The sequence below is a fragment of the Rhineura floridana genome, chromosome 6, assembly GCF_030035675.1.
Source record: "Rhineura floridana isolate rRhiFlo1 chromosome 6, rRhiFlo1.hap2, whole genome shotgun sequence".
Taxonomy (NCBI): Eukaryota; Metazoa; Chordata; class Lepidosauria; order Squamata; family Rhineuridae; genus Rhineura; species Rhineura floridana.
Window position 1 is genome coordinate 142,823,048 of NC_084485.1, and position 72,089 is coordinate 142,895,136.

General features: G+C 43.9%; 1 protein-coding gene across 1 annotated transcript; it reads right to left on the bottom strand.

Annotated features, from left to right (window-relative positions):
* Positions 1 to 32,781: 32,781 nt before the first annotated feature.
* On the bottom strand, positions 32,782 to 50,659 carry RGS1 (regulator of G protein signaling 1). Its single transcript, XM_061630568.1, has 5 exons — positions 50,492 to 50,659; positions 46,003 to 46,089; positions 43,692 to 43,753; positions 37,091 to 37,254; positions 32,782 to 35,117 (listed from the first exon to the last, which is right to left on the bottom strand). The coding sequence occupies exons 1-5, from the start codon at positions 50,590 to 50,592 to the stop codon at positions 34,932 to 34,934; spliced, it is 600 nt and encodes a 199-aa protein (XP_061486552.1). The 5' UTR covers positions 50,593 to 50,659; the 3' UTR covers positions 32,782 to 34,931.
* Between the last annotated feature and the right edge of the window lie 21,430 nt (positions 50,660 to 72,089).

Consider the following 72,089-nt stretch of genomic DNA (forward strand, 5'->3'; position numbering starts at 1 on the left):
AGTAAGTTGCCGGACACATTTTGAGAGCAATCTTCATCAGAGAAGCGGCAAATTTTAATGCATGGTAAAATCAGCCCTCAAGGAGGCAATTATAAAACCTATTTTAAAAAAGGCCTGCTTGGATCCCCAAGTCTTGAACAACTTTCGCCCCGTTTCAAATTTGCCATTTTTGGGGAAGATCATTGAGCGAGTGGTGGCTGGCCAGTTGTCAGCACACTTGGATGAAACGGATTATTTGGATCCATACCAATCGGGTTTCAGGACTGGACATGGTACTGAAACAGCCTTGGTCGCTTTGGTTGATGATATGAGGAGGGCATTAGATAGGGGAGAATCCACCTTTCTTGTCCTCCTGGATCTCTCGGCGGCTTTTGATACCGTCGACCACGGTATCTTGTTAGATCGCCTGGAAGGATTGGGAATAGGAGGCACTGTTTTGCAGTGGTTCTGTTCCTTTCTCCCTGACAGGCATCAACAGGTAGCATTGGGGGATGAGGTTTCAGACCCTTGGCCCCTCACATGTGGAGTGCCACAGGGCTCTATCCTCTCTCCCATGCTATTTAACATCTATGTAAAACCGCTGGGAGCTATCATCAGGAGTTTTGGGCTGTGATGTCACCAATATGCTGATGACACGCAGCTCTATCTCTCCTTTAAATCTTCACCAGAGATGGCTGTGGAGACCTTGTCCAAGTGCCTGGAATCTGTGAGTAGGGGATGGGAAGGAACAGGCTGAAGCTCAATCCTGATAAGACCGAGATGCTACTTGTGGGTGACAGGGGGAGGTTGGGTGCTGTTGACCTACAGTTTAATGGGGTAAGTTTACCCCTGAAAGATCAGGTCCACAGCCTCGGGGTGGTTCTGGATTCCAGGCTGTCCATGGAGGCTCAGATTTTGGCAGTGAGCCGGGCAGCTTGGTACCAATTACATCTCATACGGAGGCTACAACCCTACCTCCCTATTCATCAGCTCCCACTGGTGGTACACGCCCTGGTCACCTCTCGATTAGACTACTGCAATGCGCTCTACATGGGGTTACCCTTGAAAACGGTCCGGAAACTACAACTGGTGCAGAATGCGGCGGCGCGGTTGCTTACAAACAGCCGCCGCCGTGATCACATCACGCCAGTATTATTTCACCTACATTGGCTTCCAGTTGTTTTCCGGGCCCAATTCAAGGTGTTGGTATTAACCTTTAAATCCCTATACGGTCTCGGCCCAGTTTACCTGAAGGACCGCCTCCAGTACCACAAATTAAGCCGCCCAACCAGATCAGCCACACAGGGCCTTCTCTCAGTCCCCCCAACGAAAACAGCTAGGTTGGTAGGGACTAGAGAGAGGGCATTTTCAGTGGTGGCCCCCACTCTCTGGAACTCCCTCCCATTCGATCTTCGCCATGCCCCTTCCCTGGATACATTCCGCCGGGCCTTAAAAACTTGGCTCTTTGGACAGGCCTTTAGGATTTCCGGGGAGGGCTAACTTTTTTGGGATACTTATTATCTATTGATTGCCCTAACTGATCTCATGCTGCTGTGATTAATGACTTCATTGTATTTTATCTGTATTGTATTGTATTTTACTGAATTTTAGTTTGTACGTCGCCTAGAGTGGCTTCGGCCAGATAGGCGACACAAAAATTAAAATTTATTATTATTATTATTATTATTATTATAAAATGAATGCAAAATGCAAAAGCAAACCAGTAAATACCTAACTTAAGGTGGAAGATATGCATGAGATATAATATTAGCTGATCAATTCTGTGTCTGTAAAAATGAAAAGCCATGCATGAAGTGTCGTATGCCTTGTAGGATCCATATTTCAGGAATGTGGAAGGACAATATAAACACAATAAATTAGGGATGGGTCATCTATGTGCCCCTCCAGATGTTGTTGGACTCCAAATCTCATCAGCCCCAGCCAGTATGGTCAATGGTTAGGGATGATGGGAGTTGTAGTCCAGCGACATCTGGAAGGCCAAAGGTTCTCCATCTCTGTAATACGCAATATTAACTAGTGATATACCATCTAAATTATATCAGTAACAATTTGTTTCTTCCCTATTGTCCAAAAGTAGTAGGAATAAAGATTTCAAAACCACCATTTTAGTTAGAGAGCTAACAGCAACAGTGTCTCTGGAAGAAACATTCAAAATAATAGAATCATAGAATAATAGAGTTGGAACAGGCCTATAAGGCCATCAGTTCCAACCCCCTGCTCAATGCAAATCCAAATTAAAGCATTCCCGACAGATGGTTGTCCAGCCGCCTCTTGAATGCCTCCAGTGTCGGAGAGCCCACTACCTCTCTAGGTAATTGGTTCCATTAAGAACATAAGAACATAAGAAGAGCCTGCTGGATCAGGCCAGTGGCCCATCTAGTCCAGCATCCTGTTCTCACAGTGGCCAACCAGGTGCCTGGGGGAAGCCCGCAAGCAGGACCTGAGTGCAAGAACACTCTCTCCTCCTGAGGCTTCCGGCAACTGGTTTTCAGAAGCATGCTGCCTCTGACTAGGGTGGCAGAGCACAGCCATCACGGCTATTAGCCATTGATAGCCCTGTCCTCCATGAATTTATCTCATCTTCTTTTAAAGCCGTCCAAGCTGGTGGCCATTACTGCATCTTGTGGGAGCAAATTCCATAGTTTAACTATGCGCTGAGTAAAGAAGTACTTCCTTTTGTCCGTCCTGAATCTTCCAACATTCAGCTTCTTTGAATGTCCACGGGTTCTAGTATTATGAGAGAGGGAGAAAAACTTTTCTCTATCCATTTTCTCAATGCCATGCATAATTTTATACACTTCTATCATGTCTCCTCTGACCCGCCTTTTCTCTAAACTAAAAAGCCCCAAATGCTGCAACCTTTCCTCATAAGGGAGTCGCTCCATCCCCTTGATCATTCTGGTTGCCCTCTTCTGAACCTTTTCCAACTCTCTAATATCCTTTTTGAGATGAGGCGACCAGAACTGTACACAGTATTCCAAATGCGGCCGCACCATAGATTTATACAACGGCATTATGATATCAGCTGTTTTATTTTCAATACCTTTCCTAATTATCCCTAGCATGGAATTTGCCTTTTTCACAGCTGCCGCACACTGGGTCGACATTTTCATCATGCTGTCCACTACAACCCCGAGGTCTCTCTCCTGGTCGGTCACCGCCAGTTCAGACCCCATGAGCGTATATGTGAAATTAAGATTTTTTGCTCCAATATGCATAATTTTACACTTGTTTATATTGAATTGCATTTGCCATTTTTCCACCCATTTACTCAGTTTGGAGAGGTCTTTTTGGAGCTCTTCGCAATCCCATTTTGTTTTAACAACCCTGAACAATTTAGTGTTGTCAGCAAACTTGGCCACTTCACTGCTCACTCCTAATTCTAGGTCATTAATGAACAAGTTGAAAAGTACAGGTCCCAATACCGATCCTTGAGGGCCTCCACTTTCTACAGCCCTCCATTGGAAGAACTGTCCATTTATTCCTACTCTCTGCTTTCTGCTTCTTAACCAATTCCTTATCCACAAGAGGACCTCTCCTCTTATTCCATGACTGCTAAGCTTCCTCAGAAGTCTTTGGTGAGGTACCTTGTCAAACGCTTGTTGAAAGTCTAAGTACACTATGTCCGCTGCATCACCTCTATCTATATGCTTGTTGACACTCTCAAGGAATTCCAATGGTTACTGAGACAGGACTTTCCCTTGCAGAAGCCATGCTGGCTCTGCTTCAGCAAGGCTTGTTCTTCTATGTGCTTAGTTAATCTAGCTTTGATAATACTTTCTACCAGTTTTCCAGGGACAGAAGTTAAGCTAACTGGCCTGTAATTTCTGGGATCCCCCCTGGATCCCTTTTTGAAGATTGGCGTTACATTTGCCACTTTCCAGCCCTCAGGCACGGAGGAGGACCTGAGGGACAAGTTACATATTTTAGTTAGCAGATCAGCAATTTCACATTTGAGTTCTTTGAGAACTCTCGGGTGGATGCCATCTGGGCCCGGTGATTTGTCAGTTTTTATATTGTCTATTAAGCCTAGAACTTCCTCTCTCGTTACCACTATTGGTTTCAGTTCCTCAGAATCCCTTCCTGCAAATGTTAGTTCAGGCTCAGGGATCTGCCCTATATCTTCCACTGTGAAGACAGATGCAAAAAATTCATTTAGCTTCTCTGCAATCTCCTTATCGTTCTTTAGTACACCTTTGATTCCCTTATCATCCAAGGGTCCAATCACCTCCCTAGATGGTCTCCTGCTTTGAATGTATTTATAGATTTTTTTTGTTGGTTTTTATGTTCTTAGCAATGTGCTCCTCAAATTCTTTTTTAGCATCCTTTATTGTCTTCTTGCATTTCTTTTGCCAGAGTTTGTGTTCCTTTTTATTTTCTTCATTCGGACAAGACTTCCATTTTCTGAAGGAAGACTTTTTGCCTCTAAGAGCTTCCTTGACTTTGCTCGTTAACCATGCTGGCATCTTCTTGGCCCTGGCGGTACCTTTTCTGATCTGCGGTATGCACTCCAGTTGAGCTTCTAATATAGTGTTTTTAAACAACTTCCAAGCATTTTCGAGTGATGTGACCCTCTGGACTTTGTTTTTCAGCTTTCTTTTTACCAATCCCCTCATTTTTGTGAAGTTTCCTCTTTTGAAGTCAAATGTGACCATGTTGGCTTTTCTTGGCAATTGGCCATTTACATGTATGCTTAATTTAATAGCACTATGGTCACTGTTCCCAATCGGTTCAACAACACTGACTTCTCGCACCAGGTCCCGGTCCCCACTGAGGATTAAGTCCAGGGTTGCCGTCCTTCTGGTCGGTTCCATGACCAACTGGTCTAGGGCATAGTCATTTAGAATATCGAGAAATTTTGCTTCTTTGTCATGCCTGGAACACATATGCGGCCAGTCTATGTCCGGGTAGTTGAAGTCACCCATTACTACCACATTTCCTAGTTTGGATGCTTCTTCAATTTCATATCTCATCTCCAGGTCTCCCTGAGCATTTTGATCATTCCCAGTATTAAATCCCTCCTGGGGCATGGTATCACCACATACCAATGATTCTGTGGAGGAGTCCGCCTCTTTTGGGGTTTCGAGCTTGCTGGATTCAATGCCTTCTTTCACGTATAGAGTGACACTGCCACCAATACGTCCTTCCCTGTCCTTCCGATGTAGTTTATATCCAGGGATAACCGTATCCCACTGGTTTTCTCCATTCCACCAGGTCTCCATTATGCTCACTATATCAATGCTCTCCTCTAAGACCAAGCACTCCAGTTCTCCCATCTTGGTTCGCAGGCTCCTAGCATTAGCGTACAGGCACTTGTAAGCAGTGTCTCCCTTCAAGTGTCTTTGGCACTTGTGGTTAGGCCTGTGGTAATTTTGCTCTTCTGAATTTATATCCTGTGCCCCTGCTCTCACAATGCCTACTTCTAGGCCTACCCCTTTTAAAATCTCATCATTTCTTTGGTTTTTATCCCAGGGGGGAGGTTTATTCCGAACCAGACCTTCCTCAGCTCCTGTCGGGTTTCCCCCCTCAGTCAGTTTAAAAGCTGCTCTGCCAACTTTTTAATTTTAAATGCCAGCAGTCTGGTTCCATTCTGGTTCAAGTGGAGCCCGTCCCTTTTGTACAGGCCCGGCTTGTCCCAGAATGTTCCCCAGTGCCTAACAAATCCAAACATCTCCTCTCGACACCATCATCTCATCCACGCATTGAGACTACAAAGCTGTGCCTGTCTGGCTGGTCCTGCGCGTGGAACCGGTAGCATTTCAGAGAAAGCCACCTTGGAGGTCCTGGCTTTCAGCATCCTACCTAGCAACCTAAATTTTGCTTCCAGGACCTCACGGCTGCATTTCCCCATGTCATTGGTGCCAACGTGCACCGCAACCACTGACTCCTCCCCAGCACTGTCTACCAAACTATCTAAACGACGGGCGATATCCGCAACCTTTGCACCAGGCAGGCAAATCGCCTTGCAGTCTACAAGCCCATCACACATCCCACTGTCTATATTCCTAATGATCGAATCACCCAGTACAAGGATCCCTCGACCCCCCGGAGATATATCCTCGGCACTAGAGGATAGCTGCTCATCCCCCAAGGAATGGGTCCCTTCTAAGGAATCGTTTCCCTCTTCCTCGGCTGGATGCTCTCCTTCCCTGAGACCATCGTTCTCCATGATAGCAGGAGAGCTATTATCCTTGGAGTGGGACACAGCTATAGTGTCCATGAAGGCCTCATCCACACACCTCTCTGCCTCTCTCAGCTTTTCCAGGTCAGCCACCTTGGCCTCAAGGAAATGAAGTCATTCCCGGAGAGCCAGGAGCTCATTGCACCGAGAGCACACCCACAACTTCTGTCCAACAGGCAGATAGTCGTACATGCTGCAGGCAGTGCAAAACACTGGAAAGCCCCCACACCCCTGCTGGCTTCTTACCTGCATAGTTTTGTTTAAGGTTTATTATGTTAATGGGTTGGGGACTGTGGTTTAGTTGAGGTCAGGGAACAGACGGGCAGAGTGTGGGGCCCTGGCCTCCTCGCCTCGCTGCCAAACTCACTCTGCTGCTTAACTCGCCTTGACACTTTGTCAGCTGGGACCTTGACGCTTTGTCAGCCTGGGCTCCCTCTAGCTTGTGGAGCAGGCTCCCTCAGTACGGTGCTCTGAATTTATATGTGTGGCTCGTCCCTCCCATCTACTGCTGCCAGCCAGTGATGTGTTAATTGAGGCTGATGGCTCAACTATCAGCTGGGGCTTAACTCCTTAGGATTATGTCAGGCTTCCTTCCTTTGAAGGCAGGAAGGCAGGCTTCCTTCCTTAGCGAGGGGTTGGGGCTGTTTAAGGACTTTGACTAGTGGTACTAAGAAAGGTTAACTAGCTTTTACTCTATTTTTATTTTATTTGCTGACAACAACCACTTTTATCAGTGCAAGTTCCCCTGTAGTTTTAAGTGGTGCCTTGCACTCTGGCCTAGACAAACTAGACTAGCTTTTGGCTCCTTTTAATTTAAGCAGGGGGCTGTGACTTCCAGGCGAGTCTTTTTTGGTTTTTGTTTTCCCACCTAGAACAGCCTGACCTTTCTTTAACCTAGGGAAACAGAGCTTGTGGTTGTGTTTAAGGAAGGCTAAAGCTGCCCTATGGCTCTAACTAACAGTTAAGAAGTTTTTCCTGATGTCCAGTTGAAATCTAGCTTCCTGCAACTTGAGCCCATTATTCCGTGTCTTGCACTCTGGGACGATCGAGTAGAGATGCCGGCCCTCCTCTATGTGACAGCCTTTCATGTACTTGAAAAGTGCTATCATATTTCCCCTCAGTCTTCTCTTCTCCAGGCTAAACATGCCCAGTTCTTTCAGTCTCTCCTCATAGGGTGTTGTTTCAAGTGTCCTGATCATCCTTGTTGCCCTCCTCTGAACCTGTTCCAGTTTGTGTGCATCCTTCTTGAAGTGAGGAGACCAGAACTGGATGCAGTATTCAAGATGAGGCCTAACCAGTGGTGAATAGAGGGGAACCAGTACTTCACACAATTTGGAAAGTATACTTCTGTTAATGCATCCTAATACAGCATTTGCCTTTTTTGCAGCCACACCACACTGTTGGCTCATATTTAGCTTGTGATCAACGACAATTCCAAGATCCTTCTCACATCTCATATTGCTGAGCCAAGTATCCCTCATCTCATAACTGTGCATTTGGTTTCTTTTTCCTAAGTGTAAAACTTTGCATTTATCCCTGTTGAATGTCATTCTGTTGTTTTCAGCCCAGTGCTCCAGCCTATCAAGGTCCCTTTGAATTTTGTTTCTGTCTTCCGCGGTATTAGCTATGCCCCCCAATTTTGTATCATCTGCAAATTTGATAAGCATGCTTCATGTTTTCTTCTGAGCCAGCCTGCTACAACACATGTGTGGCTCACCCACTCTTCTCTTAACCCAAATTAAAAACTTTTAAAAGATAAGGTATAAAATAAATTTTAGCTATATAATTCCTTTTCTCCTGACATATATTACAAATCAAGGCTCATCCAGCATATTTTGCACACACACCCCAATCCACATGTCAACCAGACTAGGAGTTGAATCTTAGGTCCAGTCTGCACCATGCATAAAAGCAGCATTATGCCACTAAACAGCCATGCCTTCCCCCAAGGAATCTTGGAATGTATAGTTTGGTAAAGTCGCTGAGTGCTGTTAGCACTGAAGACCCCTGTTCCCCTCATCTTACAGAACTACAGTTCTCAGAGTGGTTTAACAATCAATCTGTCTTCCCAGGAACACTGGGACATGCAGCTCTCTGAGACCAACAGGGATCGCCTAACAACTCCCAACAGCTGTACAAATTACAATGGGGGGGGAAGCCATGACTTGTGGTTGGGATAATAGTGTATGGTGCAGATGGAGCCTTACTTCAAAACTCTAGATGAGACAATGTTCTCCACAGCACCTGAGGAGGGGAGGCTAGCTTAGCTGGCACAGGGTAGATCACACAATGCACAGACACATCTGCTTACTTTCTGTCAGTGGCTGTTTTGCATTTCCAGTGAAAAAAATTCTCCACACAAAATGCACCATAGGTTGCAGTAAAGTAATTCTTGTTAAATGACCACCTTCATTCCACTCTCAAATCCCCTGCGAAGCCATATCCAGCACTTGTGAGAGATTGCGTCTCATGAGAGCTGCTACTATGTAACGGTTGGACCCACTTTCAAACCCCTCTCAGTCATCAATGGGTGACCCTGGGCCATTCAGTGTCTCTCAACCTAAACCATCTCATAAAGTTGTTGCAATGATAAACTGGGAAGAGGAACCATGCACTCTTATCCTGAATCCCTTAGAGGAAGAGCTGGATAAAAATATATTCAATTTTTTTAAAAAAAAAATGGTGCTCCATTCACTTTCATGTAGACATGGCTTTCATGCTTCTAAAAATGAAACTGTAACTTTCCAATCAAGCAGGAAACTAGTACAGATCATGTGTTACTTGATTCTTGCTATCTCTTCCACCAATAATAGCAATACAACCTTTAATTTATCTCCAGCCTCTGTGCAATAAACCATTTGGGCAAGGAGGGCAATCATAAACACATTAGCTCCACCCCACTCTCCCAATTCATCCTCATTGCCTTTTGGAAATTAGAGAGAGAGTGGTGTGAAGTGAGGTTCCTCCTGTACTTGTGGAGGCTCCCCACATGATATACAGAACCCTAGCACATCAGGGTTCTGCATCATATGGAGATCCTACAAAAGCCAGAAGCAAGCTTCAGACAGCCATCCTCTAACTCGTGGAAGATAACAGGGTTGAAGGGCAGAGTTAGTGCACTTGCTCCCTGCTATCCCTGTCCTTGTGTTTATTCTCCAGTTTGTATAATTCCTGAATTAGGGCTAATGTCTGTCATGAGTGTCTTTCAAAGAACTCTGGGAATTGTAGATTTTAACAATGCTGAAGATGCCCTGTAGAAGATAATCTTCATTTAGCCACAACAATTCAGTCTGTAGCAAGGCATGCCCTCAGTTTAGACATTGTACAGATGCTTTGTGCAATACAGATGTTTTCTTTCACTACTGAAATATTGGCAAATATTCGGGAAAACAATATTTTATGGCAGAGTTGAATACTTGAAGGAGAGATTCATTGTCTTTCTCTTCTCCCCATTATTGCACCTCTCTGGCTCGCTGTCCTTTTTAAAATAAGAAATGCAGATGACCTGTTGTGCTGTCTGTTCTTAGACTCTTGAGATGGCACTGTGTAATTCCATTCTGTTCTGATACAGCATGTTCGGACCACTGTAAAACTAACATAGAATTTGAATATCAAAACAGCACTTTGGTGGACAGAGCAAACATGGAACGTTATTCCTAAAAGCGATATAGAAGGCTTTCCCACCTTATGCAAATGACTGTTCAGAGAATTTACCCTGAGGCAACCTGGTATTATGGAATGTCAGCTCCATATATTTTCCTTTGTTGCTCATGAAATGAAGATTGTATTCGCATGTGACAACAGTGCAAAATTAAAGAAGGAAACAAAGTCAACGGGCATCTTTCCTGTGCTCCACTTTGGAATGGGGAAGAGTTATACATCCTCAACTAGATTCAGATATTGTTTACTGTAATAATGCCATTTGCCTTTATACAAATTCAGGCATATGTAATTGAAACAAATCTGACACATTAATAGGATTTCGGGGGGTGGAGTTGGCAATGGTCAGGGATGCTAAGGAACCTGTGGCCCTCCAGATATTGCTGGACTACGAGTCCCATTGTTCCTGATGATTGGTCAAACTGGCTGGGGCTGATCGGAGTTGCAGCCCAACAACATCTGGAGTGCCCACGTTCCTCCATCTTTATTTTAGAGTGTGCTTATTATGGCTACAGCTGGCTGTGATTTAGGCACTTGAAAACCACTCTGGAGTGCAGAGGCCCTGCTTTTGCTCCATTGTGGCGGGTTGCTCAGCCACAGGAACATTTTTATCCAAACGTAACGATGGGTATCTCCGTCCCATTGCAGTGAAAATCACTTCATTACTTCTGCTTTGGGGAAATTGCTCATCGTTTCTTCTTTCACTTGTGGCCCATATTTTTCATGCTGTGGGCTGAAATGTCTTTTTTCGTTGTTGGTGTTAAGTATGAGGCCATGTCATGGGTATGTGTGTCACACACCTCCCCGCTACAGAGGAACAGCTTTGGTCATGTCTGAATGACTGAATATGTGGGAGTCAGCTTAGTAATAAATCACAGGGTGTCTTGAAACTTCACTAAATAAACCAAGGCTACTGTTTGTCTCTCTTTTACTTTACTTTCCCCTAAAGGAATAAATTTCAGCCATTCCATTACATGGAAGAAAATTAAAGGATGTACTTTGGCAGGGGGTAGCCTATGTGGGCCCTCCTGGCCTTTGGTTCTGCTGGGGATGATGAGAGTTGTAGTCCAACAACATCTGGAGGGCACCATGTCAGCAACCCCTGTATATGGGATGGGGGCAAACCTTTTGTCTCCTCCTGATGATGCATCATTCTAGGTTCTGTTTCTTAATTATACTGTAGCATGACAAAGTTGAACCTGGTTCTATCCCAATAGCCCTCTTCAGATGTTCTTTCTTCACCATCATGTAAGAGGGTTTTTTAAAGGGAATCATGCTCTATCTTGCACCTGCTGTCACAGTCTTCAGTGCTGTTGGTGCATTGAGGACTAAAGCTCTGCTGCGGGGAGCCTGATGATATTGGTGATTTGCAGACAGCAGGGGCAAAGGGTCAATGGAAGGAATTCAAGAAATTGCTGCTGTTTTTTCACACTGTGCTGATGTTTGGACCACAGCCGTTGGCCGGTCTCTGTCAGTGAATTTCATTACATATATTTGCATGCATATAACATCAAATAATGGTACTTGCAGGCTTCATAGCTTTGTATAGGCTTGCTATAGCAACCGATAGATGGCACCAGCCTGATGGTGACAAGCTGACAGAGAACCCTGTGAAGTTCTGGCTCTGCTGTTTATTCCTTAGCAGAGCACAACAGTGTTGCTAAGGAAGCTGGAATACCTTTGGGGTGAGTTGGGCTTTCAGGGATGACTCTTCCCCTCTTCTTGCTACCATTGTCATTCTTCTTAAGTGAAGGATTAAGGCAGGTCTGTGACACAAAGCAATTGTCACTGAGTCGGGACATTTCTGTACATCTTCTTTGCTTCGGTGTTTTATCCTTGCTCTCAGTAGAACCAACCCAATCAAGATATATATTCGTTTTTGTGTGTATTACTTTTACATGATACAATTTCTAAAACAAATGGTGTGTGAGTTTGTAATAAAATCCAGATGGCTTCCATGTCTTGCTTGGTATTCGTTGTGGACATTTATTTTGCACAGCAATGAAACAGTTGAAATGAAGTGAAGTCAATGAGTTAGTGGGATACAGTGATTGAGCAAGGGTGGGGAACTGTTCTCAGCCTGAGGGCTGCATACCCTGCTGGGCAAGATTCCAGGAGCCACATGCCAGTGGTGGTGGTGGGCAGATGCACAGATGGTGTGGAGAAACAAATGTAAATGTTACCTTTTTTACGCTAGCTTAGTTTCTAAACACACCTCACTAGTCTCCATTTGGCCAAGCAAAAGTGATGATCAGAGTTCAAGGCCACATTCCATTCAGGTAAAAGCACTTAAGGAAGGTACAGAGCAGGGCTGGTGAGGGGTGTGACCTGGGGAGGGTGAGTGTGGCTGAAGTGTGGTATGTAGTGTGAGGAGTGTTTTGAAGGCCATATAGAACCATTAGAGGTTTGGAGGGACGCAGTTGACCCTCAGGCCTGAGGCTCCCACCCCGGGGTAATTCTTGGCAGCTCATGATTAGAGTGTTAGGCTGGGGGAGGCCCAGGTTCTAATCCCTGCTCAGCCATGATGCTCACTGGATGACCTTGGGCTAGTCACTGCCTCTTAGCCTAACCTACCTCACAGGCTTATTGGGTGGGTAAAAATGAGGGTTTTTAAAAATCATTTAGCCACCTTGAGCTCTTTGAAGGTAATCAATTATCAATAATAAATCACAACCTAAAATTCAAGTGCACTAGAGAAGTCAGCATTTGGATTAACAAGCTGAAACTACATATTACATTACTCACATGATTTGCCCTTGGATGGTTTTTCTTTCTCAAATAGCTGTGAGGCTTCAGTCTGGATTGGTACACTGGGCACATTCACACCAGACATTTATTCCACTACTATTCCACTTTACACAGTCATGGCTTCCTTCAAAGAATCCTGGGAAGTGTGAAGAGTACTGAAAGCTGTTAGGAGACTCATGTTCCACTCACAGAGCTACAGTTCTCAGAGTTTTCTGGGAAGAGGAAATTGACTGTTAAACCACCTTGGCAAACTATAGGTCTGTAAGGAGAATTGGGGTGTCCTCACAACTCTCAGCACCCGTCACAAACTACACTTCCCATGATTCTTTGGGGGAAGCCATGACTGTTTAAAGTGGAATAAAAGTGGAATAAATGTCTGGTGTGAATGTGGCCACTGATGTGTGTGTGTGTGTGTATTGGGGAGGTTGTTAGGGGACTTTAACCTTTTAACTCTTTGTCCCTTGTACTCCTGTTCCAAATTGCATCCCCTATGCCTGCTATATGCATGATGAGGGGACAAAAACCTATTAGCTGGCCACATGTATCTTTGTGTGGGATCTCCTTTGGCAAAACACTGAGGTCAGTACCTTTCAATTCCCATTGTTCAAGTCTACCATTCTCTGCCACACCCTGGCAACCTTTCTGTGAGGAGCCTTTTTGTGATTTCTCAGCAACGGAATGCTCTTTGCATCCACTGGGAGACAGCATCTTCTGAATACAGCAGGTATCCCAGGGCTAAAAGTAAGTTCAAAGGCTGAGTCTTGACTGGGTCTGGACTTACTATGAAGTTATGTAAGACAGTCTGCTTCAGAAAGTTGATTCTAGGATGCAAGTAATGTATGTGCGCGCATGGGTGCATGCATGCATACAATGTCCCTGGTTCAGTTCCAATCTGTATGAGTAATTTTTAAAAGGAGGGCAGAACACTACATTAATGTGGAGGGGGCATGGATAGAGGGAGTGGTTTTGTGCTGCACCTGGCATCTTTGGGTAGCTGCCCAGGCCCCAGCACCCTGTCAGGGTCCATTTGCTAATGCATTACCTGACCCCCTTTGTTGTTGTTTCCTGGCCCAGCACTTTGAGCAGTGCCAGGCAACTGGATCTAGCTCACCCTTTTAATTCCCCACAATGTCTCTGACCTAGCATCGTTCTGGGGCATTGTGGAAAACACAGAGTGGTCAGATCCATCCATCCATTGATGTTTGGACAACCCACCAGAGACCACTTTGGCCAGAGACACTTAACACCCCCCACCCCAGAGCTGGGTTCTTAACTGGGACACAAGTCCACTTGCAGAAAAAACTGCTGGTAGGGGTCATTTGCAGAGAGACTAGGTGGTTGTGGGAAGAGTGAAAAGCGCCTTCTATCCAACCTTTCTTGTGATCTCAGCAAAATATCTTTGGGAACACACAGTTGCTTAGAACAGTGAGTTCCATTTGGAGCTCTAGTTAAAAATAGATAGCGATGGGGTGTGTGTGTTACTTTTTTTGGTTCCAGATGAAAAAATAACTTTGGCTGGCCCTGCTTCGAAGTAAACCTTACCTATCCATCATTTTAATTAGCAAATGTGGGAGAGCCAATCATCCCAAGAAAGACTGAATATATTTTTGCCAGTCAGGTCATAATACAAGCAATAAACGTGAATATTGGATATAGTTGATTACATACCCTTAATCTGTGCAGCCTTTATCTCTGAGGAAACACTCACAGGACCTTTTAAAAAGACAGTTGAATGATATGCCTTGCCAACATTTCTCTTGTATCTCCAAATGCTTCCCCTAGCAACCATTTTCCCTTTATAGAGCAACTGAGCTGAAAATAGGCTTGTTCCACTTGTGGAGTAAACAGGTAAATTTCCCAGGCATCTGCCAGATGTCAGGAAATTCAATCTGGAATCTGAACTAGGTTCAGAATAAGGAACCCATAGTTAGTCCCAGGCATAAGGCAATGGCATCATCTCTGGGTGCTAGGACCTGTAAAGCATTGGACCAGGAAACCTGTGGCCCTCGAGTAGTTGTTGGACTCCATTTACAGCCCAAGACAGCATGGCCGATGGTCGGGGTGATGGGAGTTGTAGTCCAGCAAATATCTGGAGGACTACAATTCACCCATCCCTGCACTAAACTCTGCTATGGTCTTCATACCACAAATTGAGACTTCCCCATTGCTTCCTATTTTGCACGGGAGGCAGGGGAGAAATGGCGCAGTCAGGAGTGTTCTAGTTACAACAAGAAGCATTTACAGTGTGCATTCTGAGGACAGTCAATGAATTCAAAACAGATTTTTAGGTAACTGACTCCCCAACTTTGACCAAAAATCCAACCAGGTTTTGTGACATTTATGGGCATCCGTGTTCTGAATACTTCTGTAATTCTGTCCTTGTTTATATCCTATTGTTTCTATCCTATCTGCCAAATTCCCTATGATAGTTTAAGGCTGCATTCAGACATGAGGCTTATTGTGTTAGTTTAATGGATTAAAATGCTAGTGCTTTTTTCCTGATTTCTAAAATCCCTTTCACACTGCAGTACCAGAACCATGGCTTTTTTGGCCAATATATAGGCATTTCGCGCAACTGTCTTTCACACTGCTGCGATGAACAGCACCTTGTTTTCATCCCTCACCTGTTATACAGATGTGCACTGTTGTTCCCCCATAATTCACTGCTTGAGTTAGCATCTGGACATGGGGGTGGGTAGGAAAAGGAGGAAGAGAATGCTGCTACCTGCACCTAAGCTGGAATACCAGTACAGTTTTCGTCAGGCAAAAAAATTGGCATGCACCTATATATTGCATGCTGGGATGCCTGTTACATGAGTGGCTGCAGCTAGTGCAAATCTCTTGTGATCTTCAGGGTTCCCAGGCTTGTAAACATATTACCTCTAGTGTTATTTATCATGAAAATTAGCACTAAGCTTCCACTATATTCCACTAGATTTCTAGAACAAGCTTTTACGTCACATGAAAGGTCAAATATAATGCGCAAATTGCCAGGTTAGAGATTGTTGGAAGAATGGAATAAAGTGCAATGTGAAAGCAGCCTAAGTCTATTTTTCCGCCTTATCCCTTGCTTTTCACCACTTGCCTTCCCAGACAAAAGCTTTAAGTTTGGTTAACTTTAGGCACTTCCAGATATTCTGATGATTAAGCATTCATCCTGACTTGTTTACAGGGAAATTGAACATTGACTGTTCAATGACCATTCACTCTGATTTGTTTGCAGGAAGACTAGATAATGTTGCATCAAAGCAAGTGTTATGCAATGTACCTTCCCATCACTTTCCTTTTCTCAAAAAGTCCTATCTTTTGGGGAAATGGGTTTCTTCCTCCCAATCAATTATAATTATGCAACATGAATTTGCTGGCATGCGATTGAATCACACCTGAAAATTGTGACAATCTGGAAGCTCCCCCCCTCTCTCTCTGCAGTGTCTTTTGGATTTAGGTGATTGGATTTACACACTAGCTCAGTGGTTCCCAACCTGGGGGCCGGGACCCCCAGGGGGGCCATGAAGTAATCCAGAGGGGGCCATGAATAGTTAAGAAATGAATTATTTATTATTTTTTTAAAAAAAGTCTTCACTCCCTCTACACTGTCTGCTTTCCACTGCCGCTGCAGATGACACCTCCCCCTTGCTCCAAGCGAGAGGGGAGGCCTTTTCCTGAAGTGCCAGAGCATCTTTCAGGCACACTAAGGGCAGACATCTGCCTATAAAATGCATGGCAGATGCCAAAGGAGGCTGAGGTTGGAGCTACCAGGAAGAAGAGGGGTTACTATCACTGATTCCCGTCTCCTTGCATTTCCGCTACTGGCAACGCCCTTGCTTAGAATGAGAGGAGAGGGGTTTTTGTGAAGCAAAAAGAAGCAAGCCTGCAAAGAAAGGCTGCTTTCCCCCTTCCTTCCTGGCAGCCAGCCTGCCTCCCTGGGGGGAGGGGGTCACAAAATATTTTCAGCTTATAAAGGGGATCCCATGCTCATAAAGGTTGGGAACCACTGCACTAGCTCTTAAACTGCAAGCTGGTGGCCATAATCCAAAATGAGTCCCAATTACATTGGGAGAATAGGGGAAAATGAAATAATGCTGAGCTAAAAGAATGAATGAATGTTTATTGTTACAGTCATAGACCAGCCAAACAATTACCAAATAAAATATTCCTTAATACATATTAAAAACAAAGAAAATGGAACATAAACAATTAGTCAATACAATCAAGTACAAAGCTAAATTGGGTCAAAAGAAACTAAAACTTCTATATGGATTAAAATTCCTGGGACATCAATTTTCTGCAAATTTCTAGCTCTGCCACAAAAAAGTTAGCAACCTTGCATGTAATAAAAGAATATTTATCTGCCAGTAGGTACTGGGAATAGCAGGATGTATCTCTACCTTGAAATTTCTGAATAAGGGGCAAGATAAAACGACCTCTTGGGGCATCATAAAATCTACAGTCTAATAGGACATGCTCGACAGTCTCAATGGCTCCCGAATCACAGGGGCAGAAACGTTCTGAAAAGGGGATTTTTCTATACCTGCCCTCTAAGAGAGCAGAGGGTAATACGTTTAATTTAGCCAGAGTGAATGCCCTTCTGAGTTTGGGCGTATATAGATGGAGTAAATGTTGAGCCATGGTGTATGGTTTCGGGTACAGATTAGAGACAAGCCGGTGTCCAGAAAGAGACACAAGGGACTGATAGTCTACATCTAAGATTCTCTGTCTAATAGTGTCCAGAGCTTTCATATAGCCCAGTGCCAAAATACTTGATGGAGAAAATCCCAGTAACGCAAGATGAATAGTGAGGGATTTCCTCCAACTTGATTGGAAGTTGTCTATTAGTACCAGGGGATTGAGACCTATTGGTTCAAAATTTAGCTTCAGCCAGTATCTGTATTTGAGGATCCATATGCGTGACTCAATAGTGGGCATGCATGTAACAAAACGAAGTTTAATGTTCGAAACACGGGGGGGGGGTACCTAATATACTTCTCAGAAATTTAGACTGAATTTTCTCAAAAGAGGAAAAGGTTCTATAGGTGCTTACTTGAGCCCCATAGAGCAATTTTGTGATAACCTTAGCAGAAAAGACCCTGAGAGCCGAAGGAATATACTGACCTCCGTTTGAACGAAAAAAGGATAGCAGGGCCTTGGAAGTTCTTGCAGCTGTCACACAGGCACTCGACTCCTGCAAGTGCCAACGGCCGGAGGAATGAAGAGAGATTCCTAGATATCTATAAGATGAGACTTGCTCAATGGGGGAATCGTTTATCATCCAGTGATATTTTACCCTCCTTCAAGAAAACACTACTATCTTGGATTTACTATAGTTAATCTCTAGTTGGTCTTTCGAACAATGGGAGGAAAGAGCTCTTAACAGGCAGCGAAGACCCACATGGGTGAGAGACAGTAAAACTGCATCATCCGCGTATAATAGAATCGACACCGGTCTGTTAGCTAAGGAGGGGTGGTGGGAAGAGCAATGCAACAGGGTTGAAATTAGAGAGTTAATATACAGATTGAAAAGGGTGGGAGCCAAAATACAACCTTGTTTGACTCCTTTATGTATGGAAATAGAACTAGAGAGTAAACCGGCACGATTACATCTGATCCGTATGGAGGTGTCATAGTGAAGAGCACGGATCAGGGCCAGTAGACGTCTATCAATGGAAGTGGCTTCTAGTTTATCCCAAAGGATCTCTCTAGAAATAGAGTCAAAAGCCGCCTTAAAATCTATGAAGGCGGCAAAAAGGGAGCCTCCTGAACGAGCTGTATATTTTTCAGTTAGGTGTTGTAGGACCAGGACATGGTCCAGAGGGGAAAGCTGTGTCCTAAAACCAGCCCGTTTCTCCTCCAGGATACTCTCCTGCTCTATCCAAGAAAGCAACTTATAGAGCAGGTGGCCTGCATATAACTTACTTATTGTATTTAAGAGAGAAATAGGCCTGTAATTATCTGGGTTGTCGCGGGAGCCCTTTTTAAAAATCGGGATAATAATGGCGCAGCCCCAGTCTTCTGGAATGAATAGGGATTGATCTATGCTGGTGAAAAGAGCAGCTAAAATCGGTGCCACCACTCCACATTAGTTTTAAACACCTCTGAAATGATTTTATCCAGCCCAGGAGCTTTATGGGGCTTCAGCTTTTCGATTAAAGAGGTTACCTCTTTAATAGGTACTGAGGGCCATAAAGGAAGGTCCTCCAAGGGGGGCTGGATCTTTTTTGAATTAGCTAATTCAGAATCGTACTTAGATCGAAAGTAGGATTCCCAGATAGTTATAGGGATGTAATAATTTATTGAATTGTGGTTAGAACTAGTTGGCCAACCCCCTGATACAAGTTTCCAGAAGGTAGCCGAATCATTAGACCTGGATGCAGCAATCAAGGATTGCCAGAGATGAAACTGAAATACTCTTTTTTTCCCCCATATTAAATTTTTATATTTCTTTTTTAGCACCAGGCACTCGACTGGTAAGGCAGAAAGATCTTGCCGTCTATGTACTCTGTAACGCTGTAATAATAAATTCTTAAGCTTGACACAGTCTTGGTCAAACCATGCTTTTGAGGCCCTACACTGAAAGGGAGTATTTACAGGAGAGTTAGATTCTAGATGTGAGAGAACTTCCGATATCAAATGCTGATATGCGGCCTGCGTAGGTACACCGATGTCAACCGCTAAGAGTTGGCTGAGCTAAAAGAGCAAATGCAGAGGGGAAAAACAAATGTCTTATCTGGGGCATGGTAAGATTTCATCAACAACAACTGTCTTTGTCATTTTACGTCCATCATAAATTTCTGAGCTTTAGAGCTACAGCTTGCAAAGTAATTGTGTTTGGAATTACTTAGCGATTTCAAGCACAGTTATGACTGAATTTTTTGACATTAGCAGCCATTGCCATGGCATCGTGGTCCACTTTGGCAGAGGTTGTCCAGCATAAAGCAAATTCTAACCTGAAAGGTTGGAAGCAGACTGTAAACAGCCTTTCATACTAATGTGGTCATTGTAAATTACTCTCAGCTTTTTCCACAAAGAATTCTACGAAGCCACTGGGAAGCTGGCCTGCTGGTTAGCTTCAGTAGTTACTGCCACTCTTGACAAATAAGCCCTGCATTATGTCTGGAGTTCTTAAACAGTCAGTACCATGAAATGTAGATTTTTGGTTCTGCTGTTCAGCTCTGCAATTTAACTCAAAAGACTTCACTGTGTGGTTTCAACACTTGCAGAGTGGCTTCATAGCTTGTGAGCCACCAGAGGCGAAACCTCGGCCCACCACCATTAGCATTCCATTGTGCTTTCTGCCAGGTTCTCAAGCAGCTGGCCAAGCAAGGTGGCTGTTTTTCTCCTTATTGTTTGGGGGAAGGGTCGTAACTCAGGGGTACAGCATCTGCCATGCATGCAGAAGGTCCCAAGTTCAGTCTCTAGGTAGAGCTGAGCAGTGGTGTCACTAGTGTTGGTGTCACCCAGTGCAGTAACTCATGGTGTCACCCCATGGACCTCCTCCCATACCAGACCATACAGAATCCTTAGTAATGTTTTTTGTACTAATGTTACTCGTAAATTGTAATTCCTGTATATCACTGAATGTAACAGCACACACACACAGAGCCAGCTGTGGGATCATCACACAAACAACCTAGAACATTTTTCCCTTTCACAAGGACATGCAAAAGATTGAACCCAGGACCTTCTGCATGCAAAGCACATGCTCAGCCTACCACTGAGATATAGGGTAGAAAAGCATTCACTGTTCTGCTGGCCTGGGGATAATTCTGAGGGCCAGTGGGAACCACAGATGCGATGGGAGGCAGGGAGAAGTGAGTGGGCAAAGAGTGCAGGTGCAATGCCGAGGTGCCATCTCAGCAAAACTGACGCCAGTCCTAGTGGGTAAGCCCCATTCAACAGGGTGGGATTTACTTCTGAGTAAACATGCACAGGATTGCAAGGTGGGGGAGAGCAGCAAATCCCCCCTCCCTCAACTCCATCTTAGCCCTTCCCTACTTTAAAGTTGACAATGAGGACACTGAACTTGTCAAGGATTATCAATACCTTGGCACAGTCATTAACCAAAATGGAGACAATAGTCAAGAAATTAGGCTAGGACTGGGGAGGGCAGCTATTGGAGAACTCACATGCAAATATGTATTACTGAACACTAAAGTCAGGATCATTCAGCCCATGGTATTCCCGATCTCTATGTATGGATGTGAAAGTTGAACAGTGAAAAAAGCAGAGCTTGGAAGTAACTCGTTAAAAATAATGAGTTACTTGTAATTTATTACTTTTCTAACTAACGAATGGGTAATTCCGCTACATTTTGTAAGTAATAGAACGACTAGTAATTTCCCTACTTTTCAACCACCATTTTAACGTTTCCATCGTTACGTTTGGACGTTACTTGGGGGTGGGATCAACCACATGTCTTCAGCTCCTGTGACTAGTGGACACAAGACATGTGCCTCACACTGAGCTTTTGCGCAGCCTCTCTCTTCCCTCGTGCTCTGTGTTAGGAGGCACGAGGGAGGAGGTGAAGAGGCAGGGAATTGTGGAGCTCTGGAGAGAAAAAAATGGACGGTGGAGGAGAAGGCAGCAGCAGAATGCAGGTGAAGAGCTGTGGAGGTAAGTGATGATGGTGTGTGTGTGTGAGTGTGTGCCTCCCGTGCGTCCTGCCGCCCCCCCGCTCGTCACCCCCCTCGTGCTCCCCACACCTCCTGTCGTCCCCCTCGCATGTCCTGCTGGCCCCCATTGCCGCCCCCGCCCATCCCCCCGCCGCTGCTGATTGCCGCTGCGACCCATCCCCCCCGCTGCCCATCCTCCTGCCACCACTGTCGATTGCTACCGCCGCCCATCCCCCCCGCCGCTGCCGATTGCCACCTCCTCCCATTCTCCCTGCACCTCCGATCGCTGATGCTGCCCATCCCCCCGGCACCTCTGATCGCTGACACCGCTCATCATCGTCACCGATGGGGCGGTGTCACGCATATATATATATATAGAGAGAGAGAGAGAGAGAGAGCCCTTACCTGCAGTGGGACAGGAAACCAGAGAGAGAGAGAGACCGAGAGAGAGAGAGAGAGACCCCTTACCTGCAGTGGGACAGGAAACCAGAGAGAGACAGAGACAGAGAGAGAGAGACCCCTTACCTGCAGTGGGACAGGAAACCAGAGAGACAGAGAGAGACACACACACAGAGAGAGAGAGAGACCCCTTACCTGCAGTGGGACAGGAAACCAGAGAGAGAGAGAGAGAGAGAGAGAGAGAGAGAGAGAGAGAGTCCCCTTACCTGCAGTGGGACAGGAAACCAGAGAGAGAGAGAGAGACAGAGAGAGAGAGAGAGAGAGAGAGAGAGCCCTTACCTGCAGTGGGACAGGAAACCAGAGAGAGAGAGAGACCGAGAGAGAGAGAGAGAGACCCCTTACCTGCAGTGGGACAGGAAACCAGAGAGAGACAGAGACAGAGAGAGAGAGACCCCTTACCTGCAGTGGGACAGGAAACCAGAGAGAGAGAGAGAGAGAGAGAGAGACCCCTTACCTGCAGTGGGACAGGAAACCAGAGAGAGACAGAGACAGAGACAGAGAGAGAGAGACCCCTTACCTGCAGTGGGACAGGAAACCAGAGAGACAGAGAGAGACACACACACAGAGAGAGAGAGAGACCCCTTACCTGCAGTGGGACAGGAAACCAGAGAGAGAGAGAGAGTCCCCTTACCTGCAGTGGGACAGGAAACCAGAGAGAGAGAGAGAGACAGAGACAGAGAGAGAGAGAGAGACCCCTTACCTGCAGTGGGACAGGAAACCAGAGAGTGAGAGAGACAGAGAGAGAGAGACAGAGAGAGAGAGACCCCTTACCTCCAGTGGGACAGGAAACCAGAGAGAGACAGAGAGAGAGACAGAGAGAGAGAGAGACCCCTTACCTGCAGTGGGACAGGAAACCAGAGAGAGAGAGAGAGAGAGAGAGAGAGAGAGCCCTTACCTGCAGTGGGACAGGAAACCAGAGAGAGAGACAGACAGACAGACAGACAGACAGACAGACAGAGAGAGACCCCTTACCTGCAGTGGGACAGGAAACCAGAGAGAGAGAGAGAGAGAGAGAGCCCTTACCCCTTATTTGTACACAGCTCTTAACCAACCCCTGGTGCAGGGGAGGGCTGGGGAACATGAGATCCCTGCATTCTCATAATGAGAAATTCTCCAGTTGCATTTATTGAAGTGTCTTCCACCCCATTAGGGCTAGCTGAGCCTTTAGTGTTCTTTGAACCTTGAGTGAAATTTTACCTATTCATATCATCACCTTATCTCCTTCCTCAGCCATAGACAGTTCTTATTCCTTGTTTGGGAGCTGCCACCTCCTGAAAAATGGAAATCCCCTTCACAGGAGAATGGGTGGTTTCCTATCCTCAGGAGTTTTATGTACCTAGAAGTTTAGGAATACCCCCTTAACAAGAACATAATTTCTTTTACTAGGTGTGTGAGTGGGGGCTTTTTTTTTTTTTACTGGCAGGCAAATCTTATCTGGCTGCTGGTTGCTGGGAAATCAGAGTCTTCTGTCAAAATCTTTTTAGAAATGTAATGTTGAATAGTTTGCTGAGGATAAACTGTCCTGGTAATATAATTTAAGGGTGAAATAAAATATTTATAATAAATAAATATGCAAATGATGGATAGAACTTCTCAGTGTGCAGTTAGCATTGTTTTTTGTACCACTTCATTCTCCCCTACTAATTTTTTAAAATTTATTAAATTTATATCCCAGCCTTCTTTCTAAAGGAGCCCAAGGCAGAATTTAGACTCTTTCTAAATCCTTGCTTCCAGAAACTGCATGCACTAAAACTGAATTTGCCCAGTTGCACCTGCATGCCAACTAGTAAGTGAAATGCCATATGTTGAAAAGCAGGGTGACAGTCTTCACTTTGAATCAGGAAGGTCCAAATTTGAATCTTGTGGAGAAGCTGTTGCTCAGCTATAGAGCATGTGTTTTTCATGAAGGAGTCTCTAAGTTCATGCATCTCCAGTTTTAAAGGATCTTTGCTAGCAGAGCTGGGAGAAAGTCATGCCTGAGATCTTGAGAAGCAGCTAGCTGCCTGTCAGAGTAAATGATACTGGATGGATTACATGGATCAGTGGTCTAGCTCAGTAGAAGCAGATTTATATGTTCGCATTTCTTTTTTAATCAATTTTCTCACTGTACCTTTGATAACTTGAACCTGTTCTTGTGTAAAAAATGCCTAACTGTAGTAGTAAATGGGAATTGTGGAGTGCAATGTGGGCTGCTTTGACCAACTCGCATGTTTCTTAGTACCAAACTAGACAGAAGATGCTGTTTTGGATGCACTTATAAGTGACTAGCTTCAGAGTGGTATGTGTGTTAGTGTCTTGCAGGAAAAACAAGAGTCCTGTTCTTGGCCTTTTGGCCTCTCTGTGACTCTAAAGTGACTCTGTGTCTCTGTTCATCATGCTACAATAAATGTAGCAATAGATAAATGAGGGGGGGCAGAGAGAGCAATGGGCTGCATAACCTCAGAGAGAGGGGCGGCGGCTGTGGGCTAAACAATTCTCAGCGCTGATGTGCCTGTCCCTCCACCTTTATCTTGCTGTAGATAGCCGGGATGAGGTCCAGAACATCCAAGAAGCATGCACAGCAGGATCTTGGTAGGCATGCCTTTATGGAATCATATGGCTTCCTTTATGGAATCAATCCATGTCTTGTTTGGCCTTCCTCTTTTTCTACTCCCTGCTATTTTCCCAAGCATTATTATCTTTTATAAAAGATTATTCTTATTTTGTATAATCTTTTATAAGACATTTCAACTTGATGCAATTAAAAACCATTCAATTGCTTCAGCAGGCAAAAAAAGTCATTAAGTGGTCTGCCAAGACCCTCAGTAATGTTCAAGTAGTGGTGGTGGTGAGTTTGGAAACCCCTGGTCTATTGCCTTGCTGTCTGGTTGTGAGCTTACAGGATGCGTTTGACTGGCCAGGGTTGGATGCTGGGTTTGAAGAATATAAGGAGAGCCCTGCTGGATCAGCCAAAGGCCCATTTAGTCCAGCATCTTGTTTGCACAGTGACCACCAAGATGCCTGTGGGAAGCCCACAAGCAGGACCCGAGTGCAGCAGCGCTGTCCCCACTTGTGATTCCCAGCAAATGGTACACAGAGCCATATAGCTTGGGATATGAAGGGCCTTTACTCTGATCCAACAGGGCTCCTCCAGCAGCATTGTGGCATACTTGTGTGCAGGGCTGGATTACCCACTAGGCCCCTGCATTAGTGCCTATGAAACTTTTACAGGTCTACAAGAAAGTTTGGGTTCTACAAAATAAGTTAATTAATGCAAATTATTGTCTGATGTAGCAGTTTAATAGTGAATTAAATGTCTGGTGTGAATGTGGCCTGAGTCTTAGCAAATAGTGGCAAATTCAAAAGTGCAGGGTCTCTTCATAATAGTGACTCCATGCCCTCTCACAGCTATGCCCACTTTCCATCTTCTCCCATCTTCCTTGTTCTCCTTGTCATCTCCAAGTCCGCACTTCACTACAATAGATGTCACTTGGAGCTAATAAGGGGGGCTGCATGTTAGCCATTGAGAAGAGTCTTCTCAGGGCCTGGCTCACTTTCTTTCACTCTGTTGGCTCCAATCATCATAAAAGGACAGTGACTCGATTCAGTGGCTAATGTGCCCCCCTTTCATGCTGATTGACACATATATAGGAATCTGGCTGTGACCCTGGTCCCAAAAAAGTTAGGGATCTATGACCCCCCCACAACCCTGGATGACTACATCTCTGGTTTGAAGTAGAAAGAAAATAAAGTGTCTTTTTGTACAACATGCAATCAAGTTAAGGAATTCAGGGCTGGATGGCCACTAATTTGGATGGCTTAAAAAAAAAGATGCATCTATGAAGGATTATGTGTATGAAGCACATGATAGCTAAATGGAATCTACATTCAGAGGCTGTATACTTCTGGTTGGCACATCCTGATTTGCTTATGGGCATTTGAAGTAATTTGTTTGGCTGCTGTTGAAGACAGAGTAGTTATGTTCAGATGTAATGCTAAACCATGGTGGCATATTGTGTGAATGAACAGCTATAGGTCACATAATCTCTTGTCCCATGCAATCAGAAGCAAGGGACACATTTGGGAGCTATTTGGGAGCTATTTGTTGTTGTTATGTGTCTCCAAGTTGATTACAACTTATGGCGACCCTACGAATCAGTGACCTCCAAGAGCATCTGTCATGAACCACCCTGTTCAGATCTTGTAAGTTCAAGTCTGTGGCTTCCTTTATGGAATCAATCCATCTCTTGTTTGGTCTTCCTCTTTTCCCACTCCCTTCTGTTTTTCCCAGCATTATGGTCTTTTCTAGTGAATCATGATGTGTCCAAAGTATGATAACCTCAGTTTCATCATTTTAGTTTCTAGTGACAGTTCTGGTTTAATTTGTTCTAACACCCAATTATTTGTCTTTTTCACACTCCATGGTATGTGCAAAGCTCTCCTCCAACACCACATTTCAAATGAGTTGATGTTTCTCTTACCCTCTTTTTTCACTGTCCAACTTTCACATCCATACCTAGAGATTGGGAATACCATGGTCTGAATGATCCTGACTTTTGTGTTCAGTGATGCATCTTTGCGTTTGAGGATATTTTCTAGTTCTCTCATAGCTGCCCTCCTAGCCTTCTGATTTCTTGACTATTATATCCAGTTTGGTTAATGACTGTGCCGAGGTATTGATAATAATCCTTGACAAGTTCAATGTCCTCATTGTCAACTTTAAAGTTACATAAATCTTCTGTTGTCATTATTTTAGTCTTCTTGACGTTGAGCTGTAGTCCTGCTTTTGTGCTTTACTCTTTAACTTTAATTATCATCATGGTCTGTGGGAGTGTAGGAGGCGACAAGGGAGGAGGTGCAGAATGAGACAGGGTGGAGTGGAGAAAACAATTGTTTAAAAAAATGGAGTGGAGGGGAAAAGGAGCCAGAGGGCACGGACATGGATAAAGGAGGAGAAGGAGGCAGCAGCAGAATGGAGATAAAGAACTGTGGAAGTGAAAGATGACATGTGTGTGTTTGCACTTGGTACACAAAGTGGCCTCCACCACCCTCTCTGGCTACTGTGCTGCATTTGCAGTATTTTAACATTTTTGCATCTCAGGGGAAATGTTTGCTTGGGTGAGTCTCCCTTAGTTGGTGGCAGGGCAGGGTCCAGCAGGTGGTTAAGTGAGAGAGATTATGCTTGGTGGCTGAGTGGGGGGGGTTGCACTTGATTTTACATGCAAAGATCTGAGTAGTGGCCTCTGCCTCCCTCCCTTACCAGTGGAGAGACCACCATTGCTATAAAAAGAATTATTCTACTCTGTCTGTATGTGTGTGTGTTTATTTTTAATGTTGTTTTAGGCTATTTAGATGTGCAGCAGCCAAGGCCAGCACCTTGTAGACTTTTTTTTAAAAAGTAACTGAAATGTAACTGTAGTGATTACTTTTGAGAAAAAGTAAAGTAATCAGTTACTTTCAGAGCAATTGTAATTGTAACGGTAATTACTACTTTTTTGGGCCATGTAACTGTAACTGTAACTGATTACTTTTTAAAAGTAATCTTCCAAGGTCTGGAAAAAAGTGGGTAAGAGAAAAATCAACTCATTTGAAATGTGGTGTTGGAGGAGAGCTTTGCGCATACCATGGACTGCGAAAAAGACAAATAATTGGGTGGTAGAACAAATAAACCAGAACTATCACTAGAAGCTAAAATGATGAAACTGAGCTTATCATACTTTGGACACATCATGAGAAGACATGATTCATTAGAAAAGATAATAATGCTTGGAAAAACAGAAGGAAGTAGAAAAAGAGGAAGGCCAAACAAGAGATGGATTAACTCCATAAAGGAAGCCACAGACCTGAACTTACAAGATCTGAACAGGGTGGTTCATGACAGATGCTGTTGGAGGTCACTGATTCATAGGGTCGACATAAGTCGTAGTCGACTTGGAGGCACATAACAACAACAAAATACTGTGAAATACAATCAAATGAGAGCAGAAGAGTCCCCAGCCGCTTCAAAGGGGGAAAATGCCATTCTAAATCCCCAAGAGCAACATGTGGCACCCAGGCAGCAAGATACACTGCCCCTGCCGTGGGAAGCTCTCCTAGGCCGTGACAAACCTCGACACCCTTCCTGGGCCTGCCGTGGAGAAGGTTAAGGAAGGGGAGGCAGCATCCCTCTTTCTTTTCTTCCCCCAGGCAGGCAGGCAGGCAGGCAGGCAGGCAGGCAGGCAGGCCTCGGATGCCCTCCACCAGCTGTGCTGCCCAGAGCCCTGTGTTCCCACTCCTCCTCACCCGTCTCTCCCTTGGCTCAGCAGCGGAGGCGGCGGCCCTGCCTGGGGGCCCCTGTTGCGGCCGCTCCTGCCCAGCGGCGCCAACAGCATGAGGGGTGAAGTGGGGCATCCTTTGCAGAGCAGGGTAACTGGCTCCGGGGCCAAGGAGGAGCCGGTCCGGCCCGGCCTGGCCTGGCCTCCACCACCACCGCCTCTTCGCGGCTCCTGCTGAGGCTGCCAGGCCACTTGGGCGCAGTCTCCTAGCAACCGCGCCTGGCCCCACCCTCTCCTGAGACAGGACCCAAGCGGCCTGGCAGCCTCAGCAGGAGCCACGAAGAGACAGTGGTGGTGGAGGTGGAGGCCAGGCCAGGCCAGGCCAGGCCGGGCTGGTCTGGGCAGGCTCCTCCTTAGCCCCAGACTCCCCCGGGCCCCCGGAGTTGGAGCGCTGACGAGTTAAGCGGCTGGGTTGGAGAGGAATCGGCCGCTCAGCTGACCCACTTCCCGGTGCCCAGGGGCGGGGCGGGGCGGCTCTCGGTGTCACCCCTCTCTTGGTGTCACCCAGGTGCAGGCTGCATCGCCCGCACCCCCATAGTGACGCCCCTGGAGCTGAGAGAAACTCCTTGCCTGAGAGCCTGGAGAGCCACTGCCAGTCAGAGTAGACAGTACTGAGCTAGAATGATCAGTGGTCTGAGTCAGTGTAAGGCAGCTTCCTATCTTCCTTCAAATTAGCCTTTCAGGGTTGCACATTGTTAACAAAAATTAAAAACAAAAAATATGTATTTTTAGTGCGTGCACGTAAGTGCCCATCTTAAGTTTAAAAATTCCAGAGTTGATTTCAAAAATTTCATATAAACAGCAGCAATAAAAGACAACAGATCAGCTATCAATTGTCAGCATTAACAGGGCAAAATCAAAAGGCTCTGTAAGGCTGTAGCATTTCATTTATATTCACTAATAGGCAAAAAAACCCTTGCGGTTTAAGATTGTACCTATAGCCAACAGACATTTCTATCAAACTTTAAAAAGCAGGGAAATTGGGCAGCAATAGCTATGTTACCAAATTCTTCCAAACTACACAGGAAGTGGATTGGACTGTGAAAGGCCAACACAAGTTGTGTTTGCATTTTGACAAATTTGTAGGGCAGTACAATATCTCAGACAGGAAGTCAGGTCTCCTGCTCCCCTGGTACATTCACTATTCCTGTTCAGTTTCCCTGCTTTTTAAAGTTGGATAGAAATATCTGTGGGCTATAGGTACATTCTTAAACTGCAAGGTTTTTTTGCCTATTAGTGAATTTCCCTGCTTTTTAATCTGGGAGGTAAGAAATGGAATCCTGTGCAATTTTGCTGAGAATGGATAAATCATTTGCATGCTTATTGAATTCACTGGGATTTAGTCCGCTGCGCTCATGTTTAGGGTAGGTGAAACTGACCACAGGGGATAGGGAGGGAAAGAGGGGGATGGGAGCAGGCAGGAGGGGGAGGAGGAGGGCAGGTTTAATCATTTGCATGTTTATTGAGTTCAGTGGGATTTACTCCCATGCAATCATGCTTAGGATAAGTAAAACTGACTATGGGGAGGGAAGCCTAGAGTAAGCAGGGGAGGAGGAAGAAGGAAGAGGGGAGGGGAGGAAGAAGGGAGGAGGAAGGCAGTGGAAAGGGGAAGGAGGGGAAAGGCAGGTCTGATCATTTGCATGCTTATTGAGTTCAGTGGGATTTACTACTGTGCAATCATGACTGGGATAGTTAAAACTGACCATGGGAAGGAGAAGGGGGAGGGGAGAGTAGAGGGAAGGAAGAAAGGAGAGAGGGGAGCAGAAGGAGTGGGAGGGAGAAGGAGGGGATTGGAAGGGTAGGTGGAAGGAGGGGATTGGAAGGGGAGGGGGAAGGGGTGAAGGAAGGGAGAGAGAAGGGACAAAAGGGAGGTGATGGGCGGGAGGAGGAGGGGAGAGCAGGTTTGATCATTTGCATGCTTTTTGAGTTCAGTTGGATTTACTCCTGTGCAATCATGCTTGAAAATGAAATGCTTTCAGTTTGATTCTGACTTATGGCGACCCTATGAACAAGGGTCTTATGGTAAGTAGTATTCAGAGGTGGTTTGCCATTGCCTTCCTGTGAGGCTGAGAGGCAATGACTGGCCCAAGGTCACCTAGTGAGCATCATGGCTGTGTGGGTCTCCCAGGTTGTAGTCCTAGGATAGGTAAAACTGACCATGGGGGAGGAGGTGGGGGAGAGTGGAGGGGAGGGGAAGGGAGGAGTGAAGGAAAAGGGAGGAAGGGGAAGAGGGAGGGGGCATGATGGAGGAGGAGGGCAGGGCAGGTTTGATCATTTGCATGCTTTTTGAGTTCAGTGGGATTTCCTTCCATGCAATCATGCTTAGGATAGGTGAAACTGACCTGGAGGAGGGGCAGGGGGAGGAGGAGGAGGGCAGGAAGGGGAGGAGGAGGGCAGGAAGGGGAGTGAAGGATATTTGGTGGGTGGGCACTGGGCAGAAGAGAAGCCCCTTTCCTTTACAAAAGGAAAACATTGTAAACAGTATTATTCATTTTCAGGCTTTCCCCCACCTTTTTATTGTACAGCAGGCACATGTAGCCTCGCACCCAAATTTAAACCAAAACTGTCCCTGGCCACATCCACACCAGACCTTTATTTCACTTTGGACAGTCATGGCTTCTTCCAAAGAATCCTTGGAAGTGTAGTTAGTGAAGGGTGCTGAGAGTTGCTAGGAGATGCCCTATTCCCCTCACAAAGCTTCAATCAGAGTGGCTGACTGTTAAACCACTCTGGCCACTGGAGCTCTGTCAGGGGAATAGGAGCCCTTTTCACAAACTACCCTTCCCAGGATTCTTTGGGGGAAGCCATGACCGTCTCAAGTGAAATCAAATTCTGGTGTGGGTGTGGCCCCCTGATTAGCCAAGCCACGCAGCTGTGAGTCTGGCTTTTAGAACACTGACAGTTGGTTCTTACTGAGCATGCCTAACATTATCATTGAGTTCAATGCAAAATTTCTTAAATTAATTAAAAATCGCCCGGACATTTGTTTAACTTTTAAACTGCAGAAAATGAAGGTTAGAGTACGGGGCAAGGTCAGTAATAGGATTCCAGGTACTCTTTGAACATGGCTGATTTTTAATGAATTTCAACAGATTATGAGAACTCTGACAGAAAAAAGTCCAGAAAGGCTCTCTCTTTTTACACTTTCTCTCTCTTTACACTTTGAACTCTTGATTCTCTCTGTCTGTTTTGTGTATTGCTATGAAAATTTAGAGGGTTGTTAAGCAAGTGTTTCTGAGTTCAGGACTATACGTTTGTAAGGTTTTGTTTTGAAATGAGCTTATGAGAAGCATCAGAATGGCATGGGGGGTATTTTCAATTTAACATTGCAGAATGTGAAAAATCCATGCTCTCTCATGGCTGTATAATATATTTATAAATATTTAAAATGTGTAAATATAATAAATTTATTTATTTACTACAATTATATCTCTCCTTTCCCCCAAATAGCTCGAGGCAGTGTACATCATTCTCCTCTTCCCATTTTATACTCACAACAACCCTGTGCAGTAGGTTAGGCTCAGAGATAAAGAGTGGGTTGAGGTCACCCAGTGAACTTCATCACAGACGGAGCACTCCAAATTCCCCTTATGTGGGGCTGTGAGGAGCTGGATTAGGTGGAGGTGTTCCTCTGCTCAGGTTTCCCAGCTCAGCTGGCCAACTGCTCAATGTGCAGGCGAGAGACCTGCTGGTGGGAAATAGTGGAAAGCCCGAAAATGGGGTCTTCCAGGGAAGGGGGTGGGCAGAGCCAGCCCAGGATGCTCAATGCTGAACCATTAGTTAGCCTAGAAAGACTGCTGTTCTTATTTACATGGTCCTGAAGTACCCGGTCAGTGCCTGGATATGTAAGAGTACTTCAAGGTGAATAGCCAGAGGCATGAGCAAACTGGGGGAGAGCTCTGTTTGTTGCTTAAGTGACAAACATTAGGGTCATCCCTGCCCACAATCCTACTCATGAAATAAATTTCACTCTTCTCAGCCTGTCAGACAGCTGTTTGATGTGCTGGAGGTAGTACCATTTACAGGAATAGGATAACCCTTCCCTTTTCTCACATGTGTTCTCTTCTTGAGTGTGTGTGTGCTTGTGTCTGTGAACGGCTCCACTCACTGCCACCTCAGAGCATGTCTCCCACTGGCTCTGGCCACACTGACTGCCATTTCTGGCCATGCCCGCTAGTGTGTGGTCCCAATTGCCCACCCACAACAACAGGTGGCCCTCAGGGGCAAAAGGGTTTTCTCACACCTGCAAGAGACTTATCTGCTAGCTCTGTTGGATCCCCAAGTGGAATTTTGTCCTTTTAAATTAGAAAGCAGTAATGTCTGGTTCAGCAGACCCAAGCCTTATTCATTTTATGGCTGATATCTCCTAGGTTATCACACAGTTTCCAGAGAAAATCAGAATTCCTGAGCCCTCTGTGGACCAAACAGGACAGGTTGAGCTGCTAGGAACCTGCATTGGCTTGGAGGGTTCAAGATCTAGTTTGTCTGTATTGTTGGAAATTTGTAAGAGGAGGTGTAAGAACTTTTCCCAGTTTTCCTTATGGCATGAAGTTTAATACCACCAAGGTACATGAATGCGAAAGCAGAATAAGTTGTGAATTAGGCTGCTGGAAAGGGAAAACAACAACAGCAAGAAGACTCAGATCTTTTGTTGCTACATTCCACTTAGGATTCTGGAGCAGGTCTGTATGATTGTAAAACATACTCAGCACAGCTCACTACTAAAGTGTTGTGGTCCATTAGGCACTTGATATTCCTTCCCAAAGTTATTGCTATTAACAGAGAGAAAATATTCACAGAAGCACAAGTGGTTTGTGATATCATTGTAATTGAGTGGTCACTTGCCATTAATTTACAATAAATTAAATATGAATATGTTACGTATCAATTACTAAAATATAATTATTTTTATTCTAGCTTATATCCACAGGAAATGAGATTCCAAAATATTGGGATTCAAGGAAAAACATACAGTGCACTCAGTTTCATAAAGCTACACACATCTTAATGCATTATAGATCAGATAGTTTACATCTGAGGCAGCAATGGCAGATTTTGTCAGGATTTGCAATTCTTAAACATATTGTTTTGGAATTCTTTCCAATTTTGCCTGATTCCCCCCACCCAACAGTTCTCCATTTGCCATCCCACATTGTTCAGAGGCTACCCTGATCCACTGTAGCGGCTTTTTGGGTGCAAGTGACTCCTTGGGGGAGGGAGTATGGGAAACGTTCCTTCTGTGAACTTCCTTAAAATCACATTTTAAGATCAAAGCCATTGTCAGTTTGAAATATCAGTTTTACTTCTTGTTTCTACCCAGTAGCTTCGTGTATCATCCCATCTCTGCCATAAGCAGAGCAGAATTCGGACAAGCTCACTTCCTCCCAGCAATCCTGACTGCGTGGACCTTCCCTGCCCTGCCCTCAATGGCACCAACTATCTGAGAGGCATAGCAGATGCAGTACTCTGATGGGCCACACCTACACTTCCTCTTAATCTCCTGTGAAAAGCAGCAGGGCTAGTTGGAACCCCATTTCTTTAAAGGTGGAAAGTCGAATTGGAGACCCAGTCATGGAAGGGTCAATGAGTAAAATCATGGACTACTGAAAAACAGCCACAGCTGAGCTTCAAGAGAGAAGCTCCTTGCCTGCACCTCTTGTCCCTCTGGAGGTGCAAAACAGCTTCTCACCCAGAGCCCTGGAGGAGGCTGGCTACATTCTGGCTACTCCATGTTTTAGTGCTACAGTAACGGTTACACTGACACATGGTTTAGACAGTATATGCCTGGCACTTTACACCACAGGTAAATAGTTTCAGTATAGTCTCTATAAAAAACAACATTGCCAATATAGATGTATTTAACGCAGGACTGCTCAACTTATGGCCAACCAACATTGCCTGAAATGGAAATAGACTGCCTTCAAGTCGATCCCGACTTATGGCGACCCTATGAACAGGGTTTTCTTGGAAGCGGTATTCACAGGGGGGTTACCATTGCCTCCCTCTGAGGCTGAGAGGCAGTGACTGGCCCAAGGTCACCCAGTAAGCTTCATGGCTATGTGGGGATTCGAACCCTGGTCTTCCAGGTCGTAGTCCAGCATCTTAACTGCTACACCACACTGGCTCTCTCCAACATTGCCTACTAGCCTGTATTTTGTCTGTTTTTGCAGTCCCTGATGGGGAAGAAACCCAAATATTGTTGAGCCCTGAAGCTGGTTGCTATACTGTGTTCAGCTTGGTGGTTTATGATTTGTGCAGGCCTGATTAAGATTTGGCTCCAATTTTCTTGATGGAGATTAATCTGTCTAGTATTTTATATTAGTTTGTTCTCAGATTACTGATGATTCCTTGTTCTAAATAGCCCAGACCACATCATCAGGTGTGCAACATGCTGAAGCTTTGGGTGTCAGTTTCTTTGGGCCTAGTTCACACACAAGGCCATGAACAGAGCATCAATGAACCATTTGTATAAGTGTGCACAAACCATGAGAGAAGGACTTTTCACATTAGCTCATAATACATCACCAGCAATGCCTTTCGAAGGAGTCAGATCACACATTTAGCTGCAAGCAATCAAGTGATAAGAATGTTATATAATATGAATTGTGGGAACTTGCCCTTTCTAAGAGCATAAATGGAGATGCACATCCTTTCTGTATGATTGCATCTGCGCCAAGTGTCATTTACAAGGCCATTCCTGAGAAATTCTAACATGGGAAGTGGTCTTTTGTTCAGCAGTGGCAAGGCAAGACAAGTCTGTCTCCTCTTCACCCTCTTTGTCTTGGAGAAAATCACCCAGGCACCTTCATCATCCTGGGGTGTCTCAAGCAGACCACCCCATGTTTTTGACATTTCCAGCTTCTCCTCTTACTCCCTGTTCCAACAGTCTCATTTTGTGAACTGAGGTCCAACCACACTTAAAACAGCTTTCAACTCCAGAGAAGCTTCAGACCCCATCTTTAATTCTCTTCTGGAGGGTCCTCACTTGAAATTGTTGTACTCAACCTTACTTAGCAGGTTGTGATAGAATCTGGACTTGAGGAATCGAGGATAAGAGTCTGTCTCCATTAGTACATACACAAGTCTCTGGGCCTCATCAAAGCTTGAAGGGGTCGGATCTTGGGCCTTCTGGGCTGTTTCTTTTCTGGTGTGAAAGTCAATGTTGACCTAGGGAGAGTAAAATGAGACTTCAGCATCTTTTAGACAAATGTTTCATAATGAAGTACAAAGTCTTTTTAATAAACTTAAAACCAGGGCTGTGGAGTTGGAGTCAGAGTCGTGGAGTCGGAGTCAGAAGCAATTTTGGGTGGAGACAGAGTTGGTAGAAATGTACCGACTCCAACTCTGGCTTCAAAATAAATTTTGATTGACAAATATTTTAAAATATAAATTCAAAATGTCAAAGAAGCTTCCCATGAAGTCAGCTGTAGTTGAGCATTTCACCATAACTCAAGATGGAAAACATTTTGTGTGTCAGTGTATGACACAGGACCCAGATGAAGACAAATGATGTGATGCCAAGATCAGTGCATATTCAGGCAGCGAAAAAAATGCTCCTATGAGAGCTTCCAATTTAAAAAGACATTTATAGCCCTTTCCAGGGCTGTGGAGTTAGAAGCAATTTTGGGTGGAGTCGGAGTCAGAGTCGGACAGTAGAAAAATAAAGGAGTCGGAGTCGGAGTTGAAGGTTTGGCGTACCGACTCCACAGCCCTGCTTAAAACCATGACCCTTTCAGTTAACTGCTAAGCAACTACACTCAGGTCTGCTTCCCACTTGGTGTTTTCAGTCATCTTAAGGAACTTCAGTTTGTGCCTTCTAAGGATACCAACACTTCACACTGCATACAGCAAACACACACAACATGGTTAAAAACTAGTGAAAAGGGGGCTAAGCAGCCCAAGGTTGGGTGGTGGTGGTTGCCCTAGAAGGAGTCAAGGTTGGTGGCAATGTTAGAAGAAGGTACAACAGTTGAGAGATGGAGAAGCAGGATGCTGCCTGGGCAGAAAGGTCCCATGTGATTGGCCTCTCTCACATGGTTGAAAGAATATTCAGAACCGCTCTCCAGTGGCATGGGATCATACCATGTAGAAGCAGCAAAGGAGACCCAATACTGGGACATTAAGGCCAGATGTAGGTCCTGTATTGTTGAATTAATTCCTATGGACCTTTGTTGCTGACATAATCCTTATAGGTTTAATAGAGTCATTGTACTGTTGAGAGTGTTTTGACATGCATTTAGCTTTGACGTATCTTAGCTTTTGACATGTTTGTTATATTGACTTTTATTCTGATATTTTGTGTTAATTGAGTGGTTGTTTTCTGTTTTGGTGATAGCTGGTTTGGCCATCCTTCCAACTTGCTCAGATTGTGTGCAAGTAGTATCTGGCAGTGAGATGAAAGGTTAGCATGATAAAATTTTCATGTGATCAGGGATGACAAATCTGTCAGTTTTGGTTTCTCAGTTTTGTATTTTTGCAGTCAAGTTTGGTTCACCACATTTCTGCATCAGTTCGTGATTTTTTTTAAAAAAAAGTCTCCATGAAAATTTATCAGCATTTTAGTGCACATTTCTCCATATTTGTATGCAATTTTGCCTACTATACACATTTTTGCAAGCTATTTCCTCTAATATAATGCATTATTGTATGTAGTTTTCACTTATACGTTTTATGCACACTTTCTCCTAATATAATACATTTTTGTACTTTTTTTTATTGGAGAAGTTTTATCACAAAATTTGGAGAAGTACAAAATTTGGAGGATAGCTGCATTTTGACTTGCATTTTCTAGGAAGTGTAAAGGTAGTTTCAGGTGAGTTCACATTAAAATGCAAACTGAACCTAATATCTCTCCCATTTCTACATGTGATAAATAGCAAGTGAAATAATAGTTGTGGGTATTCACACTGAATATGGGCCAGTCAAAAATGCATAGTTGAGTGGCATAGTCCTCACACAGGCTGAACCTTGAAATGAGTTTCAAGGGAGTTGCCATTAAACTACAAACTAGCTGTCATATAAAATAAATCAGGATGCTTTCAAATAAATGCCTCCCCGTGTGAATTTAACTGTACTATAGCATGTCTGCAATTACAAACATTTGAAACTGCCCTAAGCATTTTTTTTAAGTTTAAACTTACTTGCTTTATAGCATCTGACTGAACAAACTCCTTGTAAATCTTCTCCGCTTTGCCATGTAAACAGTCAGCTTGGGTTTTCTTGTAGTCCTCGCAAGCCAGCCAAAACTCAATATTTTCATCACTGAACTCAGATTTCAGAAATTCTCTGAAAGCTTCTTGACCACCTGCAATGAGCAGAAATACCAAAGTAGCTTTAGTCCACATCAGCTTTGGTCTGAAGCTCGCTCAGCTTTAAATGGAAGTCTTGTCCGAATGAAGAAAATAAAAAAGAACACAAACTCTGGCAAAAGAAATGCAAGAAGACAATAAGGGATGCTAAAAAAGAATTTGAGGAGCACATTGCTAAGAACATAAAAACCAACAAAAAATTCTATAAACACATTCAAAGCAGGAGACCATCGAGGGAGACAATTGGACCCTTGGATGATAAGGGAGTCAAAGGTGTACTCAAGAACGATAAGGAGATTGCAGAGAAGCTAAATGAATTGTTTGCATCTGTCTTCACAGTGGAAGATATAGGGCAGATCCCTGAACCTGAACTAACATTTGCAGGAAGGGATTCTGAGGAACTGAGACAAATAGTGGTAACGAGAGAGGAAGTTCTAGGCTTAATGGACAATATAAAAAATGACAAATCACCGGGCCCGGATGGCATCCACCCGAGAGTTCTCAAAGAACTCAAATGTGAAATTGCTGATCTGCTAACTAAAATATGTAACTTGTCCCTTGGGTCCTCCTCCGTGCCTGAGGACTGGAAAGTGGCAAATGTAACGCCAATATTCAAAAAGGGATCCAGAGGGGCTCCCGGAAATTACAGGCCAGTTAGCTTAACTTCTGTCCCTGGAAAACTGGTAGAAAGTATTATTAAAGCTAGATTAACTAAGCACATAGAAGAACAAGCCTTGCTGAAGCAGAGCCAGCATGGCTTCTGCAAGGGAAAGTCCTGTCTCAGTAACCTATTAGAATTCTTTGAGAGTGTCAACAAGCATATAGATAGAGGTGATCCAGTGGACATAGTGTACTTAGACTTTCAAAAAGCGTTTGACAAGGTACCTCACCAAAGGCTTCTGAGGAAGCTTAGCAGTCATGGAATAAGAGGAGAGGTCCTCTTGTGGATAAGGAATTGGTTAAGAAGCAGAAAGCAGAGAGTAGGAATAAACGGACAGTTCTCCCAATGGAGGGCTGTAGAAAGTGGAGTCCCTCAAGGATCGGTATTGGGACCTGTACTTTTCAACTTGTTTATTAATGACCTAGAATTAGGAGTGAGCAGTGAAGTGGCCAAGTTTGCTGACGACACTAAATTGTTCAGGGTTGTTAAAACAAAAAGGAATTGTGAAGAGCTCCAAAAAGATCTCTCCAAACTGAGTGAATGGGCGGAAAAATGGCAAATGCAATTCAATATAAACAAGTGTAAAATTATGCATATTGGAGCAAAAAATCTTAATTTCACATATACGCTCATGGGGTCTGAACTGGCGGTGACCGACTAGGAGAGAGACCTCGGGGTTGTAGTGGACAGCACGATGAAAATGTCGACCCAGTGTGCGGCAGCTGTGAAAAAGGCAAATTCCATGCTAGCGGTAATTAGGAAAGGTATTGAAAATAAAACAGCCGATATCATAATGCCGTTGTATAAATCTATGGTGCGGCCGCATTTGGAATACTGTGTACAGTTCTGGTCGCCTCATCTCAAAAAGGATATTATAGAGTTGGAAAAGGTTCAGAAGAGGGCAACCAGAATGATCAAGGGGATGGAGCGACTCCCTTACGAGGAAAGGTTGCAGCATTTGGGGCTTTTTAGTTTAGAGAAAAGGCGGGTCAGAGGAGACATGATAGAAGTGCATAAAATTATGCATGGCATTGAGAAAGTGGATAGAGAAAAGTTCTTCTCCCTCTCTCATAATACTAGAACTCGTGGACATTCCAAGAAGCTGAATGTTGGAAGATTCAGGACAGACAAAAGGAAGTACTTCTTTACTCAGCGCATAGTTAAACTATGGAATTTGCTCCCACAAGATGCAGTAATGGCCACCAGCTTGGATGGCTTTAAAAGAAGATGAGACAAATTCATGGAGGACAGGGCTATCAATGGCTACTAGCCATGATGGCTGTGCTCTGCCACCCTAGTCAGAGGCAGCATGCTTCTGAAAACCAGTTGCCGGAAGCCTCAGGAGGGGAGAGTGTTCTTGCACTCGGGTCCTGCTTGCGGGCTTCCCCCAGGCACCTGGTTGGCCACTGTGAGAACAGGATGCTGGACTAGATGGGCCACTGGCCTGATCCAGCAGGCTCTTCTTATGTTCTTATGTTCTTAAATCCACACACACACAAGGGCTTAATGAATGAGGCAATGAATGGTGCTGGTGGAGGGAAACTGAATGGTGGGGGAATGGAATCCTCAACACTGAATCAGACTCCATAGTATACTCTTGTGCTCTGCTGTTCCTTTGTTCTTCTGTAGGCTCTGCTGTTCTACCAAGGAGGGCTAATAAACTTAGGCTGTGAACACACTAGTTGCCTATAGCACAGCGTTTCCATTGGCCATACCTGGAGGGGCAACAGGTTGAACTGCTGATCAATTGTGCAATCTGTTTGAAGCTGATTTAAAAAAAAAAAAAAAAGTACTTGAGCTGATCCCACCAAGTTTTACAGTAAAAAAGGGCAGGGTTTGACTAGGGTCTTATGCCCACTTTTTCAGAAAAGAGAAGTAGAAATGCACAGGAACTGGCAGAACAGTAAGTGTGTCTCTAGCTTTATATTTATATGCAAAGGGCAGAGTTGAAGTAATGTGATGTACTGGCAAAGATGATGTAGGGGTGAGAGATTACTTTTTTGCAAAGGGCAAAGGTGATGCAAGGATGACATGAATTTGCATCTTGGAAAAAGGCAACAGCTATTTTGCCAATACCTTGCAAAAGCAGTATGTGTAGATAGTAATCGGTTTGCTATCATAGATACCTGAACTGGTCTGAATGAACTTTGAGTGAACCCTAGTCCTAAAGCTCTATCAGCCCAAACTGTTCAAACATGGCCAGGGAAGTCCTTTACACTGGGGTAACAACTTACCCCATCATTAATAAGGGTTTGCAGTAGTTACCCCGTATGAAAAGACCCATTCACATGTGCTGTCACCGGTTATTCTGCACAGGTTTTCTTCTGCAGAGATTAAACTGTTTTTGAATATTGTGTACTGGGTTCGAGTGACAATGATCTAAAGCAGGAGGGGACATATAGCTCTCAGCTTAATTTTATGCGGCATACAGTGGACATACAGCTCTCAGCCTAATTTCAGAAGCACTTGGCAAGCAATCAATTCACCGGGCAGGAAAGAAAAGGTAGGAAAAGTGGGGAGAGAGAGAGAGAGAGAGCATAAAAAGAGAGAGAAGAGGAGTAGTCACACCCACTGCTGGCTTCAGCTCTGCCTACAGTCCACAAGAACATATGAAGGGCCTGCTGGATCAGGCCAAGGCCTATTTAGTCTAGCATCCTGTTGTCATAGTGGCCAATCCTAAGCCTAGGGGTAGCCCACAAGCAGGAGTTGGGTGCAACCATGCTCTCCCCATTTGCAGTCCCCAGCATTTGGTATTCAGTGGAGGGAGAGAATGGAGCAGTATGGCTAGTAACCATCGACAACCTCCATGAATTTGTATAATCTTTAATTAGAGGATTAGACAAATTAATCGGAGTCCACAGTCCAACACATTACCCTTGAGGGAATGTGGCCTTTGGAAGAAAAAAAGTTGGCCACTCTTCTCTGAATGGGACAAAGTTAAAGAAGCAATTCCTAATTATAGCACAAAAGTGCAACTATCCCACATGGGAGCTTGAAAATCAGTTCTGAACTGTTTTTCAGGACTTAAACCTATATTATACTTTGAACTGGTCTTCTCATTAGGGGTACTGTAATTGTGGAATACTCTCTCCAGGAAGTCTACCAATGCTTAGCACTAGGTGGCTTGTGAAGAGTTTCATGTTTTTAAGCAAAATTACTGAACCTCTATTTGCATCCTCACCATTTACCCACGGAGCTGAAGGCACTCTAAATTAGTACGGGGATGAAGTATTTAGCTCAACTTCTCCCACCCCAAAAGTCATTGAATAGCCTCCTTTTAGCACAAGACAAATGATTCTGTGAAAGTGTGAAGGGGGGGTAATTTGGCCTAGCCCTTGTGTAAATAGACTTCTCATAATTTCCCCTCATCACTATCCTATATTTTTCAATCAATCAAATTTTATTGTGCGGTCATAGACCCAATACAATTGATTATACAGATAATAAAAACCATAGTTATAAAATATGTATATATCAAACGGAGCTTAGGAATAATAGACAAAAAGTTAGTTAACTATGAGGGAGAAGGGTCTTCACATGTATCAGTTGGGCAGCGGGAATGAACTTCGCAACAGATAAAGTTGTTGGTTTATCTAGGCCGGCCAGGAGATGTTGCAATAGTGCGGTTTTGGGCCTGCCGGGAAGATTTTTTAGAATTGGATTTAAGTATCTGATGCATTCAGCGCAATAGTATGGGCAGACAAAGAAGGCATGGGACAAAGGCTCAACATCTGCGTTCTTGCAGGGACATAAACCTAGTTCTATCGGTGTGCCCTGGTAGCGGCCTGCTAGGAGTGAGGAAGAAATACAATTAAATCGGGCCCTGGAGAAAGCATGACGCAGTTTGGGTGTAGTCATATATTCCAGATAAGGGGCGGGGTGAGGATAGGAGAAATTTAGTCCAGAGGAAATAGGGGAGCAAGTTTTGGCTATCCTGTATTTTTAACAACAATAGAATGGGGTAGGTTACCGTAGGGGCAGATTAGCTTGAAAGATCATGACTGGCTGAGAGCTGCCTTGTGAACTCTATAGCAGGCCTGGCCCAGTGACAAGGTGGAATGAGACAATGGTTTCAGGTGGAGCTGGGCAGACTAATACTCCCTGCCTTATTAGTGGGCTGGATGGCCACCCACTTACCTGGCAAGACTCCCCGTTGCTCTCTCTGTGACAACTAGAAAGGCTATTTAAACTTAGGAAAATATTCTACAGTTAGTTTCCCCCCTACATTTAAGCAGCCTTTCTAGCTACCGCAGCATACCATGGCAGCAGTACAGCCACTCTCCAAGCAACTTCACCCAGAATCCTTCACTTTGAGGAAGGACCTCCACCCTTGGCCCTTTTTCAGAGCAAGGTTCAGGCGGCGAGGTGGAGGGGAAGCAGAGAGCCTTGTTTTTTGTTGCCTTACCAGGTGGGGCGGATGATCAGCCAACTCAATAATGAGCCAAGGAGAAGGTGCAGGGGTGCAGAGAAACCGACATGCTGGTGCCACTAATAAGCCAACACGCAGAGCTTGGAAAAGTTACTTTTTTGAACTACAACTCCCATCAGCCCCAGCCAGCATAACCACTGGATTGGGCTGATGGGGGTTGTAGTTCAAAAAAGTAACTTTTCCAAGCTCTGGACAGCAATAGAAGTGAAGAGCAGGACTGGGGGGGGGACAGTAGGCTAAAAAGGAGGATATGATGCTGACCAAAAAAGGAGGAACAGGAGGAGGAGCAGTGGTGGCAGAGTTCTATGGCTGAAAAAGGGTTTGGTCCCAGGTCTCCTCAGGTCTGAGACAACCACTCCGTCTCTTGCAGTGTGCTGGCTTTCTTCTGAGATGTGTTGTGACAAAGTTTGGAAATCTACTATTATAAATATTTTAATTGTTTTATGGGTTTTAAACTGTTTTTAAAAGGCAACAATAAATAACATCATAATCTATTAATATAAGAGGGAGGCTGGGGGAACATACACTTTGTGCTCTTGGCTGGAAAGTGCAGTTGCAATAGCTAGATCTTCTCTTCTTGAGTGACTGAACTGTTAGCTAAGTAATTCCTGTGACCACATCAGAAGTAAATGGGAATAGTCTGAAGATATATTGCTGCTATCTTTTAGAATCCCAGCCATAAAATTCCTATTTTTGGACTTTAAAAAACACACAGTATAAATCAGGACTGTGAAGCTGAATGCAGTCCGCTGGGACTTACTTCTCAGCAAACATGTACCCTATACATTGCACAGGACTGCGCTTAATAGCCTACAAGTTATTCAGAATCTTTTTTTTTATCTTGCTTATGTCGATACATAGGAAGTCAATCACATGTTTCCCCCCCAAATTCCACATGTTTTATCCAGTATTGTTGTTCTGCTAAGTGAAGGCTCTTTGATTCAGTGGAAGCTTCCATCAATAGAAGGGAGACATTTTTTGTTGATTCCTCCTGCACCTGCCCTCTTTCACAAATTTGATCTTGTGGAACAGTATAGAAGGTGGATTTTATAAAGGTCAGAACTGATGTTGATCATCCATGCACGCAAGTATCTTTCCAGAGGACATACACACAAAATATGGATGGAATGTATGTGTAGGTAAAGTCAGTAAACCAAGGGACATGGATAAAGTCTGGATCTGCAGATCTTAAAAAACAGGATGAAATATATCAGAGAAGGCACTCCTTGTGGTCTGTGGGGCCCAGGGCATTTAAGCCCTTTAAAGTTCTGACTGACAGTACATGACCACCCTTGAAGATATTGCTTAACCAAGTCATAAAACTGCTGTAATAAAACACTTACACTGGGTTGCCAGAAGCTTTTCTAGGGACTGGGACCACTGTGTAACTTCTTCTGCTGGAAGCCTGAAACAACAACAAAAAATATTTTTAAGATCTCTGGTCCAACTAGGCCAGAGTAAATAGCACTTAAGAGACTTGTGTGTGTATACCTTACAAGGCAAATATCACCTTGGAGGTCATTTTACAACAGGGAAAGAGCTGAGGGGCAGGGAAATGGAGGATTAAGCATTCCCTCCCAGCAAGGTGGTTCCAGTACTCTTCACCCCATATAGAGATGGAAGGATCTCTCCATTGTGGTTCTCCTTGTTTCTCATTTTTCCAGTCTTAAATTCATTTCTCCACATTTCCGCAGCAATCTGTGTGTTTTTTTAATCCACATGAAAATTCTTCAGCATTTTAGTGTGAATTTATCCTAACACATTTTGTATGCAGTTTTGACAAACATACACATTTTGCAAGCATTTTCTCCTCATATAATGCATTTTTGTATGTTGTTGTTGTTATTAATATATTCATTTTTTATTCACACTTTCCCCTAATGTATGCATTTTTGTAAACATTCTGTGGTTGGAGAACAGCATTGCAAAATTTGGATATCTACAAATTTGAAAGGATGGCTATGTTTCGGTACTCAGAAGGTGCGAATGTGATAGATCTGGCTTTAAATGCGAAATGAATTTAATTTCTCCCACATCCGTACTTCCCTGACATGGCAGGGAAAGAAGAACTGATACCACCCCTTTGAGTTTCATAACTGAGTAGGGACTGAGACTATACATTTGCAGTCCCAAACTCTATCCATTACTACAACATACTAATGACACATCGAGATCATGAATTAGGATAAATAAGAGTGAAAGTACATGTTCATAACACTAAAAACAGATAACAAGAACCTTTGATTCATTGACAGGATATTGAGTCAATCTATGAGGATTCTATTAACCAATTTGCCTGAAGTCCGTTCAGTCTGGACTTAGAAACTCTGCCATCTTATCTGCAGAGATTGATTCCCACCTTCTGTCTCATCTATGAGCATCAGCAGAATGAATGCTCCCAAATGTAGCACATCGAGAAATAGATTAAATATTCTCATGGTAGGAAAGAACCCACCACAAAACTGAAACAGACAGAAAATTTAGAATGAATACATTCTGAGCCAAGCGATACTTTCAGGGTTACTCCTTGGCCACAGTTGCTGCACTGGGATTTCAGGTAATGAAATAAGCTTCCCAGTTCTGCCCTGTTCTCAGTAGCTCCAGCTTCCTAATGGGTCCTGGCAAAGTAATTTAGAAGAGGCTGTATGGAATTGCCATCTTTTATTTTCTGTTTTATTTCCTTCAATAGCTGCATGATGGACACAAAATCTACAGTTACCCTGGTAGGGGGAAACCAATGACAGCACCAACTGAAAGATGAGTCTAAAGTTTTTTCTCATGGAACATCTGATTCTTTACAGGGACAGTTTTTTGAGCATGCTAATGCAGACTGCCCCATGCTTATTTCTTATAGAAAATGTCTTACCCATCATGCATTCCTAGTGCCTGTTCATCCTCCCTTTGCATTAAAAGAGGAATTAATATGGTGGGGGGTGGGGAAGCTATGACTGGGAGCTGAATGGAGACCAGGGATGGGATTCCTAAGAGGAATGTTTGGGGTGGGGGTGTTTTTTGATCAGGAAAGTGGGGGGGAGATGTCCTGTGAGGAATAATTATGGGGAATTAATACAGGGGTTGTTAGTGGGTTTATGACTGGAAGCTGGAAGAGGAATATTTTTTGGGGGGGAGATACTCTGAGAAGAATAATGAAGACTGTCATGAGAAAAGTATTGGGGGATGTCATTATTGTTTTTATTGATATATTTTTATATTTGTGTTTATTTTGTGTAAGCCCCCTTGAGGGCCTTTTGGCCAAAAGGTGGGGTAGAAATAGACAACAACAACAACAATAATACAAGATGTAATCAACCAGTTCAATGGGGTGAAGTTGCAGTGGTGCTATCAGGAAAGGACTTTGGGACAGAGTCTAGAGCCCCACTTGGCAGAATGAGCCGGAGGGCATATAAAGGGAGCAGAGCTTGTGTACCATATTTTGAAGTAAGTGAAGTATCTACACATAACCATCTAAAGCCCCCCCCCAATATGGCCATTAAGTGAAGTCCAGGGTCTAAAATTATCTAACTGAACTACTGTTTAGTCAAGCATTGCAATATGTGCCTAAGCATAGGTGCATTTGCATTCACATTGAATATGTGCACATTGTAATCGGTTCTGCCTTGCTGGATCAAGGTGAGAAGCATGTTTAATACTTACATTACATCTTTGGAGGTGGAATATTTGATGTCAGCCGATTCTACATGAGGTATAACAGACATCAAATAGTTTTTCAGTTCGATACCCCTGGAAGTGATGATAAAAATATTAAGTAATTTATTGTGTATTATTAATATGGTACCACCTATGCACATAATGCTTTACAGAGGAATATTAGCAAGACATATCCTTGCCTGATGGAGTCTATAGTGTAAATTTAGTAAATTGAGAATGCATTATTCTCATAGACATCTATGGAAATACCATGCCATGTTCTATAAATTAGAGTCTAAGCATTTTACTTAAATTTAGAATGCAGGGTGCCCCATGCTTCTTTTTTATATAAAATGTACTGAAGTGAAGATGGGTGTATCCTGCCTTACTGAATGAGATGATCTGTGGATTCCTTCACACTTTTCCATATCTAGAAAAGCAAATCCCATGATTATACAGCCATGAGAGTGGCTGTATACTATAGCCAACGTGGGTTTTTCATATTCCGCAATGTTCAATTGAAAATACCCCCATGCCATTCTGATGCTTCCCACAAGCTCATTTCAAAACAAAACCTTACAAAACTTATAGTTCTGAACTCAGAAACGCTTGCTTAACAATCCTCTCAATTTTCATGGCGATACACAAAACAGTCAGAGAGAATCGAGAGTTCAAAGTATAAAAAGAGAGAAAAAAACCCCAGAGCCCTTTTGGATGTTTTTCTCAGAGTTCTCATAATCTGTTAAAATTCATTAAAAATCAGCCATGTTCACAGAGTACCTGTAATCCTAATACTGACCTTGCCCCATACTCTGACCTTCATCTTCTGCAGTTTAAAAGTTAAAAAAATGCCTGGCTGATTTTTAATTAATTTAATAAATTTTGGCAGGCAGGCTATGATAACGCAGGGCATGCTCAGTAAGAACCAACTGTCAGAATTCTAAAAGCCAGACTCAGCTGTGGGGCTTGCCTAATCAGGGGGCCACACCCACCCCAGACTTTGATTTCACTTGAGACAGTCATGGCTTCCCTCAGAGAATCCTGGGAAGTGTAGTGTGTGAGGGTTCTGAGAGGAGACTCCTGTTCCACTGAGAGCTCCAGTGACCAGACTGCTTTAACAGTCAGCCGCTCTGATTGAAGGTCTGTGAGGGGAACAGGGTGTCTCCTAGCAACTCTCAGCACCCTTCACTAACTACACTTCCCAGGATTCTTTGAGAGAAGCTATTACTATCTAAAATGAAATAAAGGTCTGGTGTGGATGTGGCCAGGGAAAGGTTTGGTTTAAATTTGGGTGGGAAGCTACATGTGCCTGCTGTAGAATAAAAAGGTGGGGGAAACCCTGAATAGGTTAGATACTGTTCACAATGTTTTCCTTTTGGAAAGGAAAAGGGCTTCCCTTCTGCCCAGTGCTCACCCACCCAATCTCCTACCCCTCCCCGCCCCTTCCCTGGGTCAGTGTTGGACTATGACCTGGGAGAGCAGGGTTTGAATCCCCACACAGCCATGAAGCTGACTGGGTGACCTTGGCCCAGTCACTGTCTCTCAGCCTCAGAGGAAGGCAATGGTGAAACCACCTCTGAATACCTTTTACCATGAAAACCCTATAGGGTCGCCATAAGTCGGGATCAACTTGAAAGCATTCCATTTCCAAACATGATTGCATAGAAATAAATCCCATTGAACTCAAAAAGTATGCAAATGATCAAACCCTCCCCTCCTATCCCCTCTCTCTTGCCCCTTCCTCCCCCTTCCTTTGCCCCTCCCCTCCCCCTCCCCTTCCAATCCCCTCCTTCCCCTCTCCCTCCTCCCCACTGTCAGTTTTACCTATCTTAAGCATGATTGCACGGAAGTAAATACTATTTAACTCTATAAGCATGTGAATGATCAATCCTGCACTCCCCTCCCCCTTTCTTTGCCCCATCCAATATGCTCCTTCCCTTCCCACTCTCCCTCCTCCTCCCCCATGGACAGTTTTTCCTATGCTAACGAAGATTGCATAGGAGTAAATCCCACTGAACTCAATAAGCATGCAAATGATCAGATCTGCTTTTCTCCTCCTTCCCCTCTCCTCTCCCTTCCTCCTCCCCTCCCCTCTTCCTTCTTCCTCCTCCCCTGCCCACTCCAGCCCTCACTCCCCCCTGGTCAGTTTTACCTATCCTAAGCATGATTGCACAGGAGTAAATCGCACTGAATTCAATAAACATGCAAATGATCAAACTTGTCCTCCACCCCTTCCCCTCCTGCCTGCTCCCCACCCAGTCCTCCCTTCTGTGTTTCCTCTGCTTCCTCCTCCTCCTCCTCCCCTCCCCATCCTCTGTGGTCAGTTCCACCTATCCTAAGCATGATTGCAGGGGAGTAAATCCCACTGAACTCAATAAGCATGCAAATGATCAATCCATTCTCAGCAAACTTGCACAGGATACCATTTCTTACCTTCCAGATTAAAAAGCAGGGAAATTCACTAATAGGCAAAAAACCCTTGCGGTTTAAGAATGTACCTATAGCCCACAGCTATTTCTGTCAAACTTTAAAAAGCAGGGAAATTGGGCAGCTATAGTGAATGCCCCAGGGAGCAGGAGACCTAAACTCCTCTCTGAGATATTGTACTGCCCTACAAATTTGTCAAAATGCAAACACACTTTGGGTTGGTCTTTCACAGTCCAATCCACTTCCTGTGTAGCTTGGAAGAATTTGGTAACATGTCCCTCTGAGCAACACCTGCCATCTCCAAAGATAGAGAATTATATTTTTGTATGTTTGTTAGTGTTCTTCTTACTTTGGTTCTTTCCTGTGTTACTAATGTTTCTACAGAGAATCTAACCTAGAAAAGTTTATTTCCCCTATTATTCATCCCAGAAATCTGTGTCAATTTTTTTTATTAATTTCAAAGCCTTTTTGTTGGTCAGTGTCATATGATGGTGAAGACAGCATTTTTTATGTTTCAAACTGGAGGTTATGCTCTATTTTGGGTGCATTAACAGTGGAATCTGAAACTGCAGTTTGATGTAAAATTAGACTGATTCCAGTATGTTGCTACTTAAGCAATGACTCTAGCTGTTGGAAAAAAGAGGATGCATGTTTTCAGCCTGCTATGTTTAAACCACTTCATTTAAGGCAAGGTGGGTGTGATCAATTAAAAACATAGAGCACACCTAGAGTTTTGCTAGAATATATTTCACCTCCCACTGTTTTATCTTGTGCAAATTGAGTCACTCCTGAGGTCCACTGGAGACTATTCTGCAGAAGTCAGTGCCATTATTCCACAATTATGTTTGGAGTTTTTTTAGTGTAAATTTTGCAAAGTGTTGCCGTACTTCACATATTCACAGGAATAGAAAAAAAGAAAAATGATTTCCTATAGGAAATGTCACTAAGATTGCAAAGTAAATCAGACATATTCAAAGTGACCATCTGAGCTATATCAACTTTCTTAATAATGTTGCTTCCTCCCTGCTAAAACAAGATCAGCATAGCACATGTCTTCTTACTGTTATCTGGGCTGATTGCAGGTGTTGCCACCACTCACCATATGCTCAGAGGCACATGTTACCAAAATCGTCCGAGCTACACAGGAAGTGGATTGGACTGTGAAAGACCAACCCAAATGGTGTTTGGATTTTGACAAATTTGTAGGGCAGTCCAATATCTCAGAGAGGAGGTCAGGTCTCCTGCTCCCCTGGTGCATTCACTATAGCTGCCCAATTTCCCTGCTTTTTAAAGTTTGACAGAAATAGCTGTGGGCTATAGGTACGTTCTTAAACCGCAAGGTTTTTGCCTATTAGTGAATATTGATTTAAGTGCCCCATATTGCAATTCAACACATGATCAGGGGCAGATGAGAACATAGAAAAGCACATTGCACATCCATAGACCGAAATGCATGTTCTCCATCTCTCCTGGATTATTTGTGCGGCAACCAGAGTTCGTACCCTTCAGAATGATGAAATATTGTGAGAGCATTCCTTATACATATATCTCTACGCACAAACAGCTGCCTGTTTCACTAGGCACATGAAAGCACACTAAAATTCTCCCATCTCAGTTTAGGCACAATTCAGAAAAGCCCCTTTGATTTTCAGCACTAGAGACTGAAGATAAGCATTTACTTAATTTTCCCAATGAAATTGCAACCTAATTCCATGCATGTTCACTCCTAGGTTGCCTTCAGACTGGGGCTTAATGGGATGCTGAGATGTTGCAAACGTAATTGACAACAGGTTTTTTTAACTTATCAATTTTCCCCCAGAAAGGGTGAAATGTGGATTAAATGGGAGGAAAAGGCGAGCTGGCATTTGGATGACAGTGATGTGTAGATGCTGTAAGCAACTTGCATGCATGAGGAGCATTGATTCCACAATAAACACCCATCTGGAAGTATCTTTAAGTAACTAATAATAATTTCAGTGGAACTTTCTCCACAGTAAGTTTGTGCAGTATGGACAGACTTTACCACAAAAAAACTTAACATGCATTTCAGAAGTAGAGCCATACTTACAAAGCCTTGCTTTTCTTTTTATGATCCTTGCCTTCAGCAACCTCATGGCCTTTTTCTTTCATTTCACTTGAATTGGTGTGCCACAATAACAACCAAGGCATTTTTTTGGGGGGGGGGCTTTCTGTTTACTGTTGTAGTCCTTAACAGGTCTGTCCTACTGACTGCTACCAGACTTATATACTGAGATGTCAGCTACGTTGTGTGAAAAAAAACTGTTTGTCGTGCAATGTTACCACAAGCTGAAGAACTTCCTTTTTTTACCGTGAAATGACGTGCACAGTGTTTTTTTGGTTGGTTTTTTAAAAAAAGAAAAAAGAATGAGACAAAGTGATCTTATGGTTGTGGGTAAACTGGCTGGGAGCAGCTCTTGTTGGTAACAAACACAGAAGATAAGCACATTTAAAAGAAATAGGTTATTTAAGATCAGTTGCCACATGAATTGCTATTGTATTGGAGCAGTCAAAGTTAAATCCATTGATTTAAATGTCAGAGAGCTAAACATGTAGTTACACATGTGTTTTTCTCTCTCAGTGATATCAATGGGACTTAAAGGTACTTGAGTTTGGCTGAATTATGTGCATGCACTGCAGAAAACCTAGAAAATGTGACCTCCAAAGGCTTATTCATAGGTATTATAGTTTCTATTTATATCAAGTCTGGAATAATTTCTGGGGGGGGGATTCTTACTAATAAAAATTGATCTTTTGCAACTAGGAATGGGGGAGAAATTCAATTTGGTTCACATTTAAAGCCAAATGAATCAAATCTACACTTTCCGAAACAATATGAGAACTGAAACACAGCCATCCTTCAAAATTTGCACTTACCCGAATTTTGCAATGCGGTTCTCCAACCAATGAATATTTACAAAAATGCATATATTAGGGGAAAATGTGCATAAAAATGAATATATTGGTGAAAATAAATTAGTGAATATATTAGTGGAAAAATGAGAAACAGAGAACCAAATTTGACAGATCTTTTCATCCCTATTTGCAACTGAAGCTGCAATCCAAACCCTGGCCAAGGAGCTGCGGGGTTTAATGAAGGGGCGAGGCTATCACTGCATCCAACGTCCTGCCATTCTTGGTGGCCAGGGCAGACAGTGTGTGTGTGTGTGGGGGGGGAATTGCTGTGCCAGTCTGGAGCAGCTCTGTTTCATGGCTTTTTGTGAACTGTCGCTGGTGGGAATCCCACTGGCAGCTTGCCCGTTTGGCAGATGGCTCTGTGCCAGTGGAGGATAACAGAGACTGGTAGGGCTGGGCAGACACCTACACCCATATCAACCCGCCAACCACCCCAGTCTGACTTCAGATGGGTCTGGATTGTAGCATCCCTATCTTTAAAAAAAAACGGTTGCACGGATTCCACCTCTATATTTGGATTGCACTACCCTTCCTCTATGCTCTATGCTTTATAATTTGACCAGAAAAACTCATGTTTGTTTTTTTAAAAATGTTTCCTGAACGATCCATTTTGATAGATTCCAGAATTTTGCAGGCTAGGAGAGAGGAAGAAAAATCTCTTGACTCCACTCTCTCATCTAGCCAGTGTTATTACTTCCTCTCTTAGGTGTTAGGTTAGGAGTCATAGCACACACTAGTAGAAAGTGGAAATCACCCAGTTCTCCAACTATAGTCTCTCTTTCATGAGTAAATTGGCTTTCCTCATTTGTGGATTTTGCATGTGCTGTTAATTAAAAGCTTTGGTGGGGGGAAAGAAGAGAAATTGATGGAAGTAGCACATCCAGAGCTAAGAACAAGAAGGGAAATGATTCTAAACTGTGGAGGCCAAGGTCTCGATTGCTAGGCGGTGGGGTAGGGAGCAATGTCAATTATGTCTTTGGGGATGATCCAAAAGCCTATGAAGAGGAAGAGACAGGCCTTCCAAAAAAACTTTGATCAGCTGCGTAAGCCAGTCAGTTTCCACAGTTATACAGAGTGGTCAACTGCATTTAAAAAATATTTTTATTATCTTTTTACAGTGGTTGTCTGTTTTGTTTTTCTTTTTATCTGTGTTTGCTACTGTGTGAGGGCACGTATGCAGCATCTATTTGATTGTCATCACTTTGTAATGTGGGCCTCAAGGCTTTTTCAAGCATTTAGCATGAACCTTCAAAAGACCTAAATGGTTTTGAGGGCAAGCCTGACTGCACATTATGATATCTCTGTCCTTATCCATCTCTGTAGAGAAACCAGTTTAGCATGCTTATGCTGCACTCCTATAACAACTTATTTAATTGATTAATTAATTAAACTGATATCCCACCCTTCCTCACTCACCTGGGAGAAAGCCTCACAAAACCAGTGGTACATTTTTCGGAGTAGACGGGTACAGGATTGCACTGTTAATGGCGTAGGGTGCACTCCTAACTCTGGCTGCCACCTACCGGACTTAACAGAGTGGCAAGACCACTGCAGTATCGGTGGCCCTGCTGAGCATGCTGGCTAGAACAGAGTGTGTATGTGTGCGGGTAGGCAGACTGCTCCGCCAGCCTGAAGCTGGGACAACGATCAGGCCTGCACTGGGCCTGACGTTGTCATGTGATGATTGGCTTGGGATCCAATGGATCTGGGTCAGCTCAGACCCCCTCCCCCATGCTATGCCCTGTTTTGGGGCTTCCTGCTGATACTTCCATTTCCCCGCATATTTGGCAGGCGAAAGGAGGAGCTCCATGCTGCCTGAAAGTCAGCATGATAGAAGTGTATAAAATTATGCATGGCATTGAGAAAGTGGATAGAGAAAAGTTCTTCTCCCTCTCTCATAATACTAGAACTTGTGGACATTCAAAGAAGCTGAATGTTGGAAGATTCAGGACAGACAAAAGGAAGTACTTCTTTACTCAGCGCATAGTTAAACTATGGAATTTGCTCCCACAAGATGCAGTAATGGCCACCAGCTTGGATGGCTTTAAAAGAAGATGAGACAAATTCATGGAGGACAGGGCTATCAATGGCTACTAGCCGTGATGGCTGTGCTGTGCCACCCTAGTCAGAGGCAGCATGCTTCTGAAAACCAGTTGCCGGAAGCCTCAGGAGGGGAGTGTGTGTTGGGCTGTGACCCATAGGCATTACTGTCTCTACTTGTTTTCCATAAAGCCTGCAAGTTTGGAGAAGTAACTGTTATCTCCTGGCCTGAGAGTGAGCAGACATCCAAGGCCAGCGGTTGTCATGGTAACGTGGGATAGCAACTGGGAAAGTTCTAACAGAGTCTGTAAGTTGTGTCTTCTGTATATTGCCTCTGAACTGAGAGGTTGTGTTCTGTGTTTACCTTTGGAGAGAGATGTACCAGAAGGGGGGGTGAAGAAATTCTACATGTATTTACTCTTAAGCCTGTTGGCCCTAATGTCTTAATAAAGACTCTTAACCTGATCTAATGCATCTGAGAAGTTTCTTGCTCAACTTAACTCCAAAGTAACGTATGCTGTGTCACGCAAGAACCGCCACCATCAACAGAGTGTTCTTGCACTCGGGTCCTGCTTGCGGGCTTCCCCCAGGCACCTGGTTGGCCACTGTGAGAACAGGATGCTGGACTAGATGGGCCACTGGCCTGATCCAGCAGGCTCTTCTTATGTTCTTATCTTCTTAAAGTTGGTGCCACTCTGCAGGTGGAGGCTGGCAGGGCTAGGCAGAAGAACACCTCTGCCCAATCCAACTCCCCTCCCTCCCCTCACAGCAAAGGGGGATTGGGTTGTTCTGTCAATGGCTTCCTACCTGGCTGTGTTACTATAATAGACAGAGTTCCCATTGGTCTGTGATACAGATGGTGTGAAATTGTGTCCCTTTTATTGAGGGAAGCATTTCTTTTGCGATAAGAGATCAGATCTAAGTTAAAGTTTTACAGTATATATTTGCTTTTGCCTGGGGGAGGCCTCTGGAGATCATGTTTGTTACTTCTTGTCCTCCAATTTTTCAGATGCATTTGAATGATAAGAGTCCAGGGAGGTGCATGGCTTTGTGGCATGCAGGGAGATGATTCCTAACTATGAAATGGCCCTTTGGCTTCTAGTACGCTAACCATGCCGGTGCCTTGGCTCAGCAATATTTCAATTAAATCTTCATTTTGTCATGGGTGTTTCTAACTGATGCCATTAGACTGGAGGGAGGGAGGGGAACAGGGAAGAAGGGCTATTTCATTAGATCTGCTGAGAACTAGCTTCTTTCAGCTCTTTGTCTCCCTTATCTATCACCTTGCAGTGGCAGTTCAATGAGACTACTTGAACTCTTTAAGTCCCAACTGGTGTTATAAGCACTGTAACTTTAAGAACTGGTGCATGTTTCATACCCTTCTTTTTTTCTACCACCCCCTTTTTTCTTTGTTGGAATATACGTGGTTCAACTCCAACTTGTGGGTTGAGGCTGCATGGGGTTAAAAAGCGTAGCTAGAGAGGAGACCTCTTGGTTGCTAGGCTATATCTGTCCTTTGATCTCCTGCTGTCTCTTCCTTCCTGCTAGACTGATATGCAAAGGATGTTGATTACAACTCCATCCCTCCTTCTTACTTCTCTCTATTAAGAGGGGAGCAGACATATTCCTTTGTCTCTCCCTCTCCTGCAAGCACGAGGGCAAGCACTGGGCTCAGTGTTTGCAGCTCCAACTTAGCTAGTTAGCTAGATATAGGACTCTTTCCTATCAAGCATGTACTTCCAGAATAAAGTAGTTATTTCTTTTTAAAGCTAAACGTCTCTGACTAATTTGCAGGGAAGGTATAATATTTAGCAAGGATTCAAACACACACACACAAGCTTGCTCAGAACTCTCCGTTCCCAGCATTGCGACTCTCCGACATTCTTTTTGTGTTGTGCCTTTTAGACTGTAAATCTGGGGGCAGGGACTCTTTTTTTATTAATCTGGAAGTTCTGGGAGCCTTGTCAGCTGAAGAACAGAGTAAACATGACACCTCTTTTAAACATTAAAATGACACAAGAGTGTAGGCTATTTGTGGCTATATAAAATCAGAGAGTGATTTCTGGGCTCCAGAATCACCTAACCAAAGAAATCCTCCCATTGTACCTTCTTGGTGGCTGCAGCTGCAAATATGATCCATTGTAGTACAACTCGGTTACAGCAAAGACAAGGGGAGCTCTAAAATTAGAATATAGTGATAATGGAATCATAATTCTGCCTTAATTTCAGTAGCCATGTGGTTGCTAGGACAGTGCACTGTTTTCTGTGGGAGGATGTGAAAATAATGTCCAAGTTGCTTTTTTGGATAAGTTTTTGCAGAAGGTTGCACAGTTTGAAAGTTAGCACCTGTGGGTCAGTGGAGAAGAATTTTGGCATGGAAAGTGTGCAGTTGGTGATTCATTACAGGGATGAGCCCACATCTTAATGGTTTACATGTTTTGTGACGGTTACAAATTCCTATCTGCCTCGATGTTCCCATTCCACCCTTTCTTGCAAAAAACAATAGGAGCTTTGTTTTGACTATTTTTTGGGGTTAAGCAAGTTTGGATCATTTGGGTACGTTGGATCAGAGCCACAGAGAGGGAAACTGAGCCCTGAAGCAAAACGTCGTCTTGGGGCCCTAACCCTGTACCTCCTCCAAATGCTATCAATAGGAAACAACACATAGTTGAATATGGACTATCAACATATATTATCTAAAGTTTCGTATATAGAATTTAATGATGGTAAATTCATTAACAATCATGAATGCCAACTTGCTAGACAGGCAAACCTACTTTAAGAGAGTATCTTTATAACATCAGCAAATTACAAATAATCATAGTTTCTGTAGACATTATTTCATTTTGCCTAAGATTAAGAAGAGAGATTATCAAACATTTACATAATTCAAGCAAAAGTAATTATAGTACAATAATTAATGAATCACTTAACAGCTGCAGCTGAGAACAGCTGCAGCACTAGGGGACTGAAGAAGACCTGCCCTGGGAGTGAGCACCTGAGCATCTAGGTCAGCCTTTCCAAACCAGTGTGCCTCCAGATGTTGTTGGACCACAATTCCCATCTTTCCTGACCATTGGCAATGCTGGCTGAGGCTGATGGGAGTTGTGGTCCAACAACATCAAGAGGCACACTGGTTGGGAAAGGCTGATCTAGGTGCTTGCTGCTCGCTCCTTTGGATTGCTGTCCCTCGAGACAGCTGAACTCCCTGGTAAGTGCTGCAAGGACTGGGACCCCTTGCCTGTCCCTGGTTCCAGAGAGAGACTGCAGTCAATCTTGCAGCCTCTTGCATCAGCTGCTGGCTGGGGCAGGAGGCATAAAAGCTCAGCTGCCCTTGGGCGCCGAGGAGACGGTAAACTAGGGTTGCTGTTGGTGTACTGGCCCTTATATACCCAGTTGATCACTGTGCTCTGCTGGTGAAGGCCTTATCTTATCAGGAGGTCCGTTGCTCACAACCAGAGCTTGGAAAAGTTACTGTTTTGAACTACAACTCCCATCAGCCCCAGCCAGCATGGCCACTGGATTGGGCTGATGGGAGTTGTAGTTCAAAAAAGTAACTTTTCCAAGCTCTGCTCACAACATAGGAAATGGGCCTTTAGTGTGGCAGCACCTACCCTGTGGAATTCCCTTCCCTTAAATATTAGCAGGCATCATCTCTGTTATCTTTTTGGTGCCTTTTGAAGACTTTCCTCTTTCAACAAGACTTTTAAGTTGAGACCTATCCCAGTCTGTGTCTGTGTTGGAATTGATTTTTAATATGTTTTTTTTAACTCTTTTTAAAATATGTTTTAAAAGCTTTTTTAAAACAATGTTTTTAAAGTTGTTTTGATGTATGTTAAGGTCTGTTTTTATGATGTTTTGATGTGTTTTTAGCACTTCTGTTTGCCGCTCTGGGCTCCTGCTGGGAGGAAGGGCGGGATATAAATCAAATAATAAATAAAATAAATAGATTTAACACTGAAATAGGTAGCCTACTTGAATGACTTCTTTCTGGCTTTCATTTTGGTGAGCTTATCAGTTCAATTGTCAAAAGAGATTCAGCTAGCAAGCCTACATTTTGCTGAGAGCATCACAAGGCTCTTGTTCTGTTGTAGATTTTAGGCAATTATTTACCAGGTTCACTTTATTAATAGTATGATCACCCAGCCGATATAAGGATAAAATGGAAATAGATTTTCCAGGCATTTAGCATAAAATTGGAGTAAATTGGGCAAGAATTCTAACTCAAACTCAAAAAAAAGAGTAGGATTTGGCCTCCACAGATTAAATGGGACTCTAATATCAATCTATCATAATCCAGACTTGTATACTATGTTACAAACTCCAACCAAAGACTAGAAATATGTGCAGAGTAGGGATGGAATCTGCCTACTGCCGTCAACCCACCCCAGGCTCACCCATACCAACCCCATGGAGAATGAAGAGTCTGAAGAGGAGCAGACCCCTGGATGGAACAATAGAGCGGAGGCTGTGGTGACAGCCTCCTCAAGCAGCACCACTGAGGAAGAGGAAGAAGAAGAGGAAGAGGAGGCACTATCCCACAGGGCAAGCGACAGGCTGCAGGCTGGGCAAATAATCTGCTTAATTCCAACCCTCCACAGTCGAAGGATCTGGGAAAGCAGGACATAGTGAGGTGTGATCATGTTGTGAAATGGTCACAGGATGTGCTCAGTCCTAAATTCACTGAGAAAAAAATGACTTTGTAGCCTAAAATGAAACTTATCCCTGCCTGTGTGGATGCTGTGAGAAATGATGTGGGACTAGAGGAATCTTGATCCAGCAGAGCAATTCAATGTTTGCATGAAGGAGTAAGAATTATACTTGCTTATTGGTGGAGGACTATGTATTCTTATTCCTGGGCTGTTTGTTAATGAGAATGTATCACCAGAACCAGACACTGAAACACATTATTCAGTGAACAGGATAAAAAAAGCATACTGCCGGTTAATTTGTGCCAGACAGCCTGAGAAAACTGTTCCCACCACTGAAACCAACCTGTAGAAGGTGGCATCCTTTTGCAAGGTGCAGGGGGTATAATTTATGAATGAAAAACAATAGCTGTAGCCACAAGATTACGTGGAAGAAACCATCATGTGTGTTCATCTGTGTTGATATGAGCTCAACCACAGGAACAGAACAGCCCTCTGAACAGCAGCAATGGCATAAATACATCTGTCTGGTGCCTTTCCTGTCTGTGTTCATGTTGTCAGGTAAACAAATGAACCGCACTGAGGCAGGCTTATTTACCAGACATTCTCAAACTCTCTTATAGGGACCTGAAAGGCACTCAGGTTTGAGATTAATTCGGTTGATTCTGCTCTGAGACTAGCCTTGCTTGGATTTATGTTGCCATGCCCCATCAGTTGTTATTGCTGCAGGAGGAAGAAAGGTGAATACTAGATTGGACACTAGTGTGAACGCTACACTATCCAGGATAAAGGTTTGCAACTGGAAGTCCAGGGGCTCCGTTTAGCCCTGAAAAGCTTCCCATACTTGTTATCTCAAGGGCTCAACACTTGTTATTTACCATAGACACTGAGACACAGTGTTTTCTGTGTTGACTTCAGCAAAGGTTTTGACAGTTTATTTATTATTATATTTATAGTCCATCTTTCCTCCAAGGAGTTCAGTCCCCACCCCCTTTTTATCCTTGCAACACATCACTGTGAGGTATGTTAGGCTGAGAGACAATGACTGGCCAAGGTCACCCAGTCAGTTTTATGGCAGAGTGGAGATTTGAATTCTGGTCTTCCAGGGCCTTGTTCAACACTCTAACCCAGCCTTTCCCAACCAGTGTGCCTCCAGATGTTGTTGGACCACAACTCCCATCTTCCTGACCATTGGCAATGCTGGCTGAGGCTGATGAGAGTTGTGGTCCAACATCTGGAGGCACACTGGTTGGGAAAGGCTGCTCTAACCACTACATCATCTTGGCTCTCGCCTTATGCATTTCAAGCTTTTGCTCCCATTCGCCTCTGTCTTCAGTCATTAATATTGGAGCAGTTGTGTGCAATGTGGTTACATTATGAAGTGTCACAAGCACCTATATATTGTCTATGACTTAATTAGCCATGAGCAACACAACTCCCCTTTCCACGTCAGTGCCACTGTGCGAAACTTTAGTCTGTCTGTCCGTCCTCTCTGTGGTTTTCCACTGTACCAGTCAGAGGTCATATCCAGTTGTGTCCCTCCACAGTTGGAAGGTTCTTTGCAGAGTTTGGAAAAGTTAGTTTTTTGAACTACAACTCCCATCAGCCCCAGCCAGCATGGCCACTGGATTGGGGTGATGGGAGTTGTAGTTCAAAAAAAGTAACTTTTCCAAGCTCTGGTTCTTTATTCCAATGGAAGCCTCCATGCATGGAAGAGAAGTGATATTTACAACTTTCCCCCTCTCTCCTGTATCTCCTCACACTATCTCCCACAGTGTTCCAAAAGCTCCCCCAAGCTTCTGGAGCTCATTGAAGGGGTGGGGAGCTGGGGCCTGGGGAGGGAAGGAGAGGGCTTTCCATCTACAGAAGCCTCTGCTGGATCAAAGAGCCTTCTGTGAGTGGAGTGACTCAACTGGACACAACCCAGAATTTAAAACAATAAGAGGTAAGGCTATTCTGAAGGAGCAATGCACTGTATTTTGCTTTACATTTATTATAATTGGAAGTTGGCACTGTCCTGCTGATTTCTGCATAAATCCAGTCTTTTTTTTTGTAAGTGTGTGAGAGAAACTTCACACCTATTCATACAACCATTCCAGTAGCTCTTTCAGCCATGTCATGGGTACAATTGCATTGCATGCTCTGGGAATGCTGGAAGCCCCAGCTCACAGGAGAGTGAGTCCACTCTATGGCTCCTTCTCACACCAGTGTTGCTCGGTAAAAATGATGCTGGAATGAGGAGCTGTTTTGCTAGCTCTTCCCACATGGCCTAGGCCTTCAGAGGCTACCACAGCACTATCTTTCAGTGACTCATACTGCTAAGATAACTCTAGAAAAATATCCCTGATAATTCTAGAACAATATCCCTGAATGACTTCCAGGGGTGGCATATATGTAGGAGTGGCCTGTGGAATAGCCACCACCTAATCTTTCATTATAAAAGCAGAAGCAGCCTGCACTTGCACCTCTGGCAAGGAGTGGAACACTTAGACATACATATAGTAGGTGTGCAGAGGGGTCTCTTATAACAGGTGCTGTGGGGTCATGTGCCAGGGATCTGGGGGCAGGCTCCAAGAACCTGAAAGATGGTCAGTAGAAGGGTGACAAGAACGTGAAAGACACCCAGCAGACTTTGGGCCCCCTCCAGAGAACTTAGCAACAAAGACCTTTGCCTGGATCCTGGGACAGAATAAAGCCTCTGCATCCTTTTTATGACAAGGGGGTCCTTTTGTGGCTCAGGTGGCTTCCCTCAAAAACAAACAAACCTAAAGGGGGATCATACAGGAAAACAGGGAAGCCAGGCCACAAGAAGGCAGAAGAACAAAAGCTATGTTCACCCCAGAGTTTCCTCTCGCAGCTCCCAAGGGACCTTTTAGGGAAGGGTGTCTTCCCTTCAGCTGACCCCTCAGACTGCAGTGCCTTGCCAGGGGCTGGGAAGCAAAAGTGGCTGGAGCTTCCTGCATCCCCTTCTCAGAGGCTGGTTGTGACTGGTTGTGCCTTTGCCTCTGCTGCCATTGCACTCGTCTCTTTTTTCCTGGTTTTCGAAATAGGAAGGAGGGCTGATTAACAAAGGGGCAGACCTTACTCTCCTTTCTTCCCACATTTAAGCCAAAGCTAGTGGAATCCCTCACTGTCAGTGGATGGACTGGTGGCCAGCTAGGTGGTCAGGAAGGATGGGAAGCTGTGTTTATTATCAGCTCCAGTACATGACCAGGAATCAAGAGGCTATAGCAGGCACTGGCTGTCCTCGTGGCCAAGTGTTCATACATAGCTCATAGCCAATAAGATGGACAGAAGAGGGAGAATGGATAGTGCCCTTTAAATCTTTAATACTTGCTTCTTAACAGTTGTAATGGTTTTAGGTGTTATTGTTGTGAGCTGCCTTGTGGGCCTTTTAGAACAGGGATCGCCAACCATTTGGGGCCTGTCGGACATATCTGGGACTTTGAGAAAATTGTATGGGTGTCATTACAAAATGGCTGCCAAGGCCCAACACAAAATGGTTGCCACATCTAAATGAACAGAAAAAGAGACAGAACTACAGAATTGTGTGTGCATGCCCCCCCATCAATGGGGTAAAGGCACTTACATCAGTCATCACCACACTCTCTCACAATGAGAAGCTCTTTGCCCCTCTCCTCTGTTCAGAACAGAAGGGACGGTGGGTACACTGTACTGACATCTGGTGAAATATCAGCATGTTTTAGGGTGAATCCTGATCAGGAGAGTAAACACTTTCCATGCATTGTGGATTTCTGAAGTGCCAGAGAGGAGGGGATCCCATCTTGGAGACTCCTGCTTGTAGGCAGAAATGTGGAGTAAAATAAAGGATACACTTCCCCCCACACCACACACATACATTTTTGAATAATGGAAATGTAAAGAGTCAAAAGAAATACTCTATGCGCCAAAGGAAAAAATTAGGCAAAGTGGTGGGAAGGGAGGGCCTGTCATAGTTCGCTCTTGCATTTCTTTCCATTGTAAATATCTGCCTTCCACTGAATAATATTCATCTTTAACTCATCACTTTCTTTCCCATATACCTATTGCCTCCTTACCCATACTCTTCACCTCTGAGTCACTTCTTTGATATTCAAGGCACCCAGAAAACTGAGTCAGCTGGAGCACATACATTATTCAGACAGAGCTGAGAATAAATTAATCTTGCACGGGTGCTCTCATTTCACAGTCAGTGAGTAAGACTGTGTGCCTGCCTAATCTCCGAAGTGACTCCCTCGATTTAAGGGGAATCTGGCATGATGGCTGCAGTGTGCAACATAGCACAACAGGAAGAGGCAGGGAGGAAGATGGCTAATAACCATGTATAGTTGAAGAAAGAGGCCACATTCACACCAGACATTTATTACACTTTTATTCCACTTTGAACAGTCATGGCTTCCCCCAAAGAATCATGGGAAGTGTAGTTTGTGACGAGTGCTGAGAGATGTTAGGAAGCACCTATTCTCCTCACAGTTACAGTTTTCCAGAGTGGTTTAACAGTCATTTCCTCTTCCCAGAAAACTCTGAGAATTGTAGCTCTGTGAGTGGAACATGAGTCTACTAACAGCTTTCAGTACCCTTCACAAAGTACACTTCCCAGGATTCTTTGAGGGAAGCCATGACTGTGTAAAGTGGAATAATAGTGGAATAAATGTCTGGTGTGAATGTGACTGGAGTGTTTAAAGATGGAATGGACTCTGTTCTGCACCTGCTTTTCCTAGAAGTTAGTTCTGTTACTTTTATTTGTTTTAACACCACAGACATTTCAGATATTAAAAGGACACCACCATGTTTCTAAACAATCCCTCCTGAGTCCCACATGGCTTAGAAGGGTACTGTCTCCTAATATACCATCTTTATGCCCTTTTGCTTTGATTTTCACAAATCAAGAGTGATTCTATGAACCGGTGTAGATATAGTGGCTAAGAGAGTAAGCTGCAAATTGGGAAACTTCTGGTTTGTATCTTGTCCCTGCTCTGAACTTATTAGGTGGCCATAAGCAAGCCACACTCTCTCAGGCTCAGTTCTTTCTCCACCTCTGCAATCTGGCGGATAATTATACTGTACTTGCCTACCCTGCATGGTTGTTGTATCCATTATTTATTTAGTTATTGATTATATTACAATTAACACAAATATATGTATTTATATGCACACTTTACCCTAGTATATGCACTTTTGTACATGCTACTTGGCTGGAGAAGTGCATTGCAAAATTCAGAGATATGCACATTTCAAAGGATGATTGTGTTTTGGTTCGCATACTGTTTCAGAAATAATAATAATAATAAAATTTTATTTTTAGGCCTCCTATCTGGCCGAATGAAGTGTGAATTAGGTAAGTTCGCCTTTAAATGCATACTGAATCAAATTTCTGCTCCATCCCTAGTTACAACTGGATAATGCATGTGAAGTGCTTTGACTGCTTAAAAGTGCCATACAGATGTTAAGTATTATTACAATATTATTATTATTGTTTCTGTTATTACTGTTATAATTATTCTTACACCTTGTATGTTGATCGCTTTGGTACTCATTTAACCCCATTTCCTCTGTCCATTTCCTCCTGGTTGATACTGTTCACTTTTATCCTGCATATCATGTTGTTGTTTTACTTGGCCACAATGAAGTTTAAAAAGGCAGTGGAGGGGTGGAAAGTGTGTGTGTGGGAATTCCACCCAACCCTTTCCACCATAGTCAGAGCCCCACATTTTCCCGACCTAGACAACTTATCTTTTGTGAAAGGGAGAAAACTATTTTTCCCATCCCCAAAATACAAGTGGTGACAGTATTAAGTTCAAGAGTGTTGATGTGATGTTGTCCGTGATGTAATGGTATCAGGCAGGTGAGATGCTTCACCATTTCAATCCCCCTCTCCACCAAATAGGAAAAGTTCTGCAAATCCAAGCTTTTTTTTGTAAGGCGAAATGTGCTATTTCATCCTTTCAGCCTACATACACTTTGGCTTTCTTCTCTCACTCTCAGGCCTAGCCCGTACATGCAGCAGAATGAAGGTGGGGATGAAGGGGGAGGATCCTGAGGTGATAAAAGGAAATTAATCACTTCATACTTTAGGTCAGGAATGCATTTTGTGATGCCCTGCTATGTAAAAACATTCCTTGCTAGGCGCACCAGGGAAGGAGCTGAGCTAAATTTCCCCCCATGATGTGCTATTTTTTTTCTTTCAGGGAGGTTTTTTTTTCTTTTTACATGGGGGAGCATTCAGAAATGGCACCCCTGACCTGCAGCATGAAGTGGTACAATGCATTCTACCATCTCATTCTTCTGCATGTGTGATCCAGGCCTCTCCTTGGGTGGGTGGGGCAGCCGTTTTGCAAACATGTATGTTCGGTAGACACCTGTTTCCTCTAACAATGAAACTAGTTTCTATTTCTTTTAAACATTTTGCTGGGGGAAGGAACTGTCTGCATGTTATCTTTTCAGGTCAGAGCAAAAAGACACACACACTTCTAAGAAATCACTGGCTTTCGCAGAGCAGAGCTCTGCTCCCAAGAGCTACAGAGTTTCAAGGGGACAAGGCTGTCCAATCTGGTTCTTTATGGTTATCATATGCAAACTTTGTTAAAATCTACCGGAAATTCTCACAAGAAAGGCTGTTGCTTCCCAACGGAGTCAAAAGGTCATCTGATCCTGTGAAAAAAAGAGGATGTGACGGTTTTGTGAAACTAAGGGCCTGTTTACATGCCAAGAAAATGTGCATCTGGGGCAAAATGCAGATCCTTTTAATTTGGACCATTTACTTGATGTTTTACCCAACCCACGTGCATACTACTGCTTTTGCCTTTAACTCCAGATTAAATGGATGTGACAAAAACCCGAATTTGCTTTTAAAATCCGCCTCTGCTCCTACTGTGTATTACCTTTAAAGCGCCTTTTTTTGGCTGCGCAGTTTCTTCGGCATTAGATCCTCCCTTTTTGCCGCCCCTTTAACTGTCCCTGGGCGCCATTTTGTTTCCGGCCCTTGACGAAGCAACTTCTGGTTGCTCTCGCCTTCAGTCAAGCTCCGAGAGAGAAGACAGCGCTTCCATTAGTGTAGAACAGTCAGATTTTATTACAGGGAAGATCAACCTCCAAAGTCCAGGCTCTGAAAGCAGGTGCTGGACTTTTGTGAGCCAAGAGGCGCTGCAACACGCACACAGACACACATGGGCCCGCACATCTGCATGTGTCAGACGCCTCTGGCAATTTCTCTGAGTCCTGCTTGCCTGCACTTCCTCCTCCCCTCACCCCCCATGATCTGATCTCTCCTCCTGAGCTCTGAAAACTGAGAGAAAAAAACTGTGGTCTGCAGGCTTGCTCGGGCTGGCTCCTTTACTGGCCGCCTCCGTTTCCTGGTGTAGGGGCGAGAGCCTGGGCGAAAGCGTGCGCGTGTGTCTTTGGGCTTGTGTTTTCGGGGATGCTGGAGCCCCGGGCTGCACGCCTTCCTTTCTCCCGCTTTCTCCCGCTTCCCCCCAATACATTTCCTCCCCCGTGTGTGTGTGTGTGGAGGACCTCTTCAGCCTCTTTTGAATAAACTAGCAGAGCCTCTAGCCTCTGCTGCAGAGGATTGCACTGTACAACTGCAGTTGCCACGCACATTTTGGCAAAGAGCCCCATTCAGCATTTCTGAATCATGCTATCGTTGCTGGACTTTTCCAAGTTCTCCCTGCTCACGTAAACTGCTCCTGTCTGAAGTTGTTGGGAAACAAAACAAAACAAAACTAGAAACCCTCCTGGGGCCAGTGTCTGTGATTTTCTCTCTCTAAAGATGAGGGAGGGAGGGTGGGAGGGATTCCCTTTTTTTCAAGCGCCTATTCTTTCGTTTAGAGAAACACCGCCCTTTCCCCTCCTCTGCAGCTAACATGCTAATGTGTGGGCTCGGCAACAAGAAAACTCTGATAGCGATAAACGCACACGTGTGTGAATGCTACAAAGAAAAACAGCCAATTTATTCGTAGCGAGGGCGGAAGTATGTAAACTGTCAAAATCAATCCCGATGGAAAAAGCAGCATGTTTAAAATGGATCTTGGGTCCCATGTAAACAAGCCCTAAGTGGGGGTAATATACACCAAGCCTGGATGACTTGTGACTTACCAAGTCAAATGCAGCCCACAAGGCTTTTCTTGTAGCCTGTAAAGTGTTTGACAACCCCTCTGATTTTGCACTTCCAGGCAGGCAGCAAATAGAGAAGCTCTAGCAAGCCCCTGGAGGACCACCATGTAGCATGCTGCGTAATCTCTAAAAAAAAGGAGACCCCAGAAAGATGCGAAGGAAGGAAGGAAGGAAGGAAGGAAGGAAGGAAGGAAGGAAGGAGTGTATGTTTTATCCTGATATGCTTTCACAAGGCTTAGAGGTCTAGTGGGTCAGGAACAAACATTGGCATCTAAGCTAATTAATTAAGGGGTTTTCACACAGGTGCTTTCTGTGGTAATGAGATGCTCATATAGGTAGGTAATTGTATAATCTTTGAAGTCAATAGATGTGTGTATAAAAATATTTGACTCTGTGCTCTGTTCTATCTTTCTGGCCCAACACCAAAAACAGTCCCTCAAACTCAGACACAGTGCAGATTGGTCTTCTGTGCTTGTTAACAGCTATATATAGTCAGCGGTTGGCCGCTCTGTCATTGCCAATTCATTCTTGCCCTCCTCCTGTTGTGAAGTGCCTTGTTTCAGCAGGTACCTGCAACAGGCCAGGTGCATCAGGAAGATGGCAGTGGCATCTGTACAGTGAGGGGATCAGGTGAGTAAGTCCCCTGTGTGTGAGGAAGGAGGGGAGAGGGAGCACATTATGAGGCAGCTTGCTCACCTGCCCCATCACTGTCCTGTTTCCTACTTCTCTTGAGGTGGGACTGAGTCGTTTTTAGGAAACTAGCTGCAGGGTGCTGTGCCAGATGAGAGGAGAGCAAGGAGGATGTGGCAGAAACTGGGTAGCCAGCCAGTAGTTGTAGAATTTGTTGCTGTGTATTACAGACACATATACAAGATTCAAAGTGCACTCGCAATGCTATGAGCCTCTTCTGTTGTCCCTAAACATTTAGTAGTCAAGCAATGAGAAGTCCAGTGATGGATGTGCATTTGTGAACTGACCCTAAGATACTTTATGATTTATGAGAACCACTAACAATCTTCCCATGCGTTATACTTTTCTCATGATGGTACAGTACAAGAAATTATCATCATTTATGATCAATCTGGGACCTGTAATTCAAAAGGATGGACTTAGTTACAGTTCTACGAAATCCTGTGGTTCTTAATCAAAGTGACAGGCATGTGACTTCAAAAATATCCGGATATGCTATTTGCTATATGAGCATATTGTATGGTTTCCTGTTACTTGATGCATTGCTGTACAGGAAGCACATTCAGATGACTAGCTGTTTGAACTATTGACTAGAGATGCCAGGTTTTATATAAAAACCACAGGATAACCGTTCTTGTAGCTAAGTGGTAGCTGGTGACAGACTATTTGAGTGGCAGCTAGATTCAGCCCCACTTTAACTGCTTCTTCATTATTTTCAAATTCATTATATGGGTGATCCTACCCAATCAGGAATCACATAGTGAATTGGATGTCATGGCATCACAGCACAGCCTATCCAATGTCACTATGTGGTGATGTCACTGAGGACAAGCTGGGAGCTAGATTCAGCACCACTGGAGCTAGGACAATAATCTGTGTGCTGTGACAGAACTGGCGCACAAGTGATAGAGCACATCTTTAAAGGATCCTATGATTTCAAAACACCCACTCATAAAGGAAATTGCCTGCTATCTGTGTGATTCTCTGGCCTTGCCTCCTTCTATCCGCTCTCCTGTTGGTGTGGGTAATTCTGCTATATTTCTGCCTTGGATGTGATTGGATCATTCACTGGTGATGCAGAGATACGGCAGAATTACTTCTCTCAAAGGATTAGAGCACAACACAATCTTGACCTCTTTAGCATCAATCAAACCTTCATAGATGGTGGCGGCAAAATGTAGGATAGAACATCTCAAAGAGTTAAGAGGAGGTGCATATGGAAGCAGATGTTCCTGTAAGTAGTCAGGGACTAAACAATTTAGGGATTAAAAATCCAGCATCACCTTGAACTGAACCCAGAAACAGTTCAGCAAGTTATGGAGATCAAATAGGAGAAATCTAAGTTTCCTGCAGTTCTTTATCAGCTGATGTTTATGGACAGTCTTCAAGGGTAGCTTTACAAATTGAAAACTGGAGTAATGCAGATGAGACATTACTAGGTTATATATGATAAAAGCAGACCTTGGAAAAGTTACTTTTTTGAACTACAACTCCCATCAGCCCCAGCCAGCACGGCCACTGGATTGGGCTGATGGGAGTTGTAGTTCAAAAAAGTAACTTTTCCAAGCTCTGGATAAAAGTAAGACAAAAATACTGTTTGTCTAGTTGGCCAAGGAAATGGGTTGGATTTAGCCCAAAGATGTATTGGCTATGATGATGAGGTGGGTGAGAAGCAATCCCTCTTTTGAGCGAATGGAATTAGGTCTGGGCAGAACTTTAAGTCCAAGACCCCACCCAGTGTTCAGAGGTGCTTTTAGGGGGGAGGGCTGTGATGTTCCTGTATTAGTGTATATATGGTAAGTGCTGTTTGTATAGGAGATACATGGTAAGTGGAATGAAAGAGGAGGGGGGAGTGAATGGGCAGTAGAATGCTGGATGATTGGCTGAGTGTTGAGAATGGCAGAGAGTATAAATGGAAGGATGACAGTTAAATCTGGGTGGATGTGAGTGGGTTGTTTTGGTGGGTTTTTGAGAGGAGATTGTGTGGAGAGTTGGTGGATGTGAGGAGAGTGTGGAGTTCGGATTAATACTAAGACAAGTATCATAGGAATAGATGAAACCATATGCTTAAGTGCCTTTATAAAGTAATCTTGTTATCTCTGTTATTTAATAAATATATTTGGTTTACCAAAGGCCTGATCCTTGGCTGGGGTTTCACAGACCAGAAGGGAGGGTAAGGTATATACCAAGGCTGAAGGGAAACTGTAACAAATGGTGGCAGCAGTGAAGGGGATAATATAACACCACAAGTATTCAGAGCAAACCAGAATTATCTGCATTGATACAAAGGGAGTGGGACAGCTTAAGCACGCAGTCACAGAGGTAACCTGATTGAGAGAGACTCAGGCAGAGTCTCTGGGGATACTGGTTATAGAACGTGACTGGTGGTGCTGCCTAGCAGGGAGATCTGGTGAGGTCTATGCTAGAGCGGAGAGAGAAACCATAAAAAAGGACAGTCCGGACTGGTGGAGTCCCTGGTGGTGCCTAGTGACAGGCAGTAGCCACGAGCAGGTCGGAACCTGACAGCGAGAGCCAGGGAAGGGCGTCACAAGGGCAAAAAAAGAAGATTGGGGAAGACATTTGAATGGGGGTGAAAGTTCAAGAAGTGGGATTAGCTAAAACAACAGTGGTGTTTTTTAAATATTTGAAACTTTGCTTTAGTACTTTTAAATAGTCAAGTGGCTACTCCAAGCCACAAGTTGACTGAGAAATTGGCAGCCAAGCAGCTGCTATTTTGAAAGATGGAGCATAAGAATATAAGCCAATCCTGCTGGATCAGGCCAGGGGCCCATCTAGTCCAGCATCCTCTTCTCCCAGTGGCCAACCAGATGCCCATGGGAAGCCTGCAAGCAGGCCCTGAGCACAACAGCATTCTCCCCTCCTGCAGATTCCAGCAACTGGTATTCAGAAGCATTCTGCCTCCGACAGTGGAGGGAGAGCACAGCCATCATTGCTTGTAGCCACTGATAGCCTTCTCCTCCACAAATTTGTCTAATCCTCTTTTAAAGACATCCAAGTTGGTGGCCATCACTGCTTCTTGTGGGAATGAATTCCATAGTTTAACTATGTGCTCCTATGTGAAGTACTTTATTTGTCTGTCCGGAATCTTCCAACACTCAGCTTCATTGAATGTCCAGGAGTTCTAGAGTTATGAGAAAGGGAGAAAAACTTTTCTTATCCACTTCTACCATGCCATGCATTTTATGCATTCTATCATGTTGTCTCTGACTCGCCATTTCTCTAAACTGAAAAGCCCCAAATGCTGCAACCTTTCCTCGTAAGGGAGTCGCTCCATCCCCTTGATCATTCTGGTTGCCCCTTTCTGAATCTTTTCCAACTCTACGATATCCTTTTTGAGGTGAGGTGACCAGAACTGTACACAGTATTCCAAATGTGGCTGCACCATAGATTTATACAACGGCATTATGATATCGACAGTTTTATTTTCAGTTCCTTTCCTAATAATCCTAATGATCCCTAGCATGGAATTTGCCTTTTTCACAGCTGCCACACACATCTTCATCGACCTATCCACTATGACCACAAGGTCTTGTTCATGGTCAGTCACCGCCAATTCAGACCCCATGAGCACATATGTGAAATTAAGATTTTTGCTCCAATATTCATAACTTTACACTTGTTTACATTGAATTTCATTTGCCTTTATATGCCCATTCACACAGTTTGGAGAGGTTCTTCTGGACCTCTTCACACTCCCTTTTGGTTTTAACAACCCTGAACAATTTAGTATCATCTGCAAACTTGGCCACTTCACTGCTCACCCTTAACTCTAGAAAGTTTATGAACAAATTAAAAAGCACAGGCCCTAATACTGATTCTACAGAGAAGAATTGGGAAAGGAACTAGATTACATGCTTATATAATGTTTGTTCCTGGGAGTGGGGGGGGGACAAGTGAGGTTCACTAGGCTGCATGGGTTAGTCCTGCTGTCAGTAGCAGCTGGTGGCCACATCCCTACCATCTGTACATTTGGCTGGCATGTGAAAGGACTCTATGTGTGCACAGCTCCTAGGTGTGAGGGGGGACCCTGGCCTAATCAGGCTCCTCCCTTGTTTGGAGAAACTCTATGTATGTTCTGATATACATGCATAGAGCCCTTCACATGTTGCTTGAACATGTGGATGATGGGGTGTGAGACTGCGGTGTGCACTGACATGGGGTGGGGGCTAGCCTGAGTAGTCTCATGCCCCCTTACATGAAGCATAGGTGGCCATCTGACCCCCCCTCCGAAGTGGGACTTACTTCTAAGTAAACATTCATAGGCTTCAATTAAGTGGATTTTGGCCTTCCGCTGTTTATGCTTGTGTTAAGATTTTTACAAGATCCTCAGACAGTGTTACAACATAATAGGTTAATTAGGCTTTTTGGTTATTGGTATAGCAATTTCACTACACAATGTAGGAACTAGACTTTTGGAATTAATAAAATTACTGAACATGGAATCTTGTGGATTACCTATCATAGTCTAAAATTTTTGTTACCAGAATAGCCAGTATAGTTCAATTGACAGAGCACTGGACATGTAGCTAGGAGGCCTGTGTTTAAATTGTGGATACAGCAAGGAGTTTGAAACAAGTTACTCACTAGTTCTCTGCCTCAGTTTTTCTACCTCTAAAATGGGCACAGTGATGATCTACATATCTTAAGGTAATGACCTCCCTATTATTATTATTATTATTATTATTATTATTTCTCATTTTATAGTAAATATGACAATTTATAGAAATAACATAACCAAATGACAGGTCTCTGCCACATGGCTCTTGCAATCTAAATTTCGATTTGGAGAACAGTGGAGATGATAGGCATGAGAGGGAGAGCACAACAATGTCTCTAATCTGCTCTGGACTCCATGTATGGTTCAAGTCTCTACAGTGCAGTGAGGATGTGGAATGGACCCATTCATAGCAAAATATGTTACATGTTAAAAAGTGCTACATACAAGATGATGGGGAATAAACTGATGAAACACTACTTGTGTAGTGTGTTCTTGCTCTGTTTATCACATACAGTTATTGCGTGTTTTGTTCAGAGGTTAGCAAAGTGAGATAGCTAACTAGAGGATGGTAGAGAAGAAGGATCTGAGATATGCTTCCAGCAGCACATGACATGTAATATTTTAACTAACCAGGTGTTTTTGTACACAGATTCTGTTTGGTTTGCTGTTGTAATAACGTCCAGGTTTTAAGTCATCCTCCTTTGTCACTGCTTTTTTTTTAG

Bases quoted from the DNA above. Each gene is read 5' to 3' on its own strand.
- RGS1 (XM_061630568.1), bottom strand. From the start codon at position 50,592: ATGCCTTGGTTGTTATTGTGGCACACCAATTCAAGTGAAATGAAAGAA. The intron at 46,090-50,491 runs GTAAGTATGGCT...CATCACTTCCAG, and splicing joins AAAAAGAAAAGCAAGGCTTT to GGGTATCGAACTGAAAAACT. The intron at 35,118-37,090 runs GTAAGTTTAAAC...TACTCTCCCTAG, and splicing joins AGTCAGATGCTATAAAGCAA to GTCAACATTGACTTTCACAC.